The 72089-nt window shown below is 38.7% G+C and overlaps 3 protein-coding genes and 1 pseudogene across 3 annotated transcripts; 3 read left to right on the top strand and 1 right to left on the bottom strand.

Annotated features, from left to right (window-relative positions):
• Positions 1–18570: 18570 nt before the first annotated feature.
• Positions 18571–23089, top strand: LOC130733569 (pre-mRNA-splicing factor SLU7-A-like). The gene is made up of 10 exons (XM_057585823.1): positions 18571–18730; positions 19210–19373; positions 19474–19586; positions 20379–20786; positions 20912–21047; positions 21152–21451; positions 21664–21880; positions 22021–22124; positions 22454–22522; positions 22612–23089. Exons 1-10 carry the CDS (start codon positions 18715–18717, stop codon positions 22687–22689), a joined length of 1605 nt encoding a protein of 534 aa, XP_057441806.1. The 5' UTR covers positions 18571–18714; the 3' UTR covers positions 22690–23089.
• A 1517-nt stretch (positions 23090–24606) lies between these two features.
• LOC130736812 (uncharacterized) lies at positions 24607–33681 on the top strand (annotated as a pseudogene).
• Positions 33682–34228: 547 nt separating this feature from the next.
• LOC130733472 (truncated transcription factor CAULIFLOWER A) lies at positions 34229–44878 on the top strand. Its single transcript, XM_057585721.1, has 8 exons — positions 34229–34603; positions 42193–42271; positions 42599–42663; positions 42747–42846; positions 42942–42983; positions 44069–44110; positions 44235–44353; positions 44529–44878. Exons 1-8 carry the CDS (start codon positions 34419–34421, stop codon positions 44635–44637), a joined length of 741 nt encoding a protein of 246 aa, XP_057441704.1. The 5' UTR covers positions 34229–34418; the 3' UTR covers positions 44638–44878.
• Positions 44879–61597: 16719 nt separating this feature from the next.
• Positions 61598–65873, bottom strand: LOC130733413 (hexosyltransferase GAUT11-like). The gene is made up of 2 exons (XM_057585609.1): positions 65474–65873; positions 61598–63412 (listed from the first exon to the last, which is right to left on the bottom strand). The coding sequence occupies exons 1-2, from the start codon at positions 65624–65626 to the stop codon at positions 61958–61960; spliced, it is 1608 nt and encodes a 535-aa protein (XP_057441592.1). The 5' UTR covers positions 65627–65873; the 3' UTR covers positions 61598–61957.
• Between the last annotated feature and the right edge of the window lie 6216 nt (positions 65874–72089).

Below are 72089 nucleotides of genomic sequence, written 5' to 3'. Positions count from 1 at the left end.
TTTAGTGAGGAAAGAATGCATATATATAAGAAGAAGAAAAGAATAAGAGAGAATAATGAAAGGGAAGTTTGCTGCAGAATGAAGAAAAAGAAGATTGGAATGAAGAGAGGGAGAGATAAGAACGGATTGGTGGAGGAATAAGGATGAATAGATATTTTGTAAAGATATTTTTGAAACTGGTACGAATTGAGTTAGACACCGGAAGATTTATCCCATAGAGTTAAGAGAAAAATGTAGAGATGATATATTACTATACCAAAAATTATGAGGAACTTAATGAAATGATAAAATATAAATTAGGATCACTTTGAGCAAATTAAAATGGTTCATATATAAAGAAGTGAGTAAGAATTAAGCCAAAGAATAATCGTTAGACAATTAGAACAAATATGACGTCGTCATATTATGCAATTAAGCTAAGTATCCTTCAATAAAAGGCTGATACTTGTTTCTGATTCATTTTAAATGAGAAAATTGCTTGAACGCAGTCTGCTTCAAAATACCGCAGAACTACTTTTTGCAATTGATGTCAGATGAGAAAACTTCCTTCTGAAGAAAGATTAGAAACATCGAAAGAAATCGGTTCTCACGTGTGAAATCTTCATTTGAGGCTCCGTATAGAAAAAGTCTTCATCAATGGTTTATTTTAAGGTTCTTGAGCTATCAGGAACTTAGTTTCGGCAAACTTCCGAGAATTGGAATCGGTTGTTCGTACATTCCAGGGTTTCGTGTCGAAAAACTTGTCATGGAAAGGAATAAGAGAAATTCTTATATTCCTCTGAATATTTTTGAATATCGTTTCTACAGTGCTTTAAGAGCGGATTAGCCCTTCACTAACGCTTTCGCCCTAAGGCGGAAGTGAATATGGCTCGTGCTATAACCTATCGTGACTATAATACTATTCTTAGTCATTTCTTGAACTTTCTTCTTCATTAATTCATTAAAATTAGTGAACACTCGTTTAGGTTTCCTCTCACGCTTACACTGTAACCTAGGCGTGAGTTAGAAATTGATTAATTATTCTAATTCTAAAAATGTGGGTCTTACAATACTACCCTCCAAAAAGAAAGTTTCGTCCTCGAAACTTGAAGTCAGAGAAAGCTCGGGAATATCATTCCCTCCTAATTTCATCCAACTTTCTAGCGGCGTTAGCACGCATCCCAAAACCTAAGAAACATTACAACAAATTCACCTCAAAGGTGACCTACAAGACAATAACAACACTTAGATACCTAGAAATCATGTCCAAATAAACCTAGATACCTCGCTTAGGCTAGTGCTCTAGGCACTGAGATCCAAATCGTAACTCGATCGCTTACACGAACGACCTGACAAGTGTCGTCATGCTCCCATATTCACAACTCGATCCTGATATTCACAATCATAACTTATTATGCTAACATCATTCAAATCTCATCACATGACTCATTATGCCAGCAACCTCATAATCAACATCAATCGATTAACAACTTATAAGCAAATGATCATCTTAAAATCTAACGAGCCATTAATGTCATCTCCTTTTTGAAACTATCCTCATTAAAACCATCAAATCAACATTTCTCTTAGTCACAAATTGAATCACCAACTTATTACCCATCTTTACACTCTACACAACTCAGAATTCATTTACTTCAAGATCACTCTTATACTATACCTCAATGGATTTAAGCCAAAACTCATCTTCAATTTTCTAAGATTCAACTCCTATTGTCACAGCTACAACCATAAGATCTCTTACTCGTACGTGATTCTCAACTCACCAGGTTAATCTTATCCCTAAGATTTTAATCCAGCTTAGTAAATCTCACTTAGTAATCTTAGCACATTTCTCTGAAATCCATATCAACAATCTCAAGTATTCAACTTATGCTAAAACTTTCTTTTTCTAACTTAATCATTCTCAAATCAGTTCAGCACTTGGTCACTCAAGCAAACACCTGGCAATTCTCCAAGTCTTACACATTCATGATAAAATTCTAAACCTTTACCTAGTTTACAACGAAAATGTCCTTCAACACTTCAACACTTTTCAAGTGAAAATTCATCTCTTAAGACTACAACATCTCCACAAAGAAATCAAGCACTTAGCAAAACTTATTCCTCGAACTCGACTAACAACAATCTAGTTCACAGTTAATTCTTCTCAATCTTGTTATCATCAAGCAATCATCTATAACCTGATATTAAATCCAACCTATTTAGTCTCTAACAATTCCACTCAGAAATCACATAACCTATGACTTCATAACTTCCGAGAAAATACTTAAGATTTTCCAACATTAATCTCTTGACTTAGTCTACCTCTACTTGGAGTAATCACGTGAACTAACCAATTAATGTCTATACGACAATCATCAACTTCCAAAGATTTAAATCTTAATCCTTTACAATCAAGTGCTTATCATAAACTTACCTACCAAACTCGACTAATCATTGATCAAATCTAATCAATCTTCCTATCATAGTCCATGCCAGCTGTGATTCCGAATATCACCCCCTCAATATTAAGTTGATCAGGCTCAATATCTTGGCGATGAAAATTTAGAAAAACTCACTAGTAAGGACAATGAGTCTATCTCATCAAGTAGTCATATCTAATTTTGAGATCATCTCTTAATCTATCCAATCTCTAACATTTCTATCTTGAAAATGACACACCTTAACTCCTGAAACTCATACAACATTCCATTAGGATTTATTCTTAGCTTCTACCTTTCTTACCAACTCGTACCTGTCTATGACAAGCTTCAAGACTTAGAAAAATTCTCTAGACCCTATATAACTTCTATAGTTAAATACAAAAAATAGTCGGAAGAATGTGTCTTATACTCATCCCTATTACTATCAGAGGCATAGCAATCTCTGTCTAAAATACCACATGGCACTGTAGGAAAATAACAATGACGATTAAAGTCTTGGTGGAAGAACCCCCAAGTGAAAAACAAGCAGTCGGTGCAAGACTACTTTCTAGGCTTAGCGTGTTATTCTAAACCTCGTGTACTCCTATAGTTTAAACACGAGCAACAGGCAAATAAAGTCTTAATAGGTGTAATAACTGTAAGGTCAAAGCTCAAACAATATAACTAAGTTAGGTGTGTTGCACGCGCTACAAGAGTAATGGAGCGTATTATACTAGAATGGGGAAGAATGGTTAGAAGGTTTCCATCGTTCTTTTTAGTTAAACAAACAGTTAGACTAATCATAAGATAGCATTTACCATAACTATACAATATTATTAAGCAATAACTTCAATCAATTCTAAGCGAAAAATCGCTTGGCAGACAATCAATTTTTACTCTTTGCAGAGTCACACAACCTAGCACAGAAGACCTATTCCCCAAAGACTCCCGAAAGACTCGACAAGCTCTGATACCACAATGTAACACCCCGATTTCGGTGGCGTCACTTTAGTAACCAAAAAGAAACTTAAAGCGGAAAAATGTGAATATATATTTTTTTCGATAATAGAATCAAAGACTGAAAGAAATAAAACTCAACAACAAAAGATAACAGAACTAATATACAATAATTACAGCCCCCGCTGTAAGTAGCAAACCACGTCACGAGTATCCTCCAGTGACGGGAAGTAACAGAAAGTAACGCCCGTAGACAATATGTACAATCCAAAAGGAAAGGTTAAGTGTCTGCAACACAATCCTTCAAAAATGAGAATAAGTTAGCCCAAACGGCCTAAAACAATACCTCCTAGTCCAACCAACTCTCTGTGATTTCCGTAGAGAAACCACACAAAAAGCTATCGGCAGGAAACTACCCTGTCCCCAAATAGAAACATGACGGTCAGAGCTATGACTCTACTCCTACACTAATCATGTCTCGAGGAGCTCACACTAGCACTCTAAACTACATGCTAGCGTGATCGTCGTCCGAATCTGAATCCAGAACGACCAAGTCTATGTACACCATCCTCCCTCCTCTCGCTACCCCGATGCGCTCCTGTGCTGGCCTCACGGGCTTAGGGCCCGAGCCAAAGTCATCGATGACAGCAACAGTGGGTGAGCTGGACTCCGCAGAAGTCCCTCCCACAGGCTCCTCCTCTGAGGGGTCCTCATCATCCGAAGATGACGGTGGTGGTGGTGCTCCTACTCCGGGTCCGCAGTGCACGCCGGGTGGCAGGTTGAAGCTCACAGTGTACCTCCTCAGCACTCCCTCCGTCAAGTGTCTCAGGCAGTCGACACGGTCCTCCATAATCCTCCCCAAATAGGTCGCTCGGTGGCCAGCGGGGTCGACCACCCATGAGCCGGGGTCATCCTGGTCCAGCATCATAAACCTGGTCCCCCCCCGAAGGGTGGACCATCGTAAACCAGTCCGCCATGGACATCTGACAATGGGCGTAGTCCGCCAAAGTACACATAGAAGACGCGAGGGTCAACTCCAAAGAATTATGTAAATAATAAATCCAGTAGGTAAAGATAAGGGGTCGCCGCTTAGGCTTATACGTTAGAGATAGCATCCCAGAGTTGTATATTTCACAATGAATATAAAAGACGATAATAACAATTAGCATGCATCAGATAGGATTAACAAGTATCAATCACACTCAGCAACAAAGTCAGTATGCATGCTGCATGAAATGCAATGCCGGTTGACAAGATGCATTCCGGAGGGATGGACATCAACGGATCAGCCCTAACACCAGCCACGGTGGGACCATTTCGGCACGCGTGCCTCTTACACCAACAACAACGGTAGTCAGATCATCAGTAAACCCTAAGGTCTGCCATTTCGGTCTGCTACTAAGAATCACCTAGCAGTGTTCTTACGCGGAAATCCGGGTCTTATGACCATTTTGGAATCCACCGAGGTCCGGTATCCCGCCGTGTATTAACCTCAAAATGAGTGCATGAATGCAAAGTGATTAGCCAAACAACGTCTCCGACCTCACTCGACACGTCGCCACGTGTTCTAGCTAACTTATTGTCTCTAAAAAGAATACCCTAAGGTAAATGTCGATTCTGCGACAAAAGACAATTCTTTACAAAATGTAGTAACTCATGATGATTTCTCAAATCATCCGACTCATCTCCATCCGATGGTAGAAACTGCTCAGCGAGCAAAGAGAATCAACAAACTCGAAAACTACCCGTTTCCCGGCTTATCTTTTAGATAGCCCAACAACACAACTGCTCCTCGAGCAAAAGAGTATCAACATACTCAGAACTTATTAGTTTTCTCAACACTTGGACTCGACGACACTTCTCATTTTCCAAAACTAAGATTTGAATCCTAAGCTTTCCTTCGAGATTGTTATCATTATTTAAAGATTTAGAGGTTGTTTAATGTCTTATGAATTTTCCTTGTAACATAATTTCCATTTAGTCTTATCGCAAATCTTATGAGTTTCAAAGATCTCATAATCCCAATTAACTCCCAGAGAATGTCTCGATCCACTAAAACAATAACAAGGCTCGAATCTCCGTTCGTCCCGTCAAACTTTCCCAAAATCTCAAAATAAATTCGGCATAACATGCTCGTTATCCTCACTCTGAAGCACAGCGGATATATGTGTAATAGCATAGTTAAATTAGCACAGTCAAACAATCATGGCACATATATCAACACATCCTAGATTAACCATGTAGCACTTAGCATATAGAGCAAATATCACACATCCTAGATTAACCATTTAGCACATAGCATGTGAATCAATCTCAAAAACAATCAATAGATGAATAATCATCATTGTCAGCCGAAGCCTCAGAAAACATTTCTCAGTAAAACACAAACAAGTGCATAAACAGTAAATCAAGTCAAATGCGTCGACACCTAAAGCATTAACTAATAGTTCAGTGAGTAGCCCTCACCTTAGCCAATTTCCATACTAAGGTGCAACTCCGATTCGATTACATCTTTGTTTGCCTACGTCGGCTCGATTCCTTCCATTGTGTAGCTTCGATGCAAGGTGCTTCCGTTCATCGTACCTTTCACAAGCATACTTAACGAAATCACTAATCGAGCTACTTACTACTTAAGTCTAGAGATATGACTTCAGGAAATTGACTCGAAACGAACGAATGTGAAACGACTCTTTCTCAGAACACAGCTACATCAATTAGTAGAGTATTTATCTCTTTTTGAAATTAAAACCATTTTGTAAAGCAAATCGCAACTCCTCCCTAATCAACTGTTAAACTTCAATTTTCACAATAACAATGAAAATATTTATTTTTCTTTAAAACTCGCTTACCCGAGGCTAAAACATATACAAGAGTTGAAGGCTTACGAAAATCAAGTTTTAGAAACTTGTCGGCGAAGTGTCGCCAGAGAAAGTTGCGGCTCACGGGGTTGACGGAGGGATTGTCGCCGGAGACACAAAAGAAGGTTGTTCCTTCCCCCTTTCGCGGCCAGGAACTCAACGACGCTGTCTGTTTCCCCAAAGAGTCGACGGTTTGCCCAGAAAGTTCAGCCGAAGGTCGACGGTGGTCGTCGAATAAAATGACCTAAATATGAAATTAAAAATAGTGGTTTGCTCTCCTCACGGCAAGGATCGCAGCAGTATCCTCCGTTTTTCCATCGGTCGCCGGAGTTGACCGGAAAGAGCTCCCGAAGGCAGCAGTGGCGGCGGTCGACGGCGGCGGAACGACGATCCGGAATATGGGTTTTGTTGTGGACGCCGCAAGGGTTCCAACGGTACTAACGTCGCTGTGAGCGGAGGTCCGAGTACACCGGAATCGAAGGTCAAAGTTTGCAATGTCGGCGACGTCGGCGCGTCGTTATGCTCTGTTTTCACGTCGTTCTCCCCTGTTTTCTTTCATGGTTCCTTTGTCGTTTCTCTTTGCTTGCTTCGTGGCCATGGAGGTGGTGCTCTCGGCTAGAAAGAGAGACCCATGGTGGTGGTTCATGTGGTGCGTCCATGATGGTGTTGTGGGTGGCCATCGGTGGTGGCTTCGTGAGGAAGAAAGAAGAAGAAGAACATGTTGATGATGGTGCTGGCTTCTTGGTTGTTTCATGGTGATGATGCGTGAGTGTGGTGCGGCCATGGAAACAAGGAGGAACGGTTGTGGTGGCTGGTTGTGAGTACCACGAAGGAAGCCATGGTTGGAGAAGAAAAATGGAGGGGGTATGGCTGGTCTTTGTCCATGGTGGTGTGGGTGCTGCAACAAAGAAAATGAACTAAGGAGAAGGAGCTGGTGTTGTTGCGTGAAGGAGAAAGAGGGGCCATTATGTGCGTTTTGGGTGCTGGAATGTGAGGATAAGAAATCAGCATGGTGGTTATTGTCACATGAAGGAAGAAAGAGTATTGGTGATGAGGAAGAATATATGGGTGTGGCTGCTGCAAGGGAAAGAAAAAGAAAACAAGAAGGAAGAAAGAAAGAACAAGAACATGGTCTGGTGATGTAACTCACGTTGGAGGAAGTAGAGAGAATGGAAAGGTGTGCTGCTTTAGTGAGGAAAGAATGCATATATATAAGAAGAAGAAAAGAATAAGAGAGAATAATGAAAGGGAAGTTTGCTGCAGAATGAAGAAAAAGAAGATTGGAATGAAGAGAGGGAGAGATAAGAACGGATTGGTGGAGGAATAAGGATGAATAGATATTTTGTAAAGATATTTTTGAAACTGGTACGAATTGAGTTAGACACCGGAAGATTTATCCCATAGAGTTAAGAGAAAAATGTAGAGATGATATATTACTATACCAAAAATTATGAGGAACTTAATGAAATGATAAAATATAAATTAGGATCACTTTGAGCAAATTAAAATGGTTCATATATAAAGAAGTGAGTAAGAATTAAGCCAAAGAATAATCGTTAGACAATTAGAACAAATATGACGTCGTCATATTATGCAATTAAGCTAAGTATCCTTCAATAAAAGGCTGATACTTGTTTCTGATTCATTTTAAATGAGAAAATTGCTTGAACGCAGTCTGCTTCAAAATACCGCAGAACTACTTTTTGCAATTGATGTCAGATGAGAAAACTTCCTTCTGAAGAAAGATTAGAAACATCGAAAGAAATCGGTTCTCACGTGTGAAATCTTCATTTGAGGCTCCGTATAGAAAAAGTCTTCATCAATGGTTTATTTTAAGGTTCTTGAGCTATCAGGAACTTAGTTTCGGCAAACTTCCGAGAATTGGAATCGGTTGTTCGTACATTCCAGGGTTTCGTGTCGAAAAACTTGTCATGGAAAGGAATAAGAGAAATTCTTATATTCCTCTGAATATTTTTGAATATCGTTTCTACAGTGCTTTAAGAGCGGATTAGCCCTTCACTAACGCTTTCGCCCTAAGGCGGAAGTGAATATGGCTCGTGCTATAACCTATCGTGACTATAATACTATTCTTAGTCATTTCTTGAACTTTCTTCTTCATTAATTCATTAAAATTAGTGAACACTCGTTTAGGTTTCCTCTCACGCTTACACTGTAACCTAGGCGTGAGTTAGAAATTGATTAATTATTCTAATTCTAAAAATGTGGGTCTTACAATACTACCCTCCAAAAAGAAAGTTTCGTCCTCGAAACTTGAAGTCAGAGAAAGCTCGGGAATATCATTCCCTCCTAATTTCATCCAACTTTCTAGCGGCGTTAGCACGCATCCCAAAACCTAAGAAACATTACAACAAATTCACCTCAAAGGTGACCTACAAGACAATAACAACACTTAGATACCTAGAAATCATGTCCAAATAAACCTAGATACCTCGCTTAGGCTAGTGCTCTAGGCACTGAGATCCAAATCGTAACTCGATCGCTTACACGAACGACCTGACAAGTGTCGTCATGCTCCCATATTCACAACTCGATCCTGATATTCACAATCATAACTTATTATGCTAACATCATTCAAATCTCATCACATGACTCATTATGCCAGCAACCTCATAATCAACATCAATCGATTAACAACTTATAAGCAAATGATCATCTTAAAATCTAACGAGCCATTAATGTCATCTCCTTTTTGAAACTATCCTCATTAAAACCATCAAATCAACATTTCTCTTAGTCACAAATTGAATCACCAACTTATTACCCATCTTTACACTCTACACAACTCAGAATTCATTTACTTCAAGATCACTCTTATACTATACCTCAATGGATTTAAGCCAAAACTCATCTTCAATTTTCTAAGATTCAACTCCTATTGTCACAGCTACAACCATAAGATCTCTTACTCGTACGTGATTCTCAACTCACCAGGTTAATCTTATCCCTAAGATTTTAATCCAGCTTAGTAAATCTCACTTAGTAATCTTAGCACATTTCTCTGAAATCCATATCAACAATCTCAAGTATTCAACTTATGCTAAAACTTTCTTTTTCTAACTTAATCATTCTCAAATCAGTTCAGCACTTGGTCACTCAAGCAAACACCTGGCAATTCTCCAAGTCTTACACATTCATGATAAAATTCTAAACCTTTACCTAGTTTACAACGAAAATGTCCTTCAACACTTCAACACTTTTCAAGTGAAAATTCATCTCTTAAGACTACAACATCTCCACAAAGAAATCAAGCACTTAGCAAAACTTATTCCTCGAACTCGACTAACAACAATCTAGTTCACAGTTAATTCTTCTCAATCTTGTTATCATCAAGCAATCATCTATAACCTGATATTAAATCCAACCTATTTAGTCTCTAACAATTCCACTCAGAAATCACATAACCTATGACTTCATAACTTCCGAGAAAATACTTAAGATTTTCCAACATTAATCTCTTGACTTAGTCTACCTCTACTTGGAGTAATCACGTGAACTAACCAATTAATGTCTATACGACAATCATCAACTTCCAAAGATTTAAATCTTAATCCTTTACAATCAAGTGCTTATCATAAACTTACCTACCAAACTCGACTAATCATTGATCAAATCTAATCAATCTTCCTATCATAGTCCATGCCAGCTGTGATTCCGAATATCACCCCCTCAATATTAAGTTGATCAGGCTCAATATCTTGGCGATGAAAATTTAGAAAAACTCACTAGTAAGGACAATGAGTCTATCTCATCAAGTAGTCATATCTAATTTTGAGATCATCTCTTAATCTATCCAATCTCTAACATTTCTATCTTGAAAATGACACACCTTAACTCCTGAAACTCATACAACATTCCATTAGGATTTATTCTTAGCTTCTACCTTTCTTACCAACTCGTACCTGTCTATGACAAGCTTCAAGACTTAGAAAAATTCTCTAGACCCTATATAACTTCTATAGTTAAATACAAAAAATAGTCGGAAGAATGTGTCTTATACTCATCCCTATTACTATCAGAGGCATAGCAATCTCTGTCTAAAATACCACATGGCACTGTAGGAAAATAACAATGACGATTAAAGTCTTGGTGGAAGAACCCCCAAGTGAAAAACAAGCAGTCGGTGCAAGACTACTTTCTAGGCTTAGCGTGTTATTCTAAACCTCGTGTACTCCTATAGTTTAAACACGAGCAACAGGCAAATAAAGTCTTAATAGGTGTAATAACTGTAAGGTCAAAGCTCAAACAATATAACTAAGTTAGGTGTGTTGCACGCGCTACAAGAGTAATGGAGCGTATTATACTAGAATGGGGAAGAATGGTTAGAAGGTTTCCATCGTTCTTTTTAGTTAAACAAACAGTTAGACTAATCATAAGATAGCATTTACCATAACTATACAATATTATTAAGCAATAACTTCAATCAATTCTAAGCGAAAAATCGCTTGGCAGACAATCAATTTTTACTCTTTGCAGAGTCACACAACCTAGCACAGAAGACCTATTCCCCAAAGACTCCCGAAAGACTCGACAAGCTCTGATACCACAATGTAACACCCCGATTTCGGTGGCGTCACTTTAGTAACCAAAAAGAAACTTAAAGCGGAAAAATGTGAATATATATTTTTTTCGATAATAGAATCAAAGACTGAAAGAAATAAAACTCAACAACAAAAGATAACAGAACTAATATACAATAATTACAGCCCCCGCTGTAAGTAGCAAACCACGTCACGAGTATCCTCCAGTGACGGGAAGTAACAGAAAGTAACGCCCGTAGACAATATGTACAATCCAAAAGGAAAGGTTAAGTGTCTGCAACACAATCCTTCAAAAATGAGAATAAGTTAGCCCAAACGGCCTAAAACAATACCTCCTAGTCCAACCAACTCTCTGTGATTTCCGTAGAGAAACCACACAAAAAGCTATCGGCAGGAAACTACCCTGTCCCCAAATAGAAACATGACGGTCAGAGCTATGACTCTACTCCTACACTAATCATGTCTCGAGGAGCTCACACTAGCACTCTAAACTACATGCTAGCGTGATCGTCGTCCGAATCTGAATCCAGAACGACCAAGTCTATGTACACCATCCTCCCTCCTCTCGCTACCCCGATGCGCTCCTGTGCTGGCCTCACGGGCTTAGGGCCCGAGCCAAAGTCATCGATGACAGCAACAGTGGGTGAGCTGGACTCCGCAGAAGTCCCTCCCACAGGCTCCTCCTCTGAGGGGTCCTCATCATCCGAAGATGACGGTGGTGGTGGTGCTCCTACTCCGGGTCCGCAGTGCACGCCGGGTGGCAGGTTGAAGCTCACAGTGTACCTCCTCAGCACTCCCTCCGTCAAGTGTCTCAGGCAGTCGACACGGTCCTCCATAATCCTCCCCAAATAGGTCGCTCGGTGGCCAGCGGGGTCGACCACCCATGAGCCGGGGTCATCCTGGTCCAGCATCATAAACCTGGTCCCCCCCCGAAGGGTGGACCATCGTAAACCAGTCCGCCATGGACATCTGACAATGGGCGTAGTCCGCCAAAGTACACATAGAAGACGCGAGGGTCAACTCCAAAGAATTATGTAAATAATAAATCCAGTAGGTAAAGATAAGGGGTCGCCGCTTAGGCTTATACGTTAGAGATAGCATCCCAGAGTTGTATATTTCACAATGAATATAAAAGACGATAATAACAATTAGCATGCATCAGATAGGATTAACAAGTATCAATCACACTCAGCAACAAAGTCAGTATGCATGCTGCATGAAATGCAATGCCGGTTGACAAGATGCATTCCGGAGGGATGGACATCAACGGATCAGCCCTAACACCAGCCACGGTGGGACCATTTCGGCACGCGTGCCTCTTACACCAACAACAACGGTAGTCAGATCATCAGTAAACCCTAAGGTCTGCCATTTCGGTCTGCTACTAAGAATCACCTAGCAGTGTTCTTACGCGGAAATCCGGGTCTTATGACCATTTTGGAATCCACCGAGGTCCGGTATCCCGCCGTGTATTAACCTCAAAATGAGTGCATGAATGCAAAGTGATTAGCCAAACAACGTCTCCGACCTCACTCGACACGTCGCCACGTGTTCTAGCTAACTTATTGTCTCTAAAAAGAATACCCTAAGGTAAATGTCGATTCTGCGACAAAAGACAATTCTTTACAAAATGTAGTAACTCATGATGATTTCTCAAATCATCCGACTCATCTCCATCCGATGGTAGAAACTGCTCAGCGAGCAAAGAGAATCAACAAACTCGAAAACTACCCGTTTCCCGGCTTATCTTTTAGATAGCCCAACAACACAACTGCTCCTCGAGCAAAAGAGTATCAACATACTCAGAACTTATTAGTTTTCTCAACACTTGGACTCGACGACACTTCTCATTTTCCAAAACTAAGATTTGAATCCTAAGCTTTCCTTCGAGATTGTTATCATTATTTAAAGATTTAGAGGTTGTTTAATGTCTTATGAATTTTCCTTGTAACATAATTTCCATTTAGTCTTATCGCAAATCTTATGAGTTTCAAAGATCTCATAATCCCAATTAACTCCCAGAGAATGTCTCGATCCACTAAAACAATAACAAGGCTCGAATCTCCGTTCGTCCCGTCAAACTTTCCCAAAATCTCAAAATAAATTCGGCATAACATGCTCGTTATCCTCACTCTGAAGCACAGCGGATATATGTGTAATAGCATAGTTAAATTAGCACAGTCAAACAATCATGGCACATATATCAACACATCCTAGATTAACCATGTAGCACTTAGCATATAGAGCAAATATCACACATCCTAGATTAACCATTTAGCACATAGCATGTGAATCAATCTCAAAAACAATCAATAGATGAATAATCATCATTGTCAGCCGAAGCCTCAGAAAACATTTCTCAGTAAAACACAAACAAGTGCATAAACAGTAAATCAAGTCAAATGCGTCGACACCTAAAGCATTAACTAATAGTTCAGTGAGTAGCCCTCACCTTAGCCAATTTCCATACTAAGGTGCAACTCCGATTCGATTACATCTTTGTTTGCCTACGTCGGCTCGATTCCTTCCATTGTGTAGCTTCGATGCAAGGTGCTTCCGTTCATCGTACCTTTCACAAGCATACTTAACGAAATCACTAATCGAGCTACTTACTACTTAAGTCTAGAGATATGACTTCAGGAAATTGACTCGAAACGAACGAATGTGAAACGACTCTTTCTCAGAACACAGCTACATCAATTAGTAGAGTATTTATCTCTTTTTGAAATTAAAACCATTTTGTAAAGCAAATCGCAACTCCTCCCTAATCAACTGTTAAACTTCAATTTTCACAATAACAATGAAAATATTTATTTTTCTTTAAAACTCGCTTACCCGAGGCTAAAACATATACAAGAGTTGAAGGCTTACGAAAATCAAGTTTTAGAAACTTGTCGGCGAAGTGTCGCCAGAGAAAGTTGCGGCTCACGGGGTTGACGGAGGGATTGTCGCCGGAGACACAAAAGAAGGTTGTTCCTTCCCCCTTTCGCGGCCAGGAACTCAACGACGCTGTCTGTTTCCCCAAAGAGTCGACGGTTTGCCCAGAAAGTTCAGCCGAAGGTCGACGGTGGTCGTCGAATAAAATGACCTAAATATGAAATTGAAAATAGTGGTTTGCTCTCCTCACGGCAAGGATCGCAGCAGTATCCTCCGTTTTTCCATCGGTCGCCGGAGTTGACCGGAAAGAGCTCCCGAAGGCAGCAGTGGCGGCGGTCGACGGCGGCGGAACGACGATCCGGAATATGGGTTTTGTTGTGGACGCCGCAAGGGTTCCAACGGTACTAACGTCGTTGTGAGCGGAGGTCCGAGTACACCGGAATCGAAGGTCAAAGTTTGCAATGTCGGCGACGTCGGCGCGTCGTTATGCTCTGTTTTCACGTCGTTCTCCCCTGTTTTCTTTCATGGTTCCTTTGTCGTTTCTCTTTGCTTGCTTCGTGGCCATGGAGGTGGTGCTCTCGGCTAGAAAGAGAGACCCATGGTGGTGGTTCATGTGGTGCGTCCATGATGGTGTTGTGGGTGGCCATCGGTGGTGGCTTCGTGAGGAAGAAAGAAGAAGAAGAACATGTTGATGATGGTGCTGGCTTCTTGGTTGTTTCATGGTGATGATGCGTGAGTGTGGTGCGGCCATGGAAACAAGGAGGAACGGTTGTGGTGGCTGGTTGTGAGTACCACGAAGGAAGCCATGGTTGGAGAAGAAAAATGGAGGGGGTATGGCTGGTCTTTGTCCATGGTGGTGTGGGTGCTGCAACAAAGAAAATGAACTAAGGAGAAGGAGCTGGTGTTGTTGCGTGAAGGAGAAAGAGGGGCCATTATGTGCGTTTTGGGTGCTGGAATGTGAGGATAAGAAATCAGCATGGTGGTTATTGTCACATGAAGGAAGAAAGAGTATTGGTGATGAGGAAGAATATATGGGTGTGGCTGCTGCAAGGGAAAGAAAAAGAAAACAAGAAGGAAGAAAGAAAGAACAAGAACATGGTCTGGTGATGTAACTCACGTTGGAGGAAGTAGAGAGAATGGAAAGGTGTGCTGCTTTAGTGAGGAAAGAATGCATATATATAAGAAGAAGAAAAGAATAAGAGAGAATAATGAAAGGGAAGTTTGCTGCAGAATGAAGAAAAAGAAGATTGGAATGAAGAGAGGGAGAGATAAGAACGGATTGGTGGAGGAATAAGGATGAATAGATATTTTGTAAAGATATTTTTGAAACTGGTACGAATTGAGTTAGACACCGGAAGATTTATCCCATAGAGTTAAGAGAAAAATGTAGAGATGATATATTACTATACCAAAAATTATGAGGAACTTAATGAAATGATAAAATATAAATTAGGATCACTTTGAGCAAATTAAAATGGTTCATATATAAAGAAGTGAGTAAGAATTAAGCCAAAGAATAATCGTTAGACAATTAGAACAAATATGACGTCGTCATATTATGCAATTAAGCTAAGTATCCTTCAATAAAAGGCTGATACTTGTTTCTGATTCATTTTAAATGAGAAAATTGCTTGAACGCAGTCTGCTTCAAAATACCGCAGAACTACTTTTTGCAATTGATGTCAGATGAGAAAACTTCCTTCTGAAGAAAGATTAGAAACATCGAAAGAAATCGGTTCTCACGTGTGAAATCTTCATTTGAGGCTCCGTATAGAAAAAGTCTTCATCAATGGTTTATTTTAAGGTTCTTGAGCTATCAGGAACTTAGTTTCGGCAAACTTCCGAGAATTGGAATCGGTTGTTCGTACATTCCAGGGTTTCGTGTCGAAAAACTTGTCATGGAAAGGAATAAGAGAAATTCTTATATTCCTCTGAATATTTTTGAATATCGTTTCTACAGTGCTTTAAGAGCGGATTAGCCCTTCACTAACGCTTTCGCCCTAAGGCGGAAGTGAATATGGCTCGTGCTATAACCTATCGTGACTATAATACTATTCTTAGTCATTTCTTGAACTTTCTTCTTCATTAATTCATTAAAATTAGTGAACACTCGTTTAGGTTTCCTCTCACGCTTACACTGTAACCTAGGCGTGAGTTAGAAATTGATTAATTATTCTAATTCTAAAAATGTGGGTCTTACAGTAAGTAACTCCCGTGACCAGCTTCATGACTAATTTAACCCAGCTCTAGTGAAAACCGTAAGCTAACAGTGCTTTTTCCAGGAACATCCACTCTATGCGATCAAAGGCCTTATTCATGTTGAGCTTGACACTCAAATGATCCCTTCCTATTCTGCCTCTCTTCTTTAGTGCGTTAAAAGCCTCTTGCACAATGACAAGATTGTCCTGAATTTGTCTTCCTCCGATAAAAGCACTTTGTTGGGGGGTAATTATAGAGTTCATTGCTGGTTTCAGCCGTGTGACCAGGATCCTGGAGATGATTTTACCGATGAAGTTGCAACAACTAATGGGCCGGAAATTAGAGAGGGATTCTGGGTTTTGGGTTTTTGGAGCCAAGGTCACTAGAGCCTCATTAACATCTTCTGGCAAGATCCATGTGTCGAAGAAGGAAATAACTGTCTTGCTAACTTCTTCCCCCACTGTATCCCAATGTTTTTGGTAGAAAAGGTCGTTCAATCCGTCCGGTCCCGGAGCTTTCATGCTCCCCAGGAAGAATGCAGCTTCCTTGACTTCGCTTTCCGTTACCTGCTCCAAAAGATCCTTGTTTAAGCTTTCAGTGATGACTGTGGGCACCGCGCTGAGGCATTCCGTGATATTCTGGCAGTTCTCACTTTTGTAAATATCGGTATAAAAGTCCAGCATAGCTCTATGAATGGCAAATTGGCCTCTGACCTAGTTGCCGTGAGTGTCCTTGATCCTCTCAATCTGGTTCCTTTCTCTTCGTTGGACAGTGGAAGCGTGAAAGAACTTTGTGTTCTTGTCACCGCTTTTCAGCCATTTGATTCGTGACCTTTGGCTCCAGAAAAGTTCCTCTTACCTCTAGAGATCTTTTAGCCTCACTTGCAATCTCTTAATTTCTTGCCAGTCCGCCTCAGAGTTGTTGTGGTTTTGCAGGTGCTCCAGCTGGTTCTTGAGCTCAGCTATTTCCTTATCAGCCCTAGAGAAGTTCATATGATGCCAATTAGTGAGTGCCCGTTTTGTGTTTTCTGTTTTCCCAGATAAGTTGTTCCAATGATCGGCTGCACTAGTACTTTCCCAAGCTTTTCTAATGGTATCCTTGCAAGCTGGATTTTCCTCCCAATAAGCCTCAAATCTGAACATCTCTGTGTGTTTACTTGCAGATTTTAAACGAAGAACAAGAGGAGAGTGGTCCGAGCTTACAATGGGAAGGGCAATTCCCACTGCATATTGAAACAGAGCCCGCATTTTCCAGTTAAAGAGTATTCTGTCAATCTTTTCCTTAGTGACCTGGCCTTGCCTTGGATTGCTAACCCACGTGAACCTGCATCCTTTCAGGTCAAGATCCATCAAGTTTCTCGAGTCAATGAAATATCTAAAGAGCTTCATACGGTTTCTGTGTTGCGGCCTCAACCCTTCCTTTTCGTGTTGTTCCAAGATCTCATTAAAGTCTCCTATCAAACACCAAGGATCATCAGTTGTATGAAGGGCCGCAAGTTCACCCCAAAGCTCACGTCTTTGGGTGAAGGTTGGGTGACCGTAGACCCAAGTTATATGCCAAGAGTTGTGACCTTTCGTCACTAGGGTGTGAATGTAATTTTGAGAACTCCCAAGAATGTTAATTTTGGTGCTCTTGTTCCACATGAGAGCCAGCCCTCCGTTAGGTTTGGATTGACCATGGATCTTGCCTTGGCGGCTTTGCAGTCCTTTTGCTCATGTCCGGCAACGCCGCAATTATTGCAGTAACCTTGAAGTTTTTCATACCTCAAAGTTATCCAGACCTTAGGCAAGTTCCTCCTCGGTACCCAGAACCCTGTTACGAAAGGGTTATTTGTGTTTATGCTAACTTTAACACTAAAGAAAGGCCTGAGGAGCTTTCCCCCCACCATAGGGTCTTCCACTTCTAGAGGTTCTCCCAAGATCGAGGCTATGCGTGTAGCATTGCTAGTTGTCATCATGTCTAGAGGGATTCCATGAAGCTGAACCCAAAAGGGGATTCTATGGAATCTCACTTCAAAGATAGTCATTTGCGGTGCCCATAGCTGTAAGCTGAGAAGGTTCCCCATAACACTCCAAGGTCCTTCCTTTAGGATGTACTGGGCTGTGCTTTCCTCTTGAAAGGTGAAGAGGAGGCAGTTAGGGCCCATATCTGTCATTTGCAGCCCTGGAGGAGATCCCCAGGCCTTGTCAAGTATCGTTTTCATCGCCGTTTTGTTTAGTGTCTTGTCTGTGATGGCTTTACCAACAAGTGTGCGGCGTGCGAGATCCTCGCTACTCTCAGCTTCACTCTGTAGCTCAATCAATCCTCCTTCTACCAAGGCGACATGGTCATCTACTCCCGGGTGCTTGCTGTTCGAGGGTTGAACATTCGTTTACTCTTCCGTGGCTGGATCTCTCATAGGTTCAGTGTTAGTGTTCATTGAGTGAGATTTCCCAGATTTAAAAAGGTATCTAAAGAAAGATAGGATCCAAGGAATATCCCAACAGCTTCCCTAGAGGAAGAAGGAGCTCCCACAGTGAAGCAATGAACTCTTCTTAGACAAAACCCCTTGGTTTCCGTTAAGGTCAAAACCCTAGACGAAACACCCCTAAGATTTTCTTGAAGAGGACCCGCATGGATCTATTAGATGGGCTTTTTTTTCCGGCTCTAGGAAAAAGCCCAAACTATATTTGAGGAAGGAGTGAACAACTAAAACGCAGTCGTTTAGAAAAAAGAATCACCGCCATTATCATAAAGAAAAACTGCATTTGTTAAACTCGATACCTAACCTGAGCGCTATCAATTCATTCGCAATCAGAGTGCTCGATTCTGCATCCTTCTTCTCCTTCAATTTGTATTCAGATCTTCGGATTCGTTAACACCATGGCAACCGCATCAGGTACTCGTATTTTTCCCTTCAATTTGGATCCTCTTTTGCACTTCTCATTGATTAGGGTTTGTACTTTGTATCATTCAGTCATCAATTCCGCTTTCTATCATTAGATTTTCATTATTCGGGTATATTCAGTTCTTGTTGCACAATTTTTTAACCGATTGGGATTTTCCTCTTTTTTTTTTGTTGCTCAATTGATTGTTAATTATTCAGATGAAATCCTGCATGTTTTTCAATTCATAGCTGTTACTCAATTCTAACAAGATGGTAATCTTGGTAAAATCTGGAGAACATGAATAGATCGAATTTTGATTTGGTTTAGGTTCATGGGTAGGAACTAACTGTTTGCAATTTGCATCCTCATTTGTTGAGTGGTTTTTTTATGGAAAATTTAACATGACTATGCACTTACCCCAGTTTTCCTTATAGCTTAATTATTATCCGGTGTGTGTATGTTTTTTGAACTTTTATTGGGTTTATCGCAGTGGCATTTAAGTCGAGGGAGGATCATCGCAAACAGATTGAGTTGGAGGAAGCCCGTAAAGCTGGGCTTGCTCCAGCTGAGGTGGACGAAGATGGAAAGGAAATCAATCCCCATATTCCGCAGTATATGTCTTCTGCGCCTTGGTATCTTAATGCTGAGAGACCTGTAAGTCTAACCTACAATTTTTTATTCATATATTGTTTATCTGCATGAAATTCTGATAACCGACATATTCTTCTTGTTTTTCCCCCTCTTATCCTTGTAGAGTTTGAAACATCAAAGGAAATGGAAATCTGATCCCAACTACACTAAATCATGGTATGATAGAGGTGCTAAAACATTTCAGGCTGACAAGTTCAGGAAAGGTGCATGTGAGAAGTAAGTGATCTCTTTCCTTATTCTTCAAGGTGTGTGTGTATGTTGTGTCTCCAGATGCTTCTTGTTCATCAACTTAACATGAAAATGAAATATATTATTTGGTTGCTGAGAGGCCGATAATTTTATTTTTCCTGTGTTGGCGTCTTGTTCATAGCTGTTAAACTCTTCAGTTAGCTCTTATATGGGTTTAGGGTAACGTGCAGGTGAACACACTGTCAAACTAGTAAAAGTAAGTAAACTTGCACAAAATAGGATAGTTCAATTCTTCTGTTAGTTTACCGGCCTGGGTCTATTCATGGTTTCAGATTTCTTGGCTGATTTTATTGGATAATTTAGTTAAGTTAAATCTCATAAGAAATATGTAATAATATCTAGGATTGGTTTATGGTTCAGCTTCAAGCACAAAATTGAATCGATCTGAACTGGTTCTGGTTCGGCCAAAATGAGCTAAACTACTTGTTTTGTACAAGAACAAAACCAAATTGACCTGGCTCTTTAATTCTCTGAACTGGTTCTGTGGTTTGGGGAACTGGTTGAATTGGATTACATAATAACTGGTTCAGAACCAGTTGAGGTTCAAGAACGTGTTCTGGAACCACCATTCAGCAGTGCATAAGAACCAATTTAAAATACTGTCTTTATATTCTTGAGAGCTTATTTTAGAATAGCCCTAATATGCAAGTACGAGGCGAAGCATATCATAACAGTTGGATCAATTATTGAATTATGTATACTGTATTACTTTTCTCGTTTTCTTTGCTTCGTTTATTAAAAGATTCTTCTTTTTTACAGCTGTGGTGCAATGACACATGATGCAAAGTCATGTATGGAAAGACCACGAAAAGCAGGAGCAAAGTGGACAAACAAGCACATTGCCCCTGATGAAAAGGTAGAAACTTTTGAGCTTGACTATGATGGAAAACGGGACAGATGGAATGGGTATGATGCATCAACTTATGCTCGAGTCATTGAGAGGTATGAAGCTAGAGATGAAGCTCGAAAGAAGTACTTGAAGGAACAACAGCTGAAGAAATTGGAGAAGAGTGACCAAAATGGTGAGGGTTCTGCTAGTGATGAGGATGAAGACGAAGATGATCTAAGGGTAGATGAGGCAAAGGTTGATGAGAGCAAACAAATGGATTTTGCAAAGGTTGAGAAGCGAGTACGTACAACTGGTGGTGGGAGTACAGGAACTGTGAGGTAATTTTATGTTACTTCCATTTTAATAATGCAAGGTCAAATTAATTGGTTTCAGACTTAAGATTATCACTTTCATTATTTTTATTAGATGGATTGGAGCTGAAAGTTTGTCTTTTTTCTTTCAGGAACCTACGTATTCGAGAGGATACTGCAAAATATCTTCTTAATCTTGAGGTCAATTCTGCTCATTATGATCCCAAGACCAGGTCAATGCGTGAAGATCCTCTTCCAGATGCAGATCCAAATGAGAAGTTTTATCTGGTAACTGTCTCAAAAAATCTAAATTTACAGGAAACTCTACTTTTGTTTTTACTGCTTATGCATGTTTATCTTGTATTTGTTTTAAATCTGATTTTATACTGTAGGGTGATAACCAATATAGAAATAGTGGTCAAGCTTTGGAATTCAAGGAATTAAACATCCATGCTTGGGAAGCATTTGACAAGGGGCAAGATGTTCATATGCAAGCAGCTCCATCCCAAGCTGAATTGCTCTATAAGAATTTCAAGGTCATGAAGGAGAAATTGAAGTCTCAAACAAAGGATACTATCCTCGAGAAGTATGGCAATGCAGCTGATGAGGACAAACTTCCAAGAGAACTTCTGCTTGGTCAGAGTGAGGGCCAAGTTGAGTATGATCGTGCTGGTAGAATTATTAAGGGACAGGTATGATACACATTTTAAATTTTATAGCCTAGCATTTGCAACGGTGGTATAAATCTTCTATAAAATGCTTAGCTGGACTTTTTAATTATTCTGTTAACAATTCTCAGTTTTACGATTGATTTTAGTTTGAACTATAAGGATAGCGCTTTCATGGTGTTGCTGTTTCTTAAGAATGATAGATTTAATTGTTATTTATCTGATGCTTCAAACAGGAAGCAGCAGTCCCCAGGAGCAAGTATGAAGAAGATGTTTACATTAACAACCACACAACTGTTTGGGGCTCTTGGTGGAAGGATCACCAATGGGGCTTCAAGTGTTGCAAGCAGACAATACGTAATAGCTATTGTACCGGTGCTGCTGGTATTGCGGCTGCTGAGGCTGCAAATGACCTTATGAGGGCTAATATTGCCCGTAAGGAGGCTGCTGCAGGTTTGTATGCTGACACCGTGTCTCTATCTTCTCCTTTTTCCTTTGATGCAAATTATTTCTATTTTCATGTTTGATAATTTTGCTTGATCGTATTTAGCATCTTGTTATTAATTTTTAATTTTTTTGATGAATATGTCCAGAGGATGCTAAACCAATGGAGGAGAAAAGGCTGGCTACATGGGGAACTGATGTCCCTGATGACCTAGTTCTGGATGAAAAATTGCTTGCAGATGCACTCAAAAAGGTAATATCAATCTATCAGTCATATAACTTGCTCCTTAATACCTTGGTAATTTTCAGTGTCATTATTTTTCACATACTACCTCAATTAATTTTTGTTCCTTCCAATAACTTTGTTGTCCTTAATTACTGATGGTAAGACACCATTGTCTCATACTAAATATTGCATGTGATTTGTTAAATAATAATGGCATGGTTTAGCTCTAGACTATGGGCATTCATTTTTTAGCATGATTCTTCTTTTCTGGAGCATTCAATCTTGTTGAGGACTTGAGGTGAAATATTCAGACATTTATGTCTGCATTTTGTGCTGATTGTTTTGGTTTTTCACAGGAGGATCAAAGAAAGAGAGAAGAGAAAGATGACAGGAAGCGTAAATATAATGTTAGATGGAACGATGAGGTATAGTTTTGGTGTCACTGATTGAGAATTATTTTTATTATCTGTCTGCATGCCCTTTTGCAGATTTTTAAACCATTTTAATGCTGCAGGTTACTGCAGAGGATATGGAGGCATACAGGATGAAGAAAGTACATTCTGATGATCCAATGAAGGATTTCTTGAACTGAAGTTCGAGAGGGCAAAAAGGCCTGCATTTTCATAAACCTTCATGTTGTTTTGTTATTGGATTATCACTTCGGCTTCCTTGATATCCTTTGAGCAGTATGACAAGAGGAGCTGAGTGGAACTCTAATGCTTGTACAGTTTTATTTGTATGCCAAGTTATCTATGTTTCAAATACTTGGCAGTTTTAATGACCTGGTATCTTTATCAATCAACTTCGTTTCAATTATGTATCCTCCCTTCCCTGAGATTCACAACCTTTGATAGAGCCATGATACAGATGTTACTCTGTACTGATAGTATGTGGATCGATCTCAAGTGAAGTAGGCATGTAAGTGGCTACAGTCACAAACTCTACGTAGTAGTGTTTTTTTGTTTTTCTATCTAAAATATGGCCTTAAATGATGAGCTCAGAAGTCAGAATCTAGTTAAGGAAAATATTCTTTCTTACGAATTTCTCACTCGGATGTTATGCCCATCGACCAAAAAAAGAAAGAAGAGTAGCATAGCAAGTAACACCTTTTCTTTTGGACCAAACACCCCCATCTTTAATTTTCTTAAAACAATAAAAGTATGACTATTTTTGCAATATGACTTTTCTTTCTTCTCCTTTTCTCTTTCCAGAAAGCATCCGCCTCTTTCTTTCTTTAGATTTTTTAACCTCTCATTGTCTCACCAATCACACCTAACCATGGAGCGCAACCAATTACCACCTCCGTTTTCTCCACCAAGCGCACTGCTGCTGATCGAGTGTTGTTCACTGCCGCGTCGTTTGCCGTGTATTTGTTTGCAGTTGCATCTTTAGTAATGGAGTCGATTGCCATCACCATTGCGACGCTGCTAGAGTGTTGTTCACCACTGCTCCGTTTGCCTCCACCGTTGTGTTGCCGTGATCAATCAAAAGACCTGTATATGGGTTTGGACAAAATACATGATTTCTTTTTTCCAATCTACCTAGAAGAAAAGGAGTATTTTTTTTTTTGGTTACAAGAAGAAAAGGAGTATGACTTATCATTCCATCACATCGGCTGCTATCAAATCTAAATATGTTCTTAATGAGAGAGAACGAATAAAATAAAATGGAAAATTATACCGTTCCCTCAAATCTCAATTCCTTGTTTTATCTTTTCCCAACAGCTAAAACAAGATAAGGTCATAATGATTCCTCGTGTGGGGCATTTACAAACTTGATGCTTTACTTGAATGGAGAGCAATCAAGTCAAAACAAAGCTCATCTTTTACAGCATAGCTAATCAATTCCTTCTGGTAAAACTGGGCTATAATTACGACAGATGTAATATGAAATGAGAAATTGGAATTGATATGTTTTTTCATGTTGGGGGACAACCCCACTAGACAGTAAATAGGCAGCCACTGCGCAAGAAGATGAATAGATATGTTTTTTCATGCTGGGGTGAGTAATCTATATATATGTAATTCTAGCATTAAATCGACACGACATAACTATCATCATTAGTTCTTGAGATTAGATAATAATATTTTATTCAATAAACAGTTTCATAGTTTCATGTCAATGAGCCAACAATAGAAAATAAAGGAGTGAATTTGTTACTTTTGCACAAAAACAACAATTGTTTGGAGTGATAGTCAATTTTATCCTAAAAGTGCGTGTTGGTTAAATTAGTTTCTAAACTTGGAAAATATCTCTCATATTGTTTGATGATGCAAATCGCCACTCATGTTAGTCCTTGTAGCTTCAAACGTCAACTAGCGTTAATGTTGGGGCTGATGTGCTAATTAAGTGCAACTTGGATGCTAATATGGTCTCTAAACTTGTCAATTTGGTCCTTGAGAGTCAATGGTTCTGACAATGGCTTTTCCTAGGAAATGGTTGATCGGCGGAAAGGTTGACATCCAACGTAGTGGAGATTCTCTCTCAAGAGACATAAGGGTTTCGAGCAATGGGATTTTCGGGAGTTCCGACAGATTTGGACAGTGTGGTTATGGACTTATGGTTGGGCAATCGTAACACTGCAAGACTTCCGGAGGTGACCATGAGGTGACTTGGCCTGGTTCTGGATCAATGGTGTTGGTGACCTATCGTGAAGGTTTGGTGGAGGAGGTCTTGGTCATGGAATGTGCATTACAAGAAAATACTGAATTAATGACAGTCCTACAAGGCTACAACCCTTGCAAAATCTCCCTACAGGTTGTTCATAGCGTGTTATTTTTAAAAAATAAACTTACAACAGATTAAATCGTCGATAATTTGACGATAATATTTTTTTTGTGGGATTAGTTACCGTCAAATTACAAACGGCTTTACCGATGAAAAAAACTGTCAGGAAATTCAAAATTTGATATTTTTTCCTATCAATAACTTGGTAGACTTAAAATTTTGAAAACTTATTACCGATGGAAAAAACCGTCGGGAATTTCAAAATGTGAAATTGTCGGCTGCCAATAACTTGGAACTTTAAGAAATTCGAAAATTTATTAACGACGGGAAAAGCCGTCAGTAATTTCAAAATTTGAAAGTGCCTCCTACCAATAATATGGCTGGCTTTAAAAAATTCAAAAATTTATTAGCGACGGCTAAAACCGTTGGTAATGTATAAGTATCTCGAAAAAAGTCTTTGGTAAGCTATCGACTACGCGTTTGCAAACCACCTTACTCACACTTCACTCTCCTCCACTTTCTTCATTTTCTTATAAATTATATATAAATAATGGTTATCTTGAAAGAAAACAAGGCTCCTTTTGTTGCATATAAGAATGTCACCTCAATATTTTTATTCGCAACGAAATTTTTATTCACAATAAAATGAGTTTTTTGTGCTTACTAAATTAATTACCGATGAAAAAAGGCGGCGGTAATTTAGTGACGAAAAAAACTGTCTGTAATTTAGCGATGGAAAAATCTATTTGTTACTCCCTCTGTTCCTTTTTAAGTGTCGTTTTAGAAGATTTTTTTGTTCATTTTTAATTGTCATTTTGATGTTTTAAGATTACAATTTGTCAATTATACCCTTACTTTTTCACTAACTCCACTTCACATTTTCCATAAAATTCTCCTTTCTCAATAACTATGAAGAGTTTTATAACTTTATGATTGAATGAAAGTAGTAAAATGATATGAGAGTGGAAAAAAACTAACAATCCACTATCTTGGTTGGAGAGCTTTTATTACTTTATGATTGGATGTGAGAGAGTAGAATGGGAAAAAATACTCTAACAATCCACTATCTTAGTTAGCGAGATTTGTGCTAAAACGACACTTAAAAAAGAACGGAAGATAGCAACTAAAAAACCGTCAGGAAGTCAGTGAGAAAAAAAACTATCGGTAATTAACGACGGAAAAGGCCGTCAGGGGTTCAAATTTTTCAAATGAACATATCGGTAAAAATATAATTAAAAACAACTTTAATATGTTTATACATCTGAAATTATACAAGTTAAAGTTGTGCAAATAGGTGGGTCTTTGGTGCAAATAGGTGCAAAACTTAGTCTACTAGCTAGTATAATTTAAAATTTTCAGAGGGTTCAAAAAAAATTTATATAAGAAATTAAGTGCAATAACCAAGTGAGGTGGTGTAGTGGTTCAGCATTCCATCATTTAAGCAAGTGGTTTGGGGTTCGAATCTCAACTCTTCCGAATAGAAAAAACTCTTTGGCCAGCCCCTACCACTTAGTGCGCTGACCGTGGGACGAGAGATTAGTCTCACGACTGTCGGCTGTGGGATACCTTGGTCAAGACAAAAAAAAACATACATGTCCCAATAATTGTATTTAAATTACTTTCGTATGAAACAAAATAATTGTATTTAAACGGTGCTGTGAATCAATTCCCCTCGATTTCAAACAGCCAAACACTGTGCAAGCAAGGACTGTACTGATAGTGCCTCTGCCCAATCCCATCTCGACAACAATTTTGAAGAAACCACCCTGGTTTTACAAAACCACCATTCTCCATCCGTTTTTTCCACTTTCTGCTCTTTCCTTTTTTTTTTCGTATACTAGCCAATGATTTTTCTTTTTCAGTCTTATCACACACCTATCTATATATATTAGTAAAGCAGACTTGAAAAAATAGTGTCATTTCAATTAATTACATTGAGCTATAAGTATTAAACACTTGAAAAATTGCATTAAACATATTAACAATCTATTTTAATTTCCATTTTCAGTTACTTAAGTTAAATTAAATCATTTTTTAGTCTTTATTCACTGTACTGCAGAATTTAACTTTTCAATGTGGTCAACAGAGATTTCAATACACTTTGCACACGTATGAGTTTCTCAATGAGGACATTACAGAAATTATTCCAACGGAATTCCCTTCAGCTGCTCAAGTGAATCTTTCTCACTATTGGAATTTTGAGCACACTTTTTCAATAACAAGTTAATTGAAATTAATACGCTGTACAAATATAAAACTGACTACATAGCACTAAATGAAAATGGCAAATATGAAACTGACTACAATACTACATAGTGACATTAAAGAAATTATTCCAACGGAATTCCCTTCAGCTACTCAAGTGAATCTTTCTCACTATTGGAATTTTGAGCACACTTTTTCAATGACAATGTTAATTGAAATTAATACACTGTCTCTCAATTTCATCAATTCTGCACAAATCCATAACTTGCCATTTCAAAACAATGAACCACCCTGCAAAAACTGATAAAACTTGGCAATACAAACAGCCTATTCATCTACCTACATTAATTTGAAATAATTGAATTACACTATTGCATATCTCTATATAAACAACTGAAACACACTCAAATCATACATGCCTTAGACTTCAACATCCTACAAGAAAAGAATGGCAACTGTCACAGGCTATTTCAACAAGTATGTCATTTTTTCATCACATTAGAAAAAAAAAATTGTCCTTATTGCATATTACTCATTTCTTATTATTTCTTTGTTTCAGGAGAGAATCAAGGCAATATAGCAAACCAACTTCATCAGAAATTGCTGCTCTTATAGTTGGAGATTTTGGAAATTCTAATGGAAAAAGAGATGTAATAATAAAACACAAAACTATGGGGTTCCAAAGGATAACTGAATTACATCCTTCTTTGATGGCCATGCAGTACCCATTGTTATTTCCCTATGGTGAGGATGGATTTCACTTGGAAATTCCATATTCTCAAAAGAATGGAAGAAAGCGAGAGAATGTGACAATAAGAGAATATTATGCATATCAAATACAACAAAGAAGCTTGGAAGGAAAGACTCTCATCTCTGCAGGAAGATTATTTCAACAATATATTGTTGATGCTTTCACAGCTATAGAAGAAGATCGGTTGCGATGGGTAAGAAAAAATCAAACAAAGCTACGCACCGAATTGTACAAGAATGTATGTGATGCAGTTGTTCGTGGAGATACCATAGCGGCTGTTACTGGTAAAAGAATGGTATTGCCCTCATCTTTTACAGGCGGGCCACGATATATGGTCCAAAACTATCAAGATGCTATGGCCATATGCATACATTTTGGGAATCCAGATATTTTCATGACATTTACTGCTAATCCAAAATGGCCTGAGATCCAATATATGCTTGATAAAATTCTGGGACAACTCCCTCAATCCAGACCAGACATCATCACTAGAGTTTTCAAGCTCAAACTTGATCAACTCATAAAACACGTAGTGCAAGGACAACATTTTGACAAAATAATATCAGGTAAAGATCCTTACTTTTAAACTTAACTCCATCAACTACACTACACTACACATACCTTTTATCCCTATTAAGTATTTAAAATTCTTAGTTAAAACAATATTTTATAATTTAAATAATATATTCTTTAATAATATATATATACATATGAATATCATTGTCATTAAATATACATGTTTAAAAACAAATTACACTTCTTTATAAATATATATACATATATGTGTTTGTATAACAAATAAAATGGACATTCTATTTTAATCTAATATTTTCTTTTTCAGCATTATACACCATAGAGTTCCAAAAGAGAGGACTTCCTCTTGCTCAAATTCTTCAATGGCTTCATCAGAAAAATAAGTACCCAACAGCACAAGACATAGATAAGATAATAACAGCAGAATTACCATCTGAAACAAAAGATGCAGAGGGTTTTAATGTTGTCACACAGTTAATGGTGCATGGACCATGTGGAGAAGCAAACAAAAATTCACCTTGCATGGTTGATGGTTTTTACAGCAAAAATTATCCAAAAAGGTACAGCCCTGAAACAACGATTGATAAGGATGGATTTCCTACCTATAAAAGAAGGGACGATGGAAGACATGTCCAAAAAGGAGACATCAGGTTAGACAACCGCTATGTCGTTCCTTATAACCGAGATTTGTTACTCAGATTTTAAGCACACATAAATGTGGAATGGTGCAACAAGTCAAGAGCCATAAAGTATCTTTTTAAATATATCCACAAAGGCCCTGATGGTGCAACTGTGCTAATAGAAGATAATGTGTCTCCCAAAAACACACAAACACCACTCAAGATAACAGAAGTTAATGAAATCAAAACATACTTGGATTGCAGGTATATTCATCTGTTTAAGTCTTTAAATTTATGCTAATTATCAATGTCAATTTTGATTAACAAAAAAAAATTATTTTAAACACTTGAAAATATTATATGCAGGTATGTTTCCGCATGTGAGGCATGCTGGAGAATTTTTTATTTTGATATACACTACAGAACTGTGGCAGTTACCAGATTAAGCTTCCATTTGCCCGGTGAGAACTCGATCACTTCAAGAGATTCAGAGCGATTGTCAAATGTCATTACAAGAGAAGGAATTGAAGACACTATGTTCACGGAATGGATGAGAATGAATTCAATCCACCCCTATGCAAGAAAGTTAACATATTTAGAATTCCCCACCAAATTTGTTTGGGATAAACAAAGCAAAATATGGAAAATAAGGAAGGTCGGAACCACAATTGGCAGAATTTATTATGCACACCCAACATCAGGTGAAAGATATTACTTGAGAATTCTATTAAATATTGTTCGGGGGCCACAAAACTACGAAGAAATCAAGACGGTAGGTGGCATGACACATGCATCTTTCAAACAAGCATGTAATGCTCTAGGTCTCTTGGATGATGATAAGGAATTGAATGAAGCATTGGCTGAATCAGGGCATTGGGCAACAGGTTTCCAACTGCGGGACTTATTTGTCACTCTGCTCCTTTTTGCAGAAGTGACAAATGTCAAGGAATTCTGGGAGAAGAATTGGCAATTGTTGTCAGAGGACATGCTCTACAACAAAAGGCGATTATTTCATCACTTCGGTTTGCAGCTAACTGAACAACAAATTCAGACATACTGCTTGATTGAAATTGAGAAACTTTTGATCAAGAATGGAAAGCAGCTAATTGATTATGATGGAATGCCATTACCAAAAAAAACAACAATAGAAGGCTTCGATAATAGACTTATTCGAGAAGAGCTTAATTACAATATTCAGGAATGAGAAGAGGAGCATGAAAGATGCCACCCATTACTAAATGAGCAGTAAAGAGAAATATACAATCATGTTATAGATGTTGTGACAAGTAATACAGGAGGACTCTACTTTGTTTACGGCCATGGAGGTACCGGAAAAACCTTTCTCTATAGGACAATCATTGCAAGGCTCAGGGCTGCAAAGAAAATTGTGCTTGTTGTTGCTTCATCAGGTAATTAAATACTTAATACCTTATTCTTTTCTAAACATAATATTCATTCAATTGAATCATTCAAATATATCATAAATTCTTAATCTATATAAGACAAATCAACAACATAAAAAAACCCAACACAAAAAATACAATTTACAAAACAAGATATAATATGCAGAGATAGACTGTAAGAAACTACTCCTTAGAATGCAGAGATAGACCGGAAAAAATACTTAGGAATATTGGTGAGATAAGTTACCTCGGCGGTGTCGTCGAAGATGAACTCGCCCAGGTTCCTGTTGAAGCCAAGACACACTGTCCCACATCATCTCTCACCACGCCACCACAAATGTAAGTATGAAACCAGAGAAATCAACAAAAACCCAAAACCAATCAAATTCTATCTGAACCTACAACTGACCCCTTTTCTTCCATTCCCTTAACAGATTATCTTTCATTTTCTTATGTGGTCCGTTCGTTCATCATGTACTATAATCACATTAAAATTAACAGAGTAAAGATTCCCTCTTAGATACAATGTAAAAGTGTGGTGAATTGTGGAAAGCTGAGAGTGGAGAGGGACAAACCTGATTTTGGGATAGACCAGTCTGTGTTGCCAACAGATGCTTATCTGCATCGCTCGGGTACCTGAGAAAGAGACCAGAAAATGACATCAGTTTCCTTCCCCTTTACTATAAGCCCTTACCTGACCATTTAAACCTTTCTTTCTGTCCCTTCGCTTGCTGGGCGCGAGAATCTAAGATTAAGAAAGAAAGATCTACACTCCTACCATGGTGGGTATCGGTGGCCATGATTAGATGAAGGATTGATTAGGGTTAGGGAGAGACAATACAAATCAAAGTACACCGCCATGTTTGTTGAGATCGACCACGAATTGGGAGAGAGGAGCTCAATTTTCTTCTTGATTTCCCCCTTTTACAGCCACAAATTTGATAGACCATAAATTTCATGTTTCTCACTTTGAGCCCTATTCACGTGATTTTCCCCTTTTGTTGATCTTTTACTTTTGTGTTTTAAATATAAACAAAATTATGAATTAGATTATTTAAAATATTAAAATATAATCAATTATATGTTTTTTAAGGGGTTATTATGTACTTTAGAAATACATACTTTTCTTTAATGATTTCTAGCCGTAAAAAAAGTATTTGATAAAAACTAACACATCATAACTATTCCAAATTTCAAAAAAAATCATAAAAAATTATGGCAATTTAAACTTAATATCATTAAAAAATATTTAATTCACTTTATTAACAAGACGCCACCTTGATTAGCAGGAAAGTTTACAAATAGAAACTTATATAAAGTGAATTTGAATCATACATAAAAGCTTATCATTTTATCATAACTTTTTAGGCTTATCCTTCTTTAACACAATGTCTAGGTACCATACCACTAAGTTTTATATTTTCGCGGTCAAGTTGTTAAATACATAGTTAAAATGTTACAAGTATAATTACTCAGTGGAAGAATCTGATGATCCAATTTGTTACTTTTTTGACGTTGATGATCCAGTTTTTTTTGTTAAATTAAAAGAACAAACTGGAAAATTTAAAATAAATTAAAATTATATAATTTAAAATATTAGAATATAATCTATTATGTATTTTTTAAAGGATTATTATGTATTTTGCAAATACTTTCTTTTTTTAATGATTTGCTAAAAAAATAAAACTTCATAACTATTCCAAATTTTAAAAAAAAATCATAGTTAATTTTACCAATTTAAAATTAATATTATTTCAAAATAATTACTTCGCTATAAGACGCTTTCTTGAAAAGAATTTTAACCTTTAACACACCCGTTTCAAACATGATACTTCAAAGAGAGAATCGGTGGTTGAACCAAAAAATATAATTTTTGATCTAGAAATTGTTTTCCCATAATGAAGTATTGCACTATTAATTTATGTTAATTCTTATAAACATTGAAAAAAATTAACACACATAAAAACCTATTATGCAAAAAAATAATTTAATTCTTATAAAAATATAACTCCTTCACCCCTCTTTATCTTAATTTCAAGGATTGAATCACTATTACTACCCAGAGGTAGAACAACTCATAGTAGATTTCAAATTTCATTGGATCTTTGAAGAGAGTACATGCTCAATAAAGCAAAATACTCACCTTTGCTCAATTAATAAATCAGACAGATCTGATTATTTGGGATGAAGCACCAATGACTAAGAGATTGGCATTTGAAGCCCTTGATAGAACATTGAAAGACATTGTTGGTTACAAGAACCCTGACAAAGCACTCAAGCCATTTGGAGGAAAGACAACCCTTCTTGGGGGAGATTTCAGACAAATACTACCTGTAATGCCAAAAGGACAAAGACAAGACATAGTCCAATCATGTATTAACAGGTCTTACTTATGGGACCACTGCAAGATCTTTATGCTGTCCAAAAGTATGAGAGTCAGTGATAGTTCATCATCTTCACGACTTAGTTCATTGGCATATGAATTCAACAAATGGATATTGCAGATTGGTGATGGAAAAATAACAACAATTTGTAGAGAAGGTGAAGATATTCCAACATGGACAAAAATACCAAGCCAGTATCTACTAAAGCCAACATGTGATTCAATTAAACAAATTGTTGATAGCACATATCCAAATTTGCAGAAACAGTTCAAAAATGAAGACTATCCCAGAGAAAGAGCAATCCTCACACCTTTGAATGATACAGTTGATGACATCAATAATTATACTATTCACATGATTGAAGGGACAACAAAACAATACATGAGCTCAGATCAGATAGACAAGGCAACTGATAACATAGTTGAACAAGAAATCATGTACCCGGTAGAGTTCTTGAATACTTTAAGTTTCAACGGATATCCAAACCATTGTTTGGACCTCAAAAAAGTAATGTCAATTATGTTACTCAGGAACATCAATCCAGCCCTAGGATTGTGCAATGGAACAAGACTAATTATTTTACGCCTAGGAGACCGGGTAATAGAGGCAAAAATACTAACGGGAAGCAACATTGGTGCAAAAGTGCTTATACCACGGATAGTTCTGACGAAAAATGATTCCAAGTGGCCTTTTATCTTGAGAAGAAAACAATTTCCAATAAAAGTTTGTTACGCAATGACAATCAACAAAAGCCAAGGCCAGTCATTGAACTATGTGGGATTATATTTGCCAAGACCCGTATTCAGTCACGATCAACTATATGTTGCGGTGTCAAGAGTAACATCACCAAAGGGATTGAAGATACTTATTGTTGAGCAAGACGACACATATGCACAATATACGAAAAATGTTGTGTACAATGAAGTTTTTAATGAACTTCCTCAATGTAATTACAGTTGATATATCTATATATTCTATATTTTTATCAATTTAACAGCTTTTTAACCTTTAAAAAAATAATGAAAAACAAAACTTAAAAACATACCCGTGCAACGCACGGGTTTAATTCCTAGTTTTTACAATAAAGAACCCTTTATATCATTAGAGAGATAATAGAATAAAGACCAGTAGGTGTAGAACACTAATAAGAGATATGAAAAATGAGAGATAAGTGATTAGTGTGATATATGATATGATGTAGTTTAAAGAAAGAAATAGAAAGAAAAAATGTGTTCGGTAGTGTTTGTACTATTTAGTGGTTAATAAATGTATTGAGTGTATATCATTAAAGAAATAGTAAAAGATGAGAAAAATAACCGATAAATGAGATAGTTCATATGAGAAAGAGAGAAAAAAAGGTCATGTAATTGGGCTTTTGCCCTCCAAATTATTAAAAAAAAAAAAAAGAGAGAAAAAAAAATTAGTGTTTTATATTATTTACTGTTTGGTGGTAATATGTATTTGTTATTTTTAATTTATAAAACCGAACCAGGAGAATTCATCACAGTCATGTAATTCGTATGCTCTGGTTCGTTCTAACGTTCTAGAACGATCTAGGTAGCATAGAAATTACAAGGCTCCTCCATGTATATAGTAATGATCAAGAGAAAGAAAAATATATGCTGAGTGAGTATAAATGTATAATAGATATCTAAAAAGGGAAATTGAAGGGTTCATTGGATAAAAAGTGTGTGAATATGGGAAGGGGAAGGGTGCAGTTGAAGAAGATCGAGAACATGGTCAACAGGCAAGTGACGTTCTCAAAGAGAAGGTCTGGTTTGCTTAAGAAAGCTCATGAGATCTCAGTGCTTTGTGATGCTGAAGTGGCTCTCATAGTCTTCTCCAGCAAAGGAAAGCTCTATGAATACTCCAGCGATCCCTGGTACTTAATTATTCACTACTTCATCTTAATTTCTTTGTATATGATTTTCTCATCTATATATGAGATCTGATCGATAATTATATCAATTATAAATATCAAGGGTTATGATAATCACATCATGATAATATTTTGCAATTGTTAAAGTGTGCATACCCAATATGAATGATCGATGCATGCATCCACAATTTTGTAGTAGAAACCTTCAAAACCGTGATGCAGCAGTTGTAATTACACACTGCAATTTAAATTATTGATTTATATATTTATGCCTGCCATTTCTCCAGTTTTCCCTCTTGAACTCTACTGTGCTAGTTTCACTTTTCCCTTAATTTGCTATGTCTTTGATGCACCTGGATACTCAATTCTTGACTTGTCATTATGATTTTTTATTATTTTTTCGGTGTTGGTACTTGCCATTATGATTGAAGTTTGCAACCTTTTTTTTTTTGATATTGAAAGTTTGCAATCTTCATACATACATATCATTGCCCTCTCATATATTTAACTTATATTTCTTTAACTAAACTCGATTGATGTTAAACTTCACTCATTTACGGTGTGTTTGGTTTGAGGGGGAGGGAAAGAAAATATTGGTAGTGGAAAGAAAACACAAACTCCAATGCACCTTCCCCTGTATGGTTTGGAAAGAAAGTTGAGGGAAAGAATGTTTTTTAGTGGGTCCCCCCAAGAAAAACCTTCTGCCCAAAACTGGAAAGAAAAGAGTGGAATGACTAGATTTTGTGTAAATGACCATTGTGTCCCTATTTCTTTTGATTATTCACTTATCTCCTTATGTTTTTTTCTCCGTTAATTTTTTTTGGTTAACTTCTACTTTGTATACCTAAAATCTAAAATGATACTTGCCTTTACCTTTCTATTAGATTTTAAAAATTGTGAATATTTTTAATTCAAAAACATATTTTAAAATGAGATTTGTACTTTATTTGTTAAAAATAAATGTAAATGGTAGAATAGTAATTTGACACAAACTTCTTTTATTTCCTTCCACTTTTTCTTTCACACCAAACAACTTAAATAATCCTCTCCCTTTCCTTTCCCCTTCTTTCCTTTCTCTTTCTTTCCTTCCACTGTTCTTTTCTCTCCCTTTCTTCTCTAACCAAACAGACCCTTAGGATCCCAAGAGAGAGTCAAAGGATAATTTAGCTAGCTAGGCCATGAGCCTAATAATAATGATATGAAGAGAGTAAACAACCATTTTGGTCCTTGATTGTGTTCACTTGTGACGGATTGGTCCTTATATTTTGAAAATGATCGATTTTCATCCTTGAATGTGTTACCGTCGGTCAAGTTGGTCCTTGGTTGTGTTTTCCGTTGGTCCCTCTAACGGAAAAGTCCAAATGGCTTTTTTTATTTTCCATGTAAACGTCCTACGTGGCACGTTTTCATTTTGCCTCCAAAATACAATGTCAAACTAGTCCTTCATTGAATCATTGGTACCAAAATAGTCCCTCAAGCTTCCCCACTCTCTCTCTCTCTTTCCTCCAACTCTTGTTCATCATCATCATGTTCATCTTCTTCTCCAGACTTCATCATCATCAATTCACTATCTTCTTCTTCTTCTTCTTCATTTCAATCACGCCCCTTGCCTCTCATGTTCTCCTTCACCCTCTGTTTCATTCTTCTCCCTTCACCCTATGTGCAGCCCACCACAAACAGAAACAAGGAAATCTTCAATACAACATAACCACAGATTCAATCCCACAGCACAAAAACACTTCATTCAAACAGACAAAACACGAAAAATCCACAGAGCAGAACCACAAACTCCAAAACCAGTAAGCAAAACATGCACACCCACAAAGGGATCCCGTTAGTTATTCAATTTTGAACCTGTAATCAGCAATTTTCAACTTCCTTCAATTCCAAAATCGGTGATATATTAGAAATTATACCATTCCAATTTTCCAATCTAATTCATTCAAATTTAAACCAGTAATCATAGATTTTCAAGTTCCTTGAATTCAAAAATCACAGTTACTGTAAAGATTCCTTTATTTCAATCTAATTCAGAAAATAATCTAACCTAGCAATTCATTCAATTTCAAACAAGTCATCCGCAATCCTCCAACTCGAAAATCGCTAATACCTTTTAAGATTCGATTATTCCAATCTAATCTAACATATAATCGCAAACCTCAGTAATCAACGATTTACAAATTCCTTCAATTAAAAAATCGCAATCACCCTAGAGATTCCATAATTATTCTAATCTAAATCAGCAAATCAAGAGTGCGTGTACACACAGACACAAATACAGAGAGAAACATGTTAAAATCGCGAATCTAACGAGCAAAAGTGAATAGATCTGGAAACCCGAACGGATTTGTAGGCGGCAAGGGTGCTCTCAGCGGCGTCTTTCCTCTCACCGCCGGTCTTGAACTCAGCCACATACCTGTGGTAATCGCCCTTCATCTTAAGGTAGAAGACCTTAGTGTCACCGGAAGCGGCGGCAGGGATGAGGCGGGAGTCGAGAAGCTTGAGGATCCCGTCACAGATGTTGGAAAGCTCAGACTCGATCTTGGATCGGTAGTCACGGTTGATGGAGACGTGATCCTCGTTGTCGCGGCTCTCCTCCTTCTGCTCGATGGAGGAGATGATACGCCAGGAAGCACGGCGAGCGCCGATGACGTTCTTGTAGGCAACAGAGAGGATGAACGTAGGGTGAAGGGAGAAGAATGAAACAGAGGGTGAAGGAGAACATGAGAGGCAAGGGGCGTGATTGAAATGAAGAAGAAGAAGAAGAAGAAGATAGTGAATTGATGATGATGAAGTCTGGAGAAGAACAAGAGTTGGAGGAAAGAGAGAGAGATAGTGGGGAAGCTTGAGGGACTATTTTGGTACCAATGATTCAATGAAGGACTAGTTTGACATTGTATTTTGGCGGCAAAATGAAAACGTGCCACGTAGGACGTTTACATGGAAAATAAGAAAGCCATTTGGACTTTTCCGTTAGAGGGACCAACGGAAAACACAACCAAGGACCAACTTGACCGACGGTAACACATTCAAGGATGAAAATCGACCATTTTCAAAATATAAGGACCAGTCCGTCACAAGTGAACACAATCAAGGACCAAAATGGCTGTTTACTCGTATACATATATGCCCCCAGTCCCAGGTGGTGATCTGAGCATGACCATATAAAACGTACGTGATTTGCTATTTGAAGGAAGCAGCAGCTGATTTGACACGCTCAGCACCAGGCACGAATACGAGAAAGAATCAGAAAAAGTGACCAATCACTGTGACAATACAGTAGTGTCACCTATAAATGCCAATTCAATTACAAAAGCCACTAGCCTATCAGACCCTTCGTTAGTGAATAACAGCTTCATTGACACCTTATACAAGTAGAATAATAAGTAGAATAGAGGTGGAAATAGGAGAGATATATAAAGAAAAAAAATGATAAAATATAAATTTGATAGGTGATATGATTGATAAAGATAAAAAAATATATAGAAAAAAAATAGAGATAAAAAAGAAGCGGAAAAAATATTATGTGTGAAATAGCTCCTACCAATCAAAGCCAAAATGACACTGAGCCACTGAGGAAGTTACTACTGTTGAATAAATTGGGGGGGGGGAATTGAAGAGGTGAGCTAAGGGAAATAAAGGGATTGCAAGGTGAAGGGTAAATGTTCAAATCTTGGTGAATGAACTAATATTTTTTTTTGTTACAAGAGGAAAATTAACAATAAAGAGAAACTACCTAATTGCATCTAAATACAGTGATGCATAAACAAAAGAAGGGGGGTCATTCCACTGTTGAAATGGCGTCCCGATCCTACAGGCTTCCCGAGCTAGAGCATCCGCTGAATTATTCTTGTCCCGCGCAATGTGAACCAAATTGATCTCCTCAAAGGCTACCATCAGCTGTCGAACACGCTGGATCTCTTCACGGTTCCAGAAGTTTGCAATATCATTCCCAGCTTGCAGAAGGGTGACAAGTTCAGCACAATCTGACCAACAAACCAGCTTCCTTAATCCCCTCTTTACTGCAAGCTTCAGGCCCAATTCTAGCGCCAAAACATCTGCCAGGAAAGGACCAGCCTGATTAAAACTATGAGAAATACCAGTTACCCATCTGCCATGCCCATCTCGAACCACAGCTGCACACCCCATCCTTCCAGTGTGAGGATTCCAGCTGCCATCGACTGAAACGCAAGGTGTTTCCGCCGTTGCACTCGTTATCCCGTGTTCATAAACTGCTGAGGTATGCAGCGGTAGCTGCCATGATTCACACCATAGAGTATCATCTCTAAGAATGCATCACAAAGTTCGTGTTTTACCCATACCCAACCTCATACCCACCTAGTGGGTTTTTTTTACGTACCCTGGCCATTGTGGATATTTTTAGCGGGTATCCAATGGGTCCAAGACCCATTGCCATCCCTACTCTCGAAAGTTCGTGTTTCTCACTCAAGATCATTGTATCAAAAATACCTTTAGGTAATTAACGACTCCTTGAGAAATAGTTGCATCCAAGCAAGGGTGTCATCTTAACTCTTGTGGACAATCATGCCTCAAGCATCATTCATCATAAGCAACCAATCATACAATCATGGAAACACAATTGTATATCTGAAAACGGAAATTACCCTCACCTGGCCTTAGGCGTTTTCCTTCAAGTCACGACTCTGATCCGGTCACATCTTAACTCCTCGCACCAACTCCCTTTCCTTCTTCTTTTAGCTCTGGCACAAGCAAGCTCTCGCTCATCGAATCCTTCAATATAAGTATTTAATATTGTCACTCTTCACAACTTAAACTATGACCGAGCTAGGGTTTAAGGTATGCTTCTAAGGGTCCTCATCCAAACATGCATCAATATCACATAGGAAAGTACACAATCAAGACCTTTCCAAAACTCTCTTTACCATAAAACACATGCAAATCATTTTCACTTCCAAAGGTTCATGACCTCAAAATGCAACTCAACAAGCTAGCCTTTTACTAACTCTTCAACTTGGAACACTTGAGATAAAAGCATGAATATATTTCATATAAAATCTCTTCAAGTAAGCTTTCCAGCAAAGTAAACCTTATGAAATTTGAACACTTGTTGATTGATTTAAAAATCAAACACTAGAGCTATCTAAGAGTGAAAACAACAAAATTAAGGGAATCTTGTAGGAAAAACTAGTACTAACACATCCAAAAATTATGAAGATTTTACCACGTGAAGCTTTCATACAAAATTGGTTTAGCCTAATTTGGACTTCTAAAATGAGAGTTATGCATGCGCTCTACAACACAGATTGTAAAGGTGTACCCGACCAGAAATAGAGTTCAACTTCAAGCAACTACTGAGATCAGCCCAGACCTCTAAACATCACACCTTTCACACACAAGGTAGGGCTTCAAGTTAATTTTCATTTAAAATTAGTTTCACTCGATTTGAATCATAATAGAAAGAGTTATGTCATATAGACCACACGCTACTCTACTAAAACAGTTTTACAAACTTTAAGAAAACCCTCAAAACAAAGCCTTTTTCTTAGAAATTCAAAACCCAATTTTCCCCATTCACAAATCTACTTCTGAAGCACGAAATTAAGTTCTTCAAAAGGGAATTTCAAGCCAAAAACCCAATGCATGCACTCGGCCCCTCAAAGTTCCCCGTCAACCAAAGTTTTTCTTTCAATACCATCTTCATCAGATCTGACTTAAATCGCCACTCATATTCTCCTACATCTTCTCAAAGTCAACAGAAGAGTCAAGTAAGTGAGGGCCAGAAACGGCGACAATGTTCTTGACCTAGGTATGATTAGGACAAGACACCCTAAAAGAGCATAAAAGTAGGAAATAAGTCAGAAAATAAAGCTGTCATATCATAAAATGAGAAAAAATACCTTTTGTACAACAAATTACCTCCTTTTTATAGTGGGGGATGGTTTGAAGACCTAATATGTGTAGTCTATTGGGCCTTATAAATCCATGGCCCAATGGTCCTTACATGATAAATATCCTAAGTCTGATACCTACTAGGCGTCCCTTAGCCCCTGAGAGAGAAGGTCACCCCTTTAATTATGTCTTTAGCCGTGGACCACCACATGCTGCCCTTATCTCTCCTTTTCTAGCCTTCCCTTAATCGCTCCATGCCTTAAGTCTGAGCGGGTCCTACAGGACTAGGCCCCGCCCAACCTACTTAAGCTAGCTTAACTTTAAGATTCTTACAAATATATCTTTTAAAAAAAAATATAAACTAATGAGTGTGCATTTTCATTGTCAGTGTAATTGTCACCGGCCACCGATCTGCGTCTCCATAAAGATCAACATAATTCAGAGACACTAAACCTCTATCACCAACACAAAGACAATCAACCTTTTTTTACGTTTCAGGACACCATAATAGAGATTCTAGAGAAACATAATGAGAGAGGATAGATGGCGGTGGTTTTTCTAGAGTTGTATTCGCAGGAACCGATGGGAAGAGGCGCGATCTCACTCTGCTCTAAAGGAAAGGCCACCCTTGATGCAAACCTTGTGCCATTGGCGTGGCATTGTGCCACCGTGAGAAGGAGGTCTCGAAATTAAACTTTTACCGCCGTAAGTAGAAGGAAGGGGGAGAGAGAGGGACAACGACTTCACACCGCCAGAGAAGGCACTAGTGCCGTCGTGTGCTGCTGGAAATGCATCGTTGTTATGGGAAACCATTGTTAGGACAAGAAAATGGTTGAATAGCAAAGAGAAAGAAATGTATAGTCTTTCGGGGGGAAGAGATCAAACCTCATCGCAGAGTTAGATCCATGAAAGTTGTGTCTAGGATCAAACCTACTCTAATACCATGTTTAGAGATAAGCAATGCAAAGAAAAGCAAGAAAAGAAGGAGATAGAAGAGAGGGGAAACAGATGTGCACTAGAGTTTACATTGTAAATAATTAATTTATTAAAATATAAAGTGTTTACTCTATTTATAGTAATGGGTAAAGTCCTAAACCTATTTAAATAGGAAAATAAATAAATCTAACCAATAATCTAAATTAACTAAAATAAGATGATGATATGATATAAGATACTCTTAAATATGACGAACATATCATATATATTTTTCACACCTTCTAAGAATTCATTTCTATAATTTGTGTAAATAGACTGTTTAAAATTTTTAGAACTCTCTTTATGCAAATCTTTCTCTTTTTTGCTTACCTTAATTGATTTAGTTTTTAGATACCAACTTAACTGGCCATCAGTTAACGGGTGGTTGGTTGAAGTAGTACATGCTTGATTCCCCTTAACCAATGTCTTGAGTTCGAGTCTTGTGGACAGAAAAAAACCCCGCTTTGAGAGTTAGTCCACCATAATGTGGTTGTTACCGGCTCGAACAGGATTGTCTCCGAAGGAGGACAACTATCTTATCTTGCAAAAAAAACCTACTTAATGGGCTGGGAATGAAGATTCCACCATCTAGCTAGCTAGCCTTTTTTCTCACACAAGTTAATGAATAACTGCTTTCACTAATTTGGTTCAATAACTATTCGCTTTCAACAGTAGTTCTGATTCTGAAGGTTTCCCTGCATTAGTTATTCAATCTTTGCTCATTTTTGCTTTCCCTTTGTCGACAGTATGGAAAGAATTCTTGAACGATATGAGAGGTATTCATATGCGGAGAGGAAAATTGCCGCGAATGATCCACCACAAAATGTATGACACCTTCTCCTACTCCTATGATTCAAACCTCAACTCACTTTATTTATCAAATAATATTGATGTTAATCGGACATTAATTTTTTTTACTTATTAAACCAACTCATTTCTTAATTTGCATTTTATTTAGTAGTATACTTCTATTATCATCTTCTTATTGATTATATGTATAAGTTCATAAAGACATTTCCAACTGATCCACGGCGTTCAATTCATATCCTTCTTTATTGCCATTCTTAAATCAACTGCATGTCTATAGCAACTTCTCTTTGCTAGAGATATTTACTTGAATCAGAACACTAATTTAATTCTACATTTTGATAGGAAAATTGGACTCTAGAGCATGCAAAGCTCAAAGCAAGGTTTGAAGTCCTTCAGAGAAATCAAAGGTATATATTAAAATAAGTATGAGCTAGTGGCTATGTTGTGAAAAATATGTAACATCAATAGAGTTTGCTGCTGTATTTTACAGGAATTTTATGGGAGAAGAACTTGATGGCCTTAGTATCAAAGAGCTTCAGAATTTGGAGCATCAGCTTGATTCCGCTCTCAAACACATTAGATCACGAAAGGTAAAACCATGCAGCGCTAACCCAGAGCTTCGGTTAAGTAGTTTTAAGTTAATGTGAGTCATTGTGACAGTTAACTATATATAACTTGCATGCAGAACCAACTCATGCATGAATCTATTTCAGAGCTTAATAAGAAGGTACGCTCTTCTTTCTTTCATTTTGTTATCTTATTTTGGACAAATAATCGTTGACCGTTGTGCGGTAGAACACGTGTGGTTGGTTTAAGTGGTATGTGTTTGATATTTTCAAAGCAATATTTCGAGTTCGAGTTTTGTAAATTTGGAGAGTTATAATTAAGTTCCACTATTATGATGTGAATGTTTTCGCCTTGAAGAGAATTGCTTTTCTATGGATGATATCTGTAAGAAGAAAAAGAACAATTTTTCCTTCTCCTCTATATGATCAGTTGCACATGTTTCTTCTACTACTAACACATGTAACTATGTAAGCATAAATTGGAATCCATACATGATTATAGAACACCAAATAGAATGAGATAGATTGCGTACCTAACAAATCATGAACGGAATAAGAATTCTTGTTTTTATCACTGGATCTTGTGACAGTCAAGTGAAAAGTGACTAGGGCTTCTTCTGTATCTCACCCTTCCTTTCACAGCTATCAATGGGGCAAGCTGTGGAGCCAGATTAGATCTGTGATTACAGAGGGGACCTAACCAATATATATTTAACCCTAGTTCCTTCCCATTATGGGCTTATGAGTTAAGACTTACACTGTAGCCCACACTAATCAATTACAGATATACAAGCTCAAAATATAGATCACTTAAATAATTAAGTTGGCTTACATATACACCATAAATTTGGATCATGAATTAGATAAAAACTACAATTGATTGAAGCCCACAAGAATTAATAAATAATTCTTACAACACATTACAACGTGTTAGAATATGTTTCTTATCGGCTAAAACTAATTTGCAGAAAAGTATTTTTCACGATTTTTTTTTTGTCGACATCGTAGACAAGGTGATTTTTTATTGTTATTTATATATATGTTCTTATAAAATTTAGTTAAAAATTAAGGATGCTTGTAAATTTGTAATGTAATTAATTTCAATTATAAACATTAGAATTGTAAAATTATTAAACTTTTAATTTATACTTTAGACCACTTGCACAATTTTTGGATCATCAATTGTACAACACAATGCAATTTGTCATTTTGTATCTACAAGTTTTTTTATGCTCGACAAATGCAGGATAAGGCCCTCCAGGAACAGAACAACTTGCTATCGAAGAAGGTAATTAATTATATATAAATAGTTTCAATTCCTTAATATATAGCTCCCGTAAACTGCTTAGTGTCGTTTAATTTGGATCATATATACTCACTTTACATTACCTCATGATCTGAGTGAAAACTAGATAAAAGAGAAAGAGAAGGTAGCGGCTCAACAGGCACAACTGGAGCGACATAGTGATGATATAGATCATCTTACATCCTCTGTCCTTGTACCTCTGCAATTGGAAACCTTGAATATTGGGTAATTAAGTGTATCTAATTACTTCATAATTGTCTTTCTTTATTTTGAAGGATGAACATGTATTTGTGTATGAATTTGCTTCTTTCCTTTACTAATTATATGATGAGCATATAATTAAGGTGCACTATGCTTCATGACTTCAAGATATTAATACTAAGCGGTTTACTTGATGTAGAGGCTCCCTACAAGGCACAAGTGATGGAAGAGATAATGAAGCAACCACAACTCAAACCCAAGCTAACTCCCTTCTTCCACCATGGATGCTTCGACCTATGAATGAATAGTAAACTACATACACTTACACGACTTTCCGTATGTTAAAGACGAACATGCATGGTTATTAATTATTGGCTAATTAGTATATAAGAAACCTACCCTAAATGATGTAAAAATGTTCAACTATATCAAATGCCTTTCAATGACTAAAAGCTAGATATAATTTTTATGTAATTTGTCTGCATATATGGTTACATTACAAAGTTAATTGGTTTTAAGTTAATTGTATGGCTTTGTCTATATACCAGCCTATGTTTTTCTCCATAACATATCAGTATTGTAATTACCCAAGTATCATGTAATCACATATACTATATGGCATGACAAATGAGTTGCATGCCACATAAAATGACAATTTGGATGTGATTACAAATTTTTGAAGACTATATGGTGCCTTATATTTGGTAAGGAAACAATCAACAAAAAAAAATCAATTTTGAAAGACCATTATGTAACACCCCGATTTTGGTGGCGTCACTTTAGTAACCAAAAATCAAATAAAGCAGAAAAGTAGGTATATTTTTTTTTCGTTTTGTTTAAATAAAAAGACTTGTCGAAATAAAGACTCAACTCAATCGCGATTAACAGCGACTAACATACAATGTAAGTACAGCCCTCGCTGCAACTAAAAACATCGTCACAAGTGTCCTCAAGTGACGGAAAGTAACTGAAAGTGGTGCCCGCAGGAAAATAAGTGCGACAAATAGTCAGAGTCATAACCTTTATAAATACAGTCCTCCAAGAAAGTATGTCAGCCCAGAACGGCCTCCAAAAGACCTCCTACATCCGACAAACTCCTTGTGATTCTCATGGAAGAGAACCACACAACAAGCTAATAGTCGGGGACCTACCTTGCCCCAAAATAAGAAATGACAATCAAAGCTATGACAAGGACACCCAATATACTACACCCCTAACATCGACCCTCATCCGATCCTGCATGAAGTCCGGTTCCACGTCGAAGGCTCAGTAGTAGTCATTTCGCTCCGGGTCCTCCCTAAACGACGAACCATCACGAATCAGCTGTTGAACGTCTGGCAGCAGGCCGACCGCCCAAACACAAACATGAACACAAAGCCAAGGCGCGAGGGTCAACTCACAGAATATGATAGATAATACAAGCAATATGTGAAGAATAAGGGGGTATATACATATATGTTGTATATATACATATAAGTTCTGCATTGCCTACCCTAAGGTATATACATGGCATGTTATCGAATCTATAGTAACAACACAATATTCAATATCTCAACAATTCAACAAATAACATAACGATGTTCACCAATATCAAATCATCAAAATCTCAACATATGAAGTTAGGTGATAAGGTTAGTCAAACAATGTATCGTCCTCCCAACGCACAAGTGTCTAACTAAACAAATGTTCCCTGTCGTTTGCCCTAGGGTAAACGACGATGAAATCTCACGCTTCCATGAAGTCTCACGCTTCAATGGAGTCTTAAGCTTTCACGAAGTCTCACGCTTCAGTGAAATCTCACACATTCATGAAGTCTCACGCTTCAGTGAAGTTTCACGCATTCACGAAGTCTCACGCTTCAGTGAAGTTTCGCGCCTTCATGAAGTCTCCCCCTTCAATGAAGTCCCACACCTTCACGAAGTCTCACGCTTCAGTGAAGTTTCACGCCTCCGCAAAGTCTCCCGCTTCAGCGAAGGTTCCAGTCTCCACGAGGTCTCCCGCCTCAGTGAAGTTTCTGCTTTCACAAAGTCTCACGCTTCAGTGAATTTACACACTTTCACGAAGTCTCACGCTTCAGTGAAGTTCCATGCTTTCACGAAGTCTCACGCCTCAGTGAAGCTTCTCGGCTCATCATTTGGATGGCTAAATAAACTACTCAAAAGCGAAGGTGTACCAATGTACTTGGAAACTTATAGTTCCCCAGCTTATCCTTTAGACAGCCAAACAACAAACTTCTCATCGAGCGAAGAGTACCAGCATACTCAGAAACTTATTAGTTTCCCGGCTTATCTTTTAGATAGCCGAACAATAAAACTGCTCATCGAGCAAAGGAGTATCAACGTACTTAGAAACTTATTATTTTTCCCAAAACTTGGATTCGGCGACACTTCTCATTTTCCAAAACTAATATCCAAGCCCTAAGCTTTCATCTGACATTGTTATCATTATTTAAAGGGTTCAGAGGTTGTTTAGTGTATTATGAATTTTCCTTGTAAAATAGTTTCCATTTAGGTTGATCTCTAATCTTATAAGTTTAAAAGATCCCATCATCCCAAGTAATTCACAGAGAAGGTCTCGATCCATTAAACAATAACAAGGCCCGAACCTCCGTTCGTCCCGTCAAACTTTCCCAAAATCTCATGATAAGTGTGGCATAACTGCCCGTTATCCTCACTCTGACGTACAACAGATATATGTGTAATTGCATAATCAAATTAGCACAATCCAAAAGTCATGGCACATATATCAACACATCCTAGATTAACCATTTAGCACATAGCATGTGAATCAATCAACACATCCTAGATTAACCATTTAGCACATAGCATGTGAATCAATAGCAAAACAAATCCAGCGATAAATATTCAACATTGTCAGCCGAAGCCTCAGAAAACGTTTCCCAGTCAATCACAATCAGGTGCATAAACAATAAATCAAGTCGAATTCATCGACGCCTAAAACATTAGCTAGCAAGGTAAGTTGCCCTCACTTCTAGTTCCTCCAGAATCACAGTGTAAGTCACACTCACAAGCTTGCTCAGTCAAGTCCAAGGTTTCCACAAACGAACTTTAGAGCAAACAAAGCAAAAATCAATCAAAATAAGTCTGTACAATCGAAGCAATACTAAATAACGTTAGACAAAGCTCAAGGAGCTTCAGAGTACAACATTTAGGCACGAATGGAAGGGCTTTCCCCGAATGGATGAGTTTTGACTCGATTCAAGTTTTGTACAAAAACACTTTATTCGCTAAAACGTGCATAACTCGAGCTACAGAACTCGGAATGACACGAAACCAAAGCCAAAATTTTGACAACGGAGAGAGCTACGCTATAACTCAGGTCATACAGACCCAAAAATTATTTTTGGACACGGTACCATAGCAAATAAGTTTCGGCCACTATCAAAATAGGGTTTCCCGAACTTTTTCTTCGATCTAATTTAATTCCTAGGTATTCTTAGGCGATACCTAGGCCAGGGAAACTCTTATAAAAATTATCGGGTCGAAAACTAACACAGGGGTATTTTGGTAAGTGTTTTTAGCCCGAAAACTCAAAGTCGGAATTTTGAAAACTAAATTTGATGAGCGTGTCCCTAACGACGTTTATGACAACTAATCCTACTGGCACTAAGCTCAGTCGAGAGTTTTTAATCCAAAGAACGAAGCTTTGGTCAGAAAATGGGTATTATCACAGAATTGAAGCTCCGCGACGATTCGGCGAGATTCGGCAGAAAACAACCGGATATTCATGCTCTTGGGCATGTAGGCAATAAGTTTAGACACTGAAATCAAGTTATTTGGACAGTTTTACAAAAAGCTCAAAACTTTGAGCACAGAAAGACATATAGAAAAGCGACAGAATTGACGATCAGAAGTAAGAAATAGCATATATACCTCGAGGTCTACGCGTAGCAACGAACGGTGCAACGATCAGGCAAGAATCGGCGAAAATCACTTCCCCCCTTTCTCCTCTCAAGCTCGCGGCCTCTTGGTGATGGTGGTGATGAATTTTTTTTTTCATTTCTCACCTATTTATAGGTGAGGGAAAATGCGGAAAAATCAAAATTTTGCGATTCCGATTTTTCCAGCGCGTTCCTCTGTTAATTCTAAGATAGATTCTGGCAACAGAATTCCAGAACTCGAAACAGGTTTCTTGGAATTAAAGCAAACGATCCAAAGTCGGTGTGAATCGATTTAACCCGAAAAACTACTTTTTGCAGTTGATATCGGATGAGAAAACTTTCTTCTGAAGAAAGATTAGAAACATCGAAAGAAATGGGTGTGCGCGTGTGAAATCTTCGTTTGAGGCTCCGAATAGAAAAAGTCTCCATCGACAGTTTATTTTAAGGTTCTTGAGCTATCAGAGATTCAGTTTCGGCAAACTTCCGAGAATTGGAATCGGACGTTCGTACATTCCAGGGTTTCGTGTCGAAACACTTGTCATGGAAATGAATAAGAGAAATTCTTATATTTCTCTAAAGATTTTTGGAATTAGTTCCTATAGTGCTTTAGGAGTAAATTAATCGTTTACTAACGCTCTTGCCCTAGGCGTAAGCGAATAAGACTCGCGCTATAACTTATATCGACTTTAATACTATTCTTAGTCTTTTTCTGAACTTTCTCCTTCATAAATTTATTCCATTCAGTAAACACTTGTTCAGGTTTCCTTCATGATACATCGAAACCTAATCGTGGTTAGGAATTTAATTAATTAATTCTATAACTGAAATTTTGGGTCTCACAATAGCCTGTGACGCCCTGAGCTGAGAAGGGCGAGGATTGATCGCCTTCTATGTCGAGGGATGCACCACACCCGAACCAGAGGTATTCCGAGACTGTGTAGGGATGAACTATACAGTTGAGGAAGGCATATATGATTTGATTGTACTACCCATAACAACAAGTTGCAACTTCTTTTCGGGAGCCCAACTCATAAGAACTCCATGGTTAAGTGTGCTAGTCTTGGAGCAATATTATGATGGGTGACCTCCTGGGAAGTTTTCCCGGGAAGCGCGCGAGTGAGGACAAAGTGCGCTGAAAAGACTCGTGTTGTTACCGTGAGGCCAGTCGTCAGATCGGGATGTTACAATTTGTATCAGAGCCGACCTCTCCCAGTACGATGTGGTTCGAGGACGAACCAAGCGGAAGTTGGTGCGCCTGTGACGCCCTGAGCTGAGAAGGGCGAGGATTGATCGCCTTCTATGTCGAGGGATGCACCACACCCGAACAAGAGGTATTCCGAGACTGTGTAGGGATGGACTATACAGTTGAGGAAGGCATATATGATTTGATTGTACTACCCATAACAACAAGTTGCAACTTCTTTTCGGGAGCCCAACTCATAAGAACTCCATGGTTAAGTGTGCTAGCCTTGGAGCAATATTATGATGGGTGACCTCTTGGGAAGTTTTCCCGGGAAGCGCACGAGTGAGGACAAAGTGCGCTGAAAAGACTCGTGTTGTTACCGTGAGGCCAGTCGTCAGATCGGGATGTTACACATTCAACTACTACATAAATGGAAATAATCATCTCTATATTCAAAGAATCATCACAGTTCAAGAATTCAAGTTGCATAGAACAAAATATGAAATTTCAATATCCTGTTGCAATCCACCTGATGGAAAGGATGCATATGTGTATTGAAACAAACGCTAAGTTGTCTAATAACAGCCAAAATTCTTAAACCAGTGTTTACGGTGATATTTGGTAAACAAACATTCTCCAAATTTGACTGGAAAAAGTTTAAGAGTTCTAAGAATAAGGGTTCTTTTGGGATAACGTCTTGCCAAAGTGTTGTGTGAATTTGAACTTTTCGACAATCGAATGTCAAAGGCTGGTTTTGCGATCTAAAACAAACAATTAAAAGTACTGGAAATCGAATTGCATTAAACAAAAGGGAAATTACATAAAGTAAATCGAAAACTGGAAGTTACATCAAACAGGATAAAATCGACAGGAAATCAAATGAACATAACAACAAGTTTGAAAACGCAAAATGCAAGAATCTTAAATGGCTGGTTCTGCAACGTACTCCTTCATGATCACGTTAGGCTCTTTGAGTCTCTTTGATGCGGACATATGAGCTTTTTAGTGAGTTTTTAGGAGTTGAGTTGGGAACCCCTTCTTATGCATAATCTTCTTCTATTTATAGTACTTCATTGTCTCGCATGTCCTTGGCGGTTTTTTCCTCATTTTGGATGAGTTAGTGGGCTTGGTTACCCCACGATCTATTGCTTGCACCGGAAACGTCATGTGTAATGGGGAGAGTGGCGCCTCTTAACAGCTTGCTTGCCACGTGGGTAGCCATTGTGGGAAGAAACTTACAATTCCCTAACTGATTCTGCTATGGCACACTCGCCAATTAAACGCACGTGCCAAATATGGCCGTTTTAATAGCAACGGCTTTCAACGTTACACTCGTCGAAATTTGCCATCAGCTTAACTTATACTTTTCCTGATCCTCCTGGACCCATGTTTTGACAAGCTTATGTTGACGAGTTTTGGGCCAAATCTTTTGGGCCAACAGATGCCCCCCAAAAATGTTGGTCTTCGACTACCATACCTTGGAGAGGCCATGCATTTTTTGAGTATGAAACTTAGGATAAATTTAACTTTTATGGAAAGCCAAACATCTTGTAATCCTAGCCGCTCATTTTCAGGTCCAATCAAAAGTCATAGCGTCTAACTTTTTGCTGACGGCTTTAGCCTTTTTTCACTAGAGTTATGATTACCCTTTTTGCCTACAAACTAGGGGGCAACAGTTTTAATATTAAAATAACCGTTGGGACCCCAAATTTTATACGGTATGGCTTAATGCAGCTTCAAATCCGTTCCGTCTTTGTGTCTATAAATACACCATTAACGCCACCCGATTCTCAAAATTCTTTTGAAATCTTCTACAACTTCTGCTTCTTCATTTCCTCTAGTGAACCTTTCAACCATTTTCCATGGCTTCCGACTCCGGCAACGTTGTTCCAATGGCGACTGAACTCAAGATGAGTGAGGCCAAGCGTGTACCCATTCCAGACCCACCAAATGAAGCAGAGAAAAGAGCTATCTGGAAGTCTCAGGTACTCATTCCTTTCTCTGTTAATGGTACTTTACGCGCCATTTTAGGATCTTTGAAAAAGGTAAAGGTAGATAGACCTAATAACCTTCCTAACAAGTATGAGAAATTTCACCCTAGTATTCGAGGAGAAGAACTTATTCTAGCATTTCGATCCTCCTACCGCATGCCCTTTCTGAGTGACCCTAAGAGAGCTTTTCGATCTGCTCCTCCCAATCCGACTGCCAACAAGGGAGCTTATCTCAAATGGCTTGATAGAGTAGAGGCTTGCAAAGCTCAACATTGGAAAGACATTGGGATTTTTTATTTAATCCAGTTGTCGAGATCGCTTATTTCGTACAACCCAGCTATGCTTTTGAGTTCGTTCTATTTCTGGGAGAGATCTACCAATTGCTTCCATGTTCCCTTTGGCATGATCACCCCAACCCTTCTCGACGTTGCTGCAATTGCTGGCCTCTGGCCCATGGGAGATGATTATCACTCTACTGCTGTCCCAACTGCACCAATCATTGTGTCTTTTGAAGGTATGAAAAATGATAGAAAGGGGGGGGTTTGAATAGCGTTTTCAATCTAAAACTTTTCCCACTTGAGATTTTAACAAATCTCTTCAAACACAGATGATAAAGGTGCTAAGATAAGAGTTGAGGAAAGCACACAATGATTTTATCCTGGTTCACTTGATAAATCCCTCAAGCTAATCCAGTCCACCCGTTAAGGTGATTTCTTCCTTCTTAGAATGAAGGCAATCCACTGATCAGAGTTTGTTACAACTGCACTTGCAACCTGCAAAGTGACTAACAATACAATGACTTAGCTATCGCTAAGATTCCCTCTCTTAGTCTTCTCAAGGATCTAACCAACCTTGGCTCCTTAAGGAAAAACAAACAACTGTTTGAGAGTTTGGGTTTACAAAGAATTGCTTCTTAGAAAGCTAAAGTAAACTCAATAAGAATAGTTTGAAGAAAGATTGCTAAGAGAATATTTGTATATCGCGTGAGCTTTCTTTGACGGCATCTTTCATCTTCAGCCTCTTTATATACTCAAAGGATTAGGGTTTAGATGTTTGCATGGAATGCTACCGTTGGAGGGCAGATCTGGGATTTCCAGGTTCTGCTGTGGCTGAATAAGTTAGGTAAGATCGTCAGGAATAGTACAATTTCTTTTGTACTTGGATAGCGACTTGACCATTAACCTAGATGACTTCTGATCAGAGCGATGTTTCATGTTGGAACTTGTGAAGCTTGGTGATCAGAGTCAGAGGGAAGCTTGGATCCTCTGACCTTTGTAACTTCTGCTTCTGGACTCAGAGGCGAAGTACTTGGTCTTCAGAGCCAGCTTACTCTTGGACTTCAGAGTCTTCACTTCTCAACTTCTGGACCTTCAGAGCTTCTGGACCTTCAGAGCCTCTGGACCTTTAGAGCTTTTGGTCTTCAGAACTTCAAGTGATCTGAATCCATATCAGAGCTTAACTATCTTCAGATCTTCTGAAGCTTATTCTACTGTTCAGATTGAACATAGTGAGTGCGAAAGCGTTGCGTAGGTTACTCTTTGAGCATTGTGCATCTGATTTATGTGAAATTAGATCAGAGTCAGAGCATGTCATTAAAACACTCAGAAAACAACGTTAGAGTACCATAATTGTTTATACATAATAGTTAACATGTAATCATCAAAACATAGAGTTGTACTACTTGATCAAAGCTTGATCTTACAATTTCCCCCTTTTTGATGATGACAAAACCAAATATTTTGATGAACAATTCTTAAACAATAAATTGAATTCACTCAGAGTTTAGAGAATAGAGATAACTTATCCTGAGGTGAATGGTTTATGTTGCTCATTCTAAATCCAAGTCACAGCTTGATTATGAGCTTAGCTCCCCCTGAATCTAAGACTTAATGAAAGCATTAGTAATATCTAGATTCTGAGCTAAATAATAAAAGAGTTCAGAGTGAGAATTTATGACATGGATAATATGTGAATATCAGAGCGCATAAATATTCAAAGTCAAGGGCAAGGTAAAGGTAACAGAGTCAACCGATTTAGCATACGATCACTTCAGAAGAAGTGAAAATGTATTCCTTGCAAATGCCCACCGATAGATCTATGGTCATAAAGAGTGGAACTCTTAAATTCTCCAAAGGAAAAAGAAATCACACTAACACAGCTTACACATCAAAAACTGGTTGTACTCCCCCTTTTTGTCATAAGCAAAAAGCATGGGGTGTGAAAAACTTAGCTTGAAGTACAAGGTACTCCCCCTTAGAGAAGGTCTAAGTCAAAAAAATGGAGAAAAGGATAATAATATAATTAATTAAGAAAATAGTTAATTAATGCAGATGAAGAAAATTAAATGAAGTGAAGAACACCGGCCAGAGAAGAGAAGAACGTTTACCACCGGCCAAAAGGTTAAATGCTTGCATCGGTTTCCAATGAAAATAACTCGAGAAATTGCTTTAGCATTAACATCTAGAGATGTAACTCAGCTTATAAAAGGCAGGTAAAACCATAACGATCTTCACAACTCATCTGCTTCAGAATTCAAATAGCAATGGCATCATACATAGCTTGCTTAGAAGAGCTCAGGAAGAAAGCATTTGATGAAGACTTGTTCATCAATGTTAGGCATCCAGAGGATCCTAGCATCTACCAGCTAACCAATCAGCTGCTGGGGATGAGTCTGAGTCCGGAGATGGACAACATCCTCAGAGGTTTCCTCATATTTGTGGAGGAAATGCAAGAACTCTTCTAGAAGGAGCTGGACCTCTATGAAGAAATCAGAGAAGTAGAGGCGACTCTGGAGACTATGCAGGAGGGTGCTGAGATGCAGGAGCTGCGCCGGAGCTTGGTCCACTTAGAATGTAGGCAGCATCGTCTGGAACTAGATAGGACAGAGATGCATAGGCAATGTAGAAGATTTGAGGAAAAATCCTCCTTTTTAAATGATGTAATGCTAGTTTGAATTATTAATAAAAATCATTTTCAATTATATGTTGTGTGAAGAATGCAAAAAGCATAGATAAAACAAGTAAGCAAATAACATATGAAGGCAGGAAACACATGATGCAAAATGTAATAAGATAAACACAAATTAAAAGAACAAAAGAAAAAATTACTAAGATAGTAAAGTTAGAGTAAAAGGAAATAAGTAAAACAGAGAGAGTTCCTAAACTAAGGCTTGGGTGTTCTGCAGAGAAGCTCAGCAAGCATATCTGCCATATCTTTGACCAGAGCTTCTTGAGCTTCAAGACGTCGTTCAATATTATCAAGTCTGGAAGATCCTGGCTGATTTGAAGGAGACGGAGTGGCTTGATCAGAGTAAGGAATTGGAGAGCCTTGTTCAGAGGGAGGAACTTGAGCAGGGGTGGAGGCTATATCAGTAAATGGAATGGTCACAAGTGCTTGATTTTTGAGAGCCTCAGCTTCAGCTTGTAGTCTAACAGCTTGTTCCAGAGCTTCTATCCTTGCAGCTTCGCGTTGTTCAGCCTCAAATCTTGCTGCCGCTTCTTCTTGTTCTTTCTTCTGCCTTGCTTCTTCAATTGCAGCATAGAGCTAGTCTCTTAACTTTTGTTCATTCAGTGCTTCTCTTCTTCTGGAGCGCTGGCTAGCAGCTTCAACTCTATGATCCCTTTCAGCAGTAAGGAAACCCATCATCGTTGCAACTTGGTCAAGCATCCAAGTGCATAGACGATCCCAGTCTACAGCAACCATGTCTGGTTTCTCACTGAGGTCAGTGCGACCATGCACGTTGCAAACCCTTATAGATGCTTCATGATTAAATAAGTTGATGCAATCAAGTAGGGTGTTTGGTCCAAGGTGGGTATAAGGAACGATTGAGAGATTGGTTTCAGGTGAGGAAGGATGATTGCTACTAGTAGCTTCAGAGACAGCCTGAGGAGAACCAATTTGCAGAGTTTGAGGTGCGGAGGTATTGGTCTTAGGGTTTGGATGAGAAGTTTCAGTCTCAGGATTTGGAGAGTGGTTTGAGACAGACTTTTCATTCTGAGGAGGAGGAGAAAGAGGAAGAGGAGGTGGTACTGAAGTCAGAGGGACCGCTTTGATTGGAAAATCAGGAGCAACCAGAGGTTCTGGTCTGGGTCCAAGACAGCGGTTTGGGCTTGGAACTCTTTGGTAATATTCAGGAATTTCAGAGAGCCTTTCACTTGCAACTTGAAAGAATTTTCGAGTAGACTCAGAGTTATTGGATGGAGAGGAAATGGAGCCATTTGTAGGAAAGGACACAGAAGGAGCAGGAGAGAGAATTTCTCTATCAGAGGGTTCTTGATTTGAGTGATCAGAGTGTTTTGGCTCAGAGTCAGACTTTGCATTGGTTGGTGTCTCAAGAGCTTGTGTTTTAGAAGCTTGTGGATTGTATGGAAGTATAATGGGTGAGGTTGGTTTAAAGGACTTGGGAGTTTGGAGCAATTTCCAAAGGGGTTCTTCCTCAATGGAAGGTTGAAAGAATGAAGGCCTAGGTGGTGAGATGTGAGAAGTTGATTGATCAACTGGTGTGGGTTCAGGAGGAGGAGAAGGTAAGGTTATGGTAGCATTAGGGTTGGATTCAACATGAATTACATCAATCAAATTTAAATCATCTTCATCTGAAAGAACAACAAACTTACTTGAAGCTCTGGCTGCAGATCTGGTGACTCTGGTAGAAATTGCAGCTTGAGTAGGCTCCAGAGTTAGTTCCAGATGAATGACTCTGGTTGCAATTTTGACCTTCTTTGTCTTCTTCTGAGGTGGTGTTTCATCATCATCATCATCAGAGGGATCCTTTGTTTCAAATGTGTCCTCTTGCTTCCTCTTGGTATTCTTCTTCTTAGGAGACTCGAAGTCCGGAGGTTCTGGTAGACTTCTGAAGAACTCATCCACATCTATTTCATAACCTTGCTTCTTCAGATCATCAAGATAGTACATGATGGCCTCTAGATCATCAGCCTTTGACCAGAGAGGGTAGTCCTTCAGAGGGACTCTTCTTTTCCTCACATCAGACTTTCTAGTAGCAGAGTCAGCTTCAACTTTTGTATCTATCAGGCTCATCCTCTTCATTGATGTAGGACTGAGGACATCTCCAACAATAATTGTTAGGTCTTCAGTGCATCCAGCCTTGGTCAGAGTCTGAATCAACTTGCTCTCAATGAAGATGTCACATCAGACTTTCTAGTAGCAGAGTCAGCTTCAACTTTTGTATCTATCAGGCTCATCCTCTTCATTGATGTAGGACTGAGGACATCTCCAACAATAATTGTTAGGTCTTCAGTGCATCCAGCCTTGGTCAGAGTCTGAATCAACTTGCTCTCAATGAAGATGTAACATCCCGATTTCGATGGCGTCACTTTAGTAACCAAAAAGAAAATAAAGCGGAAAAACGTGAATATTTTTTTTCAATTTGTTTAAATAATAAAATAAAGACTTGTCGAAATAAAGACTCTACAGCGAAAGATAAACATAACTAATGTACAATATATTTACAGCCCCCGCTGTAAGTAGTGAACCACGTCACGAGTATCCTCCAGTGACGGGAAGTAACCTAAAGTAGTGCCCGTGGGCAAATATGTACAAACCAAAGTGAAAGGTCAAGTGTTCGTAATATAGTCCTCCAAAGCGAAAGTAGGTCAGCCCAAAACGGCCTAAACAAGACCTCCTAGTCCGACCAACTCTCTGTGATTTCCATAAAGAAAACCACACAAAAAGCTAACGGTCGGGGACCTACCCTGCCCTAAAATACGAACATGACGACCAGAGCTATAACGCTACTCCTACCCTAATCCTGTCCAGAGGAGTACACCCCAGCACTCCCAACTACATGCTGGCATGATCATCGTTCGAATCAGAATCCAGGACGACTAGGTCAATGTCTGCAACCATCCCCCCTCTCGCTACTGTAACATGCTCCTGAGCTGGTCTCGCGGGTCCGGGACCCGATCCAAAGTCATTAGCAACAGCAACAGTAGGTGAGCTAGAGTCCGATGAAGTCCCTCCCACATGCTCCTCCTCCGAGGGGTCTTCGTCGTCAGAAGACGACGGTGGTGGTGGTGCTCCTACACCGGGTCCACAGTGCACTTCGGGTGGCAGGTTAAAGCTGACAGTGTAACGCCTCAGAACTCCCTCCGTCAAGTGTCCCAGACTGTCGACACGATCTTCCATTATTCTCCCTGAGTAAATCGCTCTGTGGCCAGCGGGGTCGACCACCCATGAGCCGGGGATCTCCTGATCAAGCATCTCAAACCTAGTCCCCCCCGAAGGGTGGACCATCGTAAACCAATCCGCCATGGACATCTGACAATGGGCGTAGTCCGCCAAAGTACACAAACAGCAGATGCGAGGGTCAACTATAAGAATTACATAAGTAATACACTCATTAGATAAAGTTTAAGGGATAGTTACTTAGGCTTAGAAGTTTGTGATAGCATTATAAATTGTATATCTTCCAATTGAATGTAAATGATAATTACTGACAAATAACATATATCAAGTACGATTAACAAGTAACAATCACACTCAGCAACTAAGTCAGTATGCATGGTGCATGAATGAGATGACGAGGAACAAGATGCAATCCGGAAGGATGGGCCCCATCGAGTCAGTCATATCACCGGCCACAGTGGGACCATTTTCGCTCGTGTGTCTCTTATACCAAACAAAATGTAGTCAGATCAGCAGTATACCCGCAGGACTGCCATTTCTGTCTGCTACTAAGAATCACTGCAGTGTTCTTATGTGGAAATCCGGGTCTTATGACCATTTTGGAATCCACCGAGGTCCGGCATCCCACCGGGTATAAACCTCAAAATGTGTGAATGAATGCAACGTGATTAGCCAAACAACGTCTCCGACCTCACTCGTCACGTCGTCACGTGTTCTAACTAACTTATTGTCTCTAAAAAGAATACCCTAAGGTAAATGTCGATTCTGCGATAAAAAACAATTAAATATAAAAAGAGTGCAATCACTCGTGATGACTTCTCGAGTCATCTGACTCATCTAATTCTGATGGTCTGCTCAGCGAGCAAAGAGTACCAATGTACTTGGGACTTATAGTTCCCCGGCTTATCCTTTAGATAGCCAAACAAATAAACTGTTCATCGAGCAAAAGAGCATTAACGTACTCGGAAACTTATTAATTTCCCGGCTTATCTTCTAGATAGCCAAACAATAAAACTGCTCATCGAGCAAAAGAGTATCAACATACTCAGAAACTTATTAGTTTCCCTGAAACTTGGATTCGGCGACACTTCTCATTTTCCAAAACTAATATCCAAATCCTAAGCTTTCATCTGAGATTGTTATCATTATTTAAAGGGTTCAGAGGTTGTTTAGTGTATTATGAATTTTCCTTGTAAAATAGTTTCCATTTAGTTTTGTCTCTAATCTTATGAGTTTAAAAGATCCCATAATCCCAAGTGATTCCCAGAGAAGGTCTCGATCCATTAAAACAATAACAAGACCCGATCCTCCGTTCGTCCCGTCAAACTTTCCCAAAATCTCATGATAAATTTGGCATAACTGCCTGTTATCCTCTCTCTGACGTACAACAGATATATGTGTAATTTCATAATCAAAGTAACACAATCCAACAGTCATGGCACATATATCAACACATCCTAGATTAACCATTTAGCACATAACATGTAATTCAATATCAACACATCCTAGATTAACCATTTAGCACATAACATGTGAATCAATATCAAAAACAAATCCAGCGATAAATAATCATCATTGTCAGCCGAAGCCTCAGAAAACATTTCCCAGTCAATCACAATCAAGTGCATAAACAATAAATCAAGTCGAATTCGTCGACACCTAAAGCATTAGCTAGTATTCAGTGAGTAGCTCTCACATGTAGTTCCTCCAGTGCGATCCTGCAGCGTTCCTTCACAATCTCCTCCTTCCGCTCCACGGAATTCCTCAAACGAACCTTAGAGCTAAATCACAGAATTCAATCACAATCAGTCAGAAACTCAGCAAACAATAATTATTAAGGTTACACGAAGCATTATAAACTCCGAAGTACGATAATCTAACGCGATAAGACGAGTTTTCGAAAAAGAGAAATTTTCCTCCCCCCATTGAGGTGCTCTCCTCCACACACATTAAATGTGTTCGGCGCTTTTTCTTCGATCAAACTTGGTTCCTAGGTTATCATTAGTCGTAACTAAGGCGAATTAAAGCTCGAAAAAATTATCGGATCGAAAACTGACGCAGGGGTATTTTGGTCAGTGTTTTTAGCTCGGAATTTCAAAATTGGAATTTCGAAAAACAAATTAGATGGGGACGTCACCAACGACGTTTATGACAACTAATCCTACTGCCGCTAAGCTCAGTCGAGAGTTTCAAGTCTAAAGGGCGAAGCTTTGGTCAGAAAATGGGTTTTTGAGCAGAATTGAAACTCGACGGCAATTCAGCGAGATTCGGCGAAATGTAATCCACTAAACATGCTCTTCGGCATGTAGGGAATAAGTTTAGACAGAGAAATCCAAGTTATTTGGACATTTTTACAAAAAGCTCGAAACTTTGAGCACAGAAAGACATAGAGAAAAAACGACAGAATTGACGATCAGAAGTAAGGAATAACATCTATACCTCGAGGTCTTCGAGTAGCAACTGTCGGTGCAATGATCAGGCAAGAAACGGCGAAAATCTTCTTCTCCCCTTCTCCTCTCAAGCTCGCGGGTTCAATGGCAATGGTGATAAGAAATTTTTGATTTTTTTCAAGCTATTTATAGTTGATGGAAAATGCGGGAAAATGAAAATTTCGCGATTCCGATTTTTCCTGTGCATTCCTCTGTGAATTCTAAGATAGGTTCTGGCGACAGAATTCCAGAACTCAAAACAGGTTTCTTGGAATTAAGGCAAACGATCCAAAGTCGGTGTAAATCAATTTTACCCGAAAAACTACTTTTTGCAGTTGATGTCGGATGAGAAAATTTCTTTCTGAAGAAAGATTAGAAACATCGAAAGAAATAGGTGAACGCGTGTGGAATCTTCGTTTGAAGCTCCGAATAGAAAAAGTCTTCATCGACCGTTTATTTTAAGTTTCTTGAGCTATCAGAGATTTAGTTTCAGCAAACTTCCGAGACTTAGAATCGGACGTTCGTACATTCCAAGGTTTTGTATCGAAACGCTTGTCATGGAAAGGATTAAGAGAAGTTCTAACATTTCTCTGAAGATTTTTTTTGGAATTAGTTTCTATTGTGTCTTTAAGGGTAAATTAGTCGTTTACTAACGCACTTGTCCTAGGCATAAGCGAATAATACTTGTGTCATAAGTTACATCGATTCTAATATTATCCTTAACCTTTTCCTGAACTTTCTTCTTCATAAATTTACTCCATTTAACGAACACTTGTTCAGTTTTCCTTCACGTTACATCGAAACTAATCGTGAATAGAAATTTTATCAATTTATTCTAAGCTTAAAAACTTGGGTCTCACAGAAGAAATCAGATAGCAATCTGCCAAATGGAATATATTTGATAGCAGACTTGGGTGAAGCAGTAGTTCTTGATTTTCTATGCAGTCCTTGAGATATGAGAATAGAAAGTAAGAAAGACAGACTTTGGTGTGTTAGCTTTCATGTGGCGTGATAGGGAAAACAACTTAACTGGCATTGATTTTTAGTTCTCCAACCACCGCATTTTATAACTTATTTAGGAGCTAGATAGAATCAGATTGATTGGAAATACGTTAGATATTGCTAAATCTTAGACAATGTTGTACAATAGGCATCTATTGTTTAAAATTCTAATTTACTCAAACATCTTATAGTACATGACAGAACAACAACCCTTCATTGAGTGAGAAATTGTCCCATTTTGATGTCAACTTGAAGCAGTTATTGTCGCATTATTGTGGCAATTAATTCATTTATTGCTTCTCTAGTTGCCCAAAAGCAACATACTTAACTATACCCATTTCCTATCTGATTTTCTTGTCCCAGCAATAAAATTTTACCATGTTAATGAAATAGTACCTATGTAAGTTCGTAACAACCTCACTCAGTTTTTTATGGGGCAAAATTTTACAGCTGGTGTACGAATATAGGACAAAAATTGAGACAGAATATTTTTATCCAAAAGAAAAATTATTATCAGCCTCACATATTAGTTTCTTCCTAAGACAAATGATTCCAAGTTCTTAAAGGAGGAACTCTACAAAATGGTTGGTTATCAAATAAACCAACGATTAATTGACTTGACAATAAGAAATTATACCATGGAGATGGGAGAAGAAGAATTTTGTTTCCTTTCAATTACATTACTATTTGAAAGAGCTTATAATTGTCACAATAATTACTAAAGAACAAATAAATCTACAGCTTGTAGAAGGGGAAAAAGATAGCTCCACCAGCCAAAAATGGATTCTCCCACATCTCTTCACCTAACTCATTTAAACTTTGTAGTGCATAAGAATATCATTCTTTTCTATTTCAAGACACTGACTGAAATATAAAAGGTAAAGAACAAAGAATAACAAAATTCCTAGCCAAGTCAAAACTTTCTACATCTGCCTCTACAGTAATGGCTCATGCAAAAAAGCAATTGAGAAGTAGTGCATTTTATTCTATGGCACAATCTTGAAGATAAGGGTGACTTTGATTTATGTACTTGTGCCATAGTGGCTTATACCTTCCTATAGCTAATTTCAGCCATGGTTTCATGTTCCCATTGAAGTGAATAACTGCCGCACTTTCGATCAGGCGATTGTCAATATTAAGGTCATAACCCAATCCTAAAACATGCCATCTTCTGTCAAGTGGTTCTATCAAACCATAAAAGCTTAAAAGAGCAGGAGGAAGTGTACCAAGCTTCCAGAGTGAACCATCAGCATTCTGCTCCTGCCAATAGTGATATCTTGCAGTCACATTTGCTTTCCTCCATTTAACCAAGTCGAAAACATTCATACCAAATGCCCATCCGCATGCCTGTGGATCAATCTTTGAGCTTATGATTGAATTTGAGAAGTTGAGATACTTGTAGAAACGATGAAACGCTTCAAGACAAGTTTCAACTGCACCATTTACATTTCCATGCAAGTCCAGTGAAAAAAGTGGAGTCAGGTCCTTCTGCACAACAACATCATCATCAAGGAAAACAATCTTCTCAAGTTGTGGATAGATCTCAGGGATGTAAAATCGAAGATGATTTAGTAAAGACAAAAACTTGGGGTTCCGCAATTTTGGTTCAATGTTAAGATCTTGATATGCCCCGAAATAGAAGGCTCGCGATTCTGGATTGAGTAGCTGTTTGACAATCGGAGAATAAGACTCATTCAACCAATCAAACTCCTCAATGTTCTGCACCTCCATGGTGGCTCCTTTAAAGTCACTGCTGAGGAACCATGCTTGCATTGCTCCATAATTGATAGCATCAGTGACAATGTGAAAGACCAGTTGTTGTGGATGGTCAGCATTGAAGACTGTGGAGTTAACAACTACAGATGTTGCTAGTACATTATCTGAAAAAATGCAGAAATGATATAGATTGTGGTCCATGAGCCCGGGGGAATTTCGCCGCTCGTCTGAGAGTTTTTGCAACGATGGCGTCTTTAGCCAATCAGCAGTAAGTTTCACATTTAAGCAATGAAGACTCTTTGGCAGTGCTTCAGCTGATATTTGAGCAAATACAGTGCTTTGAACTGTCGCTGCATTGGCGCGCTCTTCAAGAGCTTGAATATGCGATTTCATCGTCACTAGAGTGGTTGCAATGTCATAATGGACATCTTGTGCCTTGAAAATGAGTGAAGATAGGCTTTTGATAATTGGTTCCGCTTCCTCGAAGGTGACAGGTTCCCCAGTCATGGCAGCTTTTGAAAGTAAAAGCTGGCAACTCCTAATCTTGGAGCTAAGCTCCCAGGCTAGGTGAAGATTATTGTGCTCTTTGGCAATAATCACATAAGCCTTGGCGAGCACCATTTGCTGTGCTAATTGCCTCGAAAAGGATTTTGCACCTAAAATTTCTTCAGTAAAATTCAAACTCTTCTTAGCAAAATGTTCAACTTTTGCATTCCTATCCTGCAATGGTAAGTAAGCTCTCTATAAGTACCCAAAGGTGGTGGAAGAAATAAAGAGTTTTAACTACAAAACCACATAAAGCGCAAGAACAGATATTCAGTAAAACAGGGTACACAAAATAGCTGTCACAGCAATGTAAAATTGTTGTAGCAATAACAGTTACAATTACATTGCTTCAAATTAGTAATGGACCAGTACAATTATAATGCATTGAATTTGAAGTAAATTAGTACAATTAAAGCCATAGTCATGAAAAAGCTTTCTTATAAAGCAAGTATTTAGATGTTTTCATCAATGTAGGAAGATGGAAGATGAAATAATAATAAATACAAAAGCAATATAGTTATTACACACAATGTGAAATGGCAGATTGTTTACACAGCACAGCAAGATATCTAGAAACTGATAAAATGATTTAAATGAGTAATAGATCAATTATGGCAAGCTCAACAGCTTTAGGAATGAGTCACAAGCATTAATTACATAAGAAATGATGGCTGAATTCTACAAGGAATTGGCAAATGGCAATGAAACAATATCTGCAGAGTGGGTGGTGTGCAAGTGAAAGGTTCCAGGTGGAATATGGTGCTTGTAACATTGCAAATTATTAACCTGTTTGTAGTCATAGTATTAATCTAACGCTAAAATGATCTTCCTTTCCAAATCCTGCTGATTTGCTTGTCCTTGGAAACTGGTATAGCAGCAGTAACAACAACTATGAAACATTATCCATTTATGTGGAGCTGGCAACGTGAATCAAAACTTTTTCTTGGTATTCATTTCTTTTACTCTCTTAAATGGACTATTGTTTCAGTTGGTTCTCTTCTCTAGCCAGAGCTTCTATGGTCCTTAATTAACATGATCAAAATATTTTAATTTAACTACAAGAAATTTCTATCAATTCCCTTTCAGTAGGTATTTACACAATCCTAAATATAAAAGACAGTTATAACAAAAGAAAATAAGAATTCAGAAAATAGAACTCCAGTCTATGCGATGAAGAACCACTGAAGGTTCCTTCCCCCAATAGCTCTCCACTCGACGATAGCGTTAATTCTACCAAAACAATGTACTATTAGAATACCATAATTTTTACAAGGAGAAATAATCATGTAACAAGTCATTTTTTTCAGTATGTTTAGTAGTTCATCTAATTGCCAGAGTAACCTTAAGATATCACTCTATGTCTCTAACATGTGGATTTTCGCCTCAGCATCAACCACAGCCTTACATAACATCATTAACCATGGGAATACTCAGGATAAGCTAGACCTTAGAACAGGAAATAGTAAAAATATTTTTTTCCACATATACCAGTTGATCATATCTTAAAGTACCAAGCTATGAGAGTAGGATAACAGAAATAAGAAATAAATCTCTAAGCAGTAACGCTGTAACTACATATGACTGAGACAGACTATGATACTATCTAGTTCTAAGCCCAGAAGGGGGAGACAAGAGTTCTGAATTGCGGCCCGCAATGTAACAGGTTTTGAAGTCCCCGCAACAGAGGCATCACAACCGGAATTGAGGCCGTTTCAACTTGCAATTCCCCAACGCAGTCACAACCGCAACTGCATCCGCAATTTAATCCCTGAATAGGACCTCTAGCATTACTGATCATCCCTCATGATATAGGAACTCTAAAATCACAGTCCAAGGAAGATTATCATAACATATCGAATAAAAGCAATGAAGAAAAGGTAGAATCAACATGAACCATTTTTAGTTCCAAGGAAACTAAACTTGTTTTGAGTTTCCAAGATTACACTTGATCCTCATTAAAAGCACTTAATATCAGCTGAATCCCTTAAATCAAAACAAAACACCCTAAACAGTAATTAAAGATAAATCCTCTCACATTCAATTGTCATAGAAAAATACCAAAACTGAGCTACTAGTTAGAAGTTAATACAATGAATGAACACAGATGAAAAGATTCATAATATCAATTCACAGAAATGAGCAAAGATGAATAAGATTAAGGGCAATGCCAAACTAAAACAGACAGTGAGTTCATCAAGCAACACAAAAGGAGCGTGAGAATGAGATGGTTCGTACCAGAACAGGACGTTGAACACGATCTTCATGGTGATTGTGTTGCACAAGGAACAACACCAAACCCGCAACAGAGAACGCGCAGAGAAGCAAGCAGATCCAATGAGAGAATCTCCGCCGAACCGGGCGCCGAAACTCGGCAGCCCGCCGCCGCATTTTTCGCCGGTTCCGTCGTCAATAATGCACTTGCGGTGGAGGTGAATGAAAGCAAAATGGAAAAATTGCAAGTGCTGCAAATGATGATGATGATCTTATATACTAGTTTGTATTCAGTGACAGTGAAATCGAGTAGTGAAAATTGAAAACGAGAGAGAAAGAGAAAGAAGAAGGAAAGGGAATTGATTAAGCAAAAGAAGTGTGTGTGTTTGGTGCTTTGGTTTTTCTCCAATGAGAATGGGAACACGGGGCAAGATGCACACGTAGGATGAGAAAACACGAAAGAGGAGAAAGCGAAACTTGAAAGTTACATCTCATGCCTTATAAAAAAACATTTTTTTTTATATTTGACATGTCATTTCAGTTAACTTATAGCTTATTTGACTAGCTTAAAGCTTATTTGACTAGCTTAAAAGCTTTATAAAAGTGTTTGGTGAATGAACTTATTTCAGTAGCTTAAAGCTTTAAGCTATAAGCTATCTTAGTAGCTTATAGTTTATTAAATATATTCTTATTTTTATCCCTATTATTTTATTAAAATTTCACATTGCCTTATACGTTTCTTACTAAAACCTATTTACTTATCAGTTATCACACTTGTCTCATATACACACCGTTCCCGCACACAAATAATTACTAGTTTTGAATAAAATAAATAATTTTATATTACGAACTACTAATTATTTATTTTATTATATTAATTTAATAAAAATATAGAAAATTAAATAAGTAAAAATTAATATTATATTTTTAAGATGATAAATAACTTGAGTGAAATTAAAATATTTATAATAGTTTTAATATTAATATCATCAAGGGGTTAGAGGAAACGCTGGCACATGATTGAATGTGATGTGATCCGAAGGGGTTAAGTGACTAAATGGTGACACTTTTCGGTGCATTTATTCATCTTCATCTCCATTTAATTTTTTTGTTAGCACCAGTATTATATGTCCTTTATGATATATTAAATGTGAAGATAAGAAGTCAAGCTACTTCATGATCTATTTTACTTCCATATTATTTTCAAAATATAAATAAAAAACCCATTTTCATACAAAACCCATTTTCGTGCCAAGGACCCAAGTTGCAGCTGGTTTCACACCTCAGTTGGGAGATGGTCTCTCATCAATTTGGTACGTGGATTGACTGGGACAGGCAGATTATGTGAGCGAGTACCCTTTGTGTATATATCCGACAACAGCTAACAGTGGCTAATCTATGGCAAGGTGGGACATGGAATTTTGAGGGTCTCTATATTGTATTACCTCCTGAAATTATTGCTGAAATTGTTGTCATTCCAGTGCCTCATAATAGCTCTCATATGGATTCCCTTCGTTGGAAGCATAACCCGGATGGGTGCTACTCGCCAGGTTTAGCGTATCAGTTCTTGGCGGAGTCGGTGGGAGAAGAATTTGGCATTTAGAGGAAGGTTTGGAAGATGAAAGTCTTTGAGAAAATCAAGTTCTTTTTATGGCTTGTGGCTCATGGTGACCACCCAACCAATGCCAAGCGCTTCCATTCACACCTTGCGGCCAGTGCAACGTGCCCACGATGCGACGCGGATCATGAGGATTTGGATCACCTAGTCCGCTGGTGTTCGGACTCTCAATCTCTATGGAGAACATTTCGAACTATTCTTCCATCCCTTACAGTGCAAATGGACTTCAACTCCTGGTTTGCGGACTTGCTATCTCACCGTAACAGCAGCCTTAGCATGGCGGTCTTGTGGTGGATGTGGCGCTGGCACAACTCCAGAGTCTTCGAGCCACAAGCTCCTAGCTTGAATAAGGTCCTGCGTTTAGCTCTCATAGATGAATTGTTGTGGTGTGAATCATGGCAGTAACCGTTGCAGCAATCTGCAACAACTAAGCACGCGATGGTGAGCACCACGCCGGTAGCAATTTGTATCTCCGTTGATGGTAGCTGGAATCTGCAAACTCGAAGGATGGGGTGTGCAGTTGTGGTTCGGGATGGCCATGGCAGATGGGTACTTGAAGAGTTGAAGTTTCTCAGAGCTTTAACCATGGGAGTGCTTTCTTGTTTGAGCTCTTGGCGGTCGAGCTAGGCCTTAAGCAGGCGAGAGATAGTGGATACACGAAAGTGGAATGCTTGTCTAACTGCGCTAGCCTTGTGAATATGTTTCTAACAGGCACTAATGCAACAAACTTCTGGGATTACGAGGATATCCGACGTGTTCGCTAGTTTATGGCCATCTTTGATGATGTTACTATGGTGGGCATTGCACGAGACATGAATAATACAGCGAATGCTCTAGCTCGGGAAGCCAGTAGAACTGGGTACTCCATTTCAAGTGTGGAAGGGATCCCCTCCTTTGTTGCTGCATCTTTGTATTTAGATGCAATTAGCTAGTTTCTCTTTTCTGTTAATCTTCCTCTTGTAACCAAAAAAATATATAATGTTCCTTATAACATAATGTGTTTCTAACAAGTTACTTAAACATGTTTTAAGAATTAGACTGGTCATTGAACCGGTGAAACACCATTTTAAGATTTAATAATTGAGTCGTGGTTGAACCAATAACGATTTACATATAATATGGGCCTAGGCGATCTTTCCAATGCTGGTTGGCCTTTTCACCTACCGCGATGGAACCACCATATTCCCCTTCTACTAGACTAAGAAACCCGTGGGAAGCATGGAAGTCGCTGATGACGCCCTTACTAACGTTGACAAGAGAGCCATTGCCTTCCTTGCTAAGTTTGACATTATTGATAGTGTCAAGCTCTTACGCCACAAAGAGAGTCATTGCCTTCCTTGACTTTTTCTACCAATTCTCTTTTAATCGTTCCAGACCATATGGATTTATCTGAATAATCTATGCACAGAATGCTCGAGGCTGAGGCCATGCCCGACTTCCTGCCGCATTTCGCGAAGAATGATGAGAAAAAAAAAAGGAAATGCCGCAACAAGTCCACTACGGAGGAGGGTGTCTCCTCGAAGAATACGAAGAAGTAAAAATATTCGCATTCCAAGAAAAAGGAGAAGAATTCTGAAATACTGACCGTTGTGGGCAAGTAGCCCTTGATCTTCGATGCCATCAAAATTCAAGGTTCTTGTACTCAAGCTTTCGCCGCTGAAACCTCCCATACTTTGGATCAAATCAAGGCTCTGCCTACTCCGAAGCCACATAATGCCTTTGCAACTCCTGGTCCCTTGATCCTTGCCAACCAAACCCCCGCCCCTTCTTAACTTGACAAAGGAAAATCCCTTCAAACTGATGAGGTGGACAATCGCCACGTCGCCCTTGACGATAACTTCAACGTCCTGAATTTTATGTTCCACAACTTCAAGTTGGAGAACTTTGATTCTTCTGTGGAGGAAAAGGGAATGAAGCACATGGGGGCTCATGCTTTCGCCGCGCTCCTCCATGCCGCCAACTTGTTCACCTACTCATATGACCGCCATGAGATTGTTGTGGGCAAAGAGTGTGAGGCCATTGCATTCGCCCAGCAACGTGATAAACAATTTGAGCGCTATAGGAAATCTGTCACAAAAATTGCTGAGAAGTTGAGGGCGCTCGAGGCTAGTTTGGTGGAGCAAAAGGCGAGTCATGATAAAAAGGTGGAACAACTGATCAAGGAAATAGGTGAGCTAAGAATTGAAGTGGGGCACAGGAATGAACAGATCGATGAACAAGAACAACTGATCGCTGTTAAAGACCATGAGATTTCCGCTAAGGCTAAGTCAATTTCTGAGTTTGAACAAGCCACCACAGACGTGGAGGCTCTCAAGCGCAATATTACGCTAGCGTGGGCTAAGAAGTGAAATGTCGGGTTTCGAAATGCCCAGGCTCAAGTTCGTTTCTTAGCTCCTAAGCTCAATGGAGATCTTCAAGTTTGTGACCGCCGATGACATCATTGGTCCGGAGGATCCTTCCTCGCCCCACGCTCAACAAGCTCCTATGGCGGAAGAGATCGAAAGCAGCAACGACGAGGAGGAAGAAGAAGAAGACAGTGTAGAAGAAGAAGTGCAGGGTGAAGGTCGCCAGGAGCATAATGTCGATGAGATCGCTCTAGACCAAGAAGGAGAGGAAGAAGGCTCCCCCAAACACCTGAATTAAGCTTGGACCTGCGCGACCTTTAAAACTTATCCTTTTTTATTATGTTTCGGAGCACTCTTGTCCCTGTGCGGCCCGTTTTGTAATATTTTGGATAATTTTCGAATCAAGTTCTTTTGGCCCTTTGTGGCTCCCAATTATGCTATTTAGTACTGTAACACCCATTTCTCGGTGGCGTCACTTTAGTAACCAAAAAGAAACTTAATGCGGAAAAACGTGAATATATATATATTTTTTATAATATAAACAAGACTGAAATAAATAAAACTCTAATGCGAAAGATAACATAACTAATATACAATAATAATTACAGCACCCGCTGTAAGTAGCAAACCACGTCACGAGTAAACCTCCAGTGACGGGAAGTAGTAGAAAGGTAACGCCCGTAGGCAATATGTACAGACCAAAGTAAAGGTGAAGTGTCCGCTACACAAACCTCAAAAATGAGAATGAGTTAGCCCAATCGGCCTAAAAGAAGACCTCCTAGCCCAACCAACTCTCTGTGATCCCCGTAGAGGAACCACACAAAAAGCTATAGGCGGGAAACTGCCCTGTCCCCAAAGAAACAAATGATGGTCAGAGCTAAGACTCTACTCCTACACTAATCCTATCTCGAGGAGCTCACACCAGCACGCAAAACTATGTGCTAGCATGATCGTCGTCTGAATCTGAATCCAGAACGACCAAGTCTACAAACACTATCCATCCTCCCCTCGCAACCGCGATGCGCTCCGGTGCTGGACTCACGGGCTTAGGGCCCGAACCATGATCATCAATGATAGCAACGGTGGGTGTGCTGGACTCTGAAGAATGCACTCCCACAAGCTCCTCCTCTGAGGGGTCCTCATCATCAGAGGATAACGGTGGTGGCGGTGCTCCTACTCCGGGTCCGCAATGCACTCCGGGTGGCAAGTTGAAACTGACAGTGCACATCTTCAGCACTCCTTCCATCAAGTGTCCTACTCTGTCTACTCGATCCTCCATGATCCTCCCCGAGTACGTCGCGCGATGGTTAGCGGGGTCGACCACCCACGCGCCGGGGTCATCCTGATCTATCATCTCATATCTAGTCCCCCCCGAAGGGTGGACCATCGTGAACCAATCCGCTAAAGACATCTGACAATGGGCGTAGTCCGCCAAAACACACACAGAAGACGCGAGGGTCAACTCCAAAGAATTATGTAAATAATATCACCAATAGATACAGATAAGAGATTAGCCACTTAGGCTTATAGCTAGAGATAGCATCCTAGGGTTGCATATTCCACAATGACTATAAACGACAGTAATAACAACTAGCATGCATCAAATAGAATTAACAATTATCAATCACACTCAGCAACTAAGTCAGTATGCATGTTGCATGAAATGCAGATGACGGTTAACCCAGTTAACCAAATGCATTCCGGAAAGGATGGACATCAACGGATCAGCCCTAGCACCAGCCACGGTGGGACCATTTCGGCCCGCGTGCCTCTTATACCAACAACAACAGTAGTCAGATCAGCATAAAACCCGAAGGCCTGCCATTTCGGTCTGCTGCTAAGAGTCGCCTAATAGCGCTCTTACGCGGAAATCCGGGTCTTATGACCATTTTGGAATCCACCGAGGTCCGAAGTCCATCTCGTGTTAATACCTCATTAATGGTGCATGAATGCGAAATGATTAGCCAAACAACGTCTCCGACCTCACTCGACACGTCGCCACGTGTTCTAGCTAAATTAATGTCTCTAAAAGCTTACCCTAAGGTAAAGTCGATTCTGCGACAAAAGACACTTCTTTACAACAACACATTCTCTCATGATGATCTCCAAATCATCCGACTCATCTCCATCCGATGGTCAAAACTGCTCAACGAGCAAAGAGTATCAACATACTCGGAAACTACCCGTTTCCCGGCTTATCTCTCAGATAGCCTAACAACACAACTGCTCCCAGAGCACAAAAGTACCAACATACTCAAAACTTATAATTTTCTCAACACTTGGATCCGACTACACTTCTCGTTTTCCAAAACTAAGATTTGAACCCTAAGCTTTCCTTCGAGATTATTATCATTACTTAAAGATTTAGAGGTTGTTTAATGTCTTATGAGTTTTCCTTACAAAATAATTTCCTTTTAGTCTTATCGCAAATCTTATGAGTTTTCAACATCTCATAAACCCAATTAACTCCCCGAGAATGTCTCGATCCACTATAACCATAACAAGGCCCGAATCTTCGTTCGTCCTATCAAACTTTCCCCAAAATCTCAAAATAAAATCGGCATGACCTGCCCGTTATTCTCACTCCTCAGTATCACAGATATCAGTGAAAAGACATAATTAAATCAGCACAGTCAACAAACATGTCATATATCAACACATCCTAGAATAACCACGT

Source organism: Lotus japonicus, chromosome 1 (genome assembly GCF_012489685.1).
Source record: "Lotus japonicus ecotype B-129 chromosome 1, LjGifu_v1.2".
Taxonomy (NCBI): Eukaryota; Viridiplantae; Streptophyta; class Magnoliopsida; order Fabales; family Fabaceae; genus Lotus; species Lotus japonicus.
This window is presented reverse-complemented; position numbering and strand designations above follow the sequence as displayed.

Coding starts and splice junctions, on each gene's coding strand:
- LOC130733569 (XM_057585823.1), top strand. Junction 21,048..21,151: donor CAAATGAGAAGTTTTATCTG/GTAACTGTCTCA, acceptor TTTATACTGTAG/GGTGATAACCAATATAGAAA. Junction 22,523..22,611: donor ATGTTAGATGGAACGATGAG/GTATAGTTTTGG, acceptor TTAATGCTGCAG/GTTACTGCAGAGGATATGGA.
- LOC130733472 (XM_057585721.1), top strand. CDS start 34,419: ATGGGAAGGGGAAGGGTGCAGTTGAAGAAGATCGAGAACATGGTCAAC. Junction 34,604..42,192: donor GAATACTCCAGCGATCCCTG/GTACTTAATTAT, acceptor CTTTGTCGACAG/TATGGAAAGAATTCTTGAAC. Junction 42,272..42,598: donor CGAATGATCCACCACAAAAT/GTATGACACCTT, acceptor ACATTTTGATAG/GAAAATTGGACTCTAGAGCA.
- LOC130733413 (XM_057585609.1), bottom strand. CDS start 65,626: ATGCGGCGGCGGGCTGCCGAGTTTCGGCGCCCGGTTCGGCGGAGATTC. Junction 63,413..65,473: donor GTGTTCAACGTCCTGTTCTG/GTACGAACCATC, acceptor TTACCATTGCAG/GATAGGAATGCAAAAGTTGA.